The following is a 65,431-nucleotide window of genomic DNA, read 5'->3' as shown; positions in this document are numbered from 1 at the left end:
TTATTATTATTATTATTATTATTATTATTATTATTATTATAAAGCCTTTTAGAATGTATTTTCCCTTCAGGTTTCAACCAATCATTCACAAATTTCACATGAAGAAACCTCTGGGCTGAATTAAGCTGCCGTGACTTTTGGTGCTGATCTGGATCGCTGAACCAGAATGATCCATTCAGTCACTTATAACTCTGTAATTTTTCATGAATTTTACAGTCAGTTTTTTTTATTATTATTATTTTGTTCAGGGCACAACTTTTCCTCACTAAGCGTCATTCTCTATCTTTTACCGTTCCAGATCTATAGGGTACGGTGACCAGACATCCCGGTTTATAACAGCTCGTGCTTTGACTTTAGTCACAGTCTCTATCTAACTCAAACTTCCTGAAGATCATCCTGAAGAAAAGTCTTGTTTTGTTTTCCACTTTTATTTCGAGTCATATTGTAATATTGACTCACCAGATCACTGTGAAAACACAAACACTTTGGCACAAGTTATAGATTACATATAAATTATTAATTAAATCATTAGTTAATTGTTAGAGAGTGTTTAACTGTTAAACACTCTCTAACAATTAACTAATGATTTAATTAATAATTTATCAAAAAAACACGTTTAACTCCAGCATCCATGATAATGGTGTGATGATGATAAACTTTAACATCATCAGACCATTATCATGGATGATGGAGTTAAACGTGTTTTTTGGGGGGGTATTTTCTAATTCCGTGTTCAACTATGTTACTTTCAGTGTTAGTGAAAGTCAGTGAGTCAAGATTGTCAGCAAAGAAAACAACAACAACAACAACAACGAGATGTTAGACATTTCTCTAACAGCTCCCATATACTGCTTCAATTTTTTAGTCATGTGACCAGAAATGTCCTGGCTTTTGATGGTTAAAGTACAAGATGATGAAAGGATGCAACAGTAACAATGAAAACAAAACAAAACTGTAATCGTTTGAAATTGCTGCAGTAAATCAGAAATAAAACACTTCAGGAAATACAGTGGTGCTTGAAAGTTTGTGAAACCTTTAGAATGTTCTATATTTCTGCATAAATATGACCTAAAACATCATCAGATTTTCACACAAGTCCTAAAAGTAGATAAAGAGAACCCAGTTAAACAAATGAGACAAAAAATATTAGACTTGGTCATTTATTTATTGAGGAAAATGATACAATATTGCATATCTGTGAGTGGCAAAAGTATGTGAACCTCTAGGATTAGCAGTTAATTTGAAGGTGAAATTAGAGTCAGGTGTTTTCAATCAACGGGATGACAATCAGGTGTGAGTGGGCACCCTGTTTTATTTAAAGAACAGGGATCTATCAAAGTCTGATCTTCACAACACATGTTTGTGGAAGTGTATCATGGCACGAACAAAGGAGATTTCTGAGGACCTCAGAAAAAGCGTTGTTGATGCTCATCAGGCTGGAAAAGGTTACAAAACCATCTCTAAAGAGTTTGGACTCCACCAATCCACAGTCAGACCGATTGTGTACAAATGGAGGACATTCAAGACCATTGTTACCCTCCCCAGGAGTGGTCGACCAACAAAGATCACCCCAAGAGCAAGGCATAATAGTCGGCGATGTCACAAAGGACCCTAGGGTAACTTCTAAGCAACTGAAGGCCTCTCTCACATTGGCTAATGTTAATGTTCATGAGTCCACCATCAGGAGAACACTGAACAACAATGGTGTGCATGGCAGGGTTGCAAGGAGAAAGCCACTGCTCTCCAAAAAGAACATTGCTGCTCGTCTGCAGTTTGCTAAAGATCACATGGACAAGCCAGAAGGCTATTGGAAAAAATGTTTTGTGGACGGATGAGACCAAAATAGAACTTTTTGGTTCAAATGAGAAGCGTTATGTTTGGAGAAAGGAAAACACTGCATTCCAGCATAACAACCTTATCCCATCTGTGAAACATGGTGGTGGTAGTATCATGGTTTGGGCCTGTTTTGCTGCATCTGGGCCAGGACGGCTTGCCATCATTGATGGAACAATGAATTCTGAATTATACCAGTGAATTCTAAAGGAAAATGTCAGGACATCTGTCCATGAACTGAATCTCAAGAGAAGGTGGGTCATGCAGCAAGACAATGACCCTAAGCACACAAGTTGTTCTACCAAAGAATGGTTAAAGAAGAATAAAGTTAATGTTTTGGAATGGCCAAGCCAAAGTCCTGACCTTAATCCAATGGAAATGTTGTGGAAGGACCTGAAGCGAGCAGTTCATGTGAGGAAACCCACCAACATCCCAGAGTTGAAGCTGTTCTGTATGGAGGAATGGGCTAAAATTCCTCCAAGCTGGTGTGCAGGACTGATCAACAGTTACCGCAAATGTTTAGTTGCAGTTATTGCTGTACAAGGGGGTCACACCAGCTACTGAAAGCAAAGGTTCACATACTTTTGCCACTCACAGATATGTAATATTGTATCATTTTCCTCAATAAGTAAATGACCAAGTCTAATATTTTTGTCTCATTTGTTTAACTGGGTTCTCTTTATCTACTTTTAGGACTTGTGTGAAAATCTGATGATGTTTTAGGTCATATTTATGCAGAAATGTAGAAAATTCTAAAGGGTTCACAAACTTTCAAGCACCACTGTATAATCAGCTCCAGTGAGACACACTCAGGTTGTTTTATTCGTTCCATACTGTGGCTTTTCATCATTAAACTCTAAGTCTTAGAAGGACGTTGTACATCAGAATATATAATATCCTGAGGTTGTTGTTTCTTTACTCTTCCTCTTTTGGCTCTCCTCTCACTGAAATGTAAAGCAGTGTAATTCAGCTCCACAGTGTCACAGTCCTGGAGGAACAGATACGAAATTACAAAGAACAGAGATCTCAATTATTACACTTTTAGTACAAAAACTAATTGTTTGTCCTTTTATGAAGTAACGTACTCACACATGCTGAATATTTACCTGATTCGGGGTTTTGTCCGTCACAGAACTTTGTTTGAGTTTCACTGTTGAGAACAAAATGTGTTTTACGGACAGATCAGCGGACGTCTCTATAGTGAGACACACTTTTTATTTTTTATTTTATGGTCACACTTTTTGGTTCTTCATAAACAGATTTAAAAATGTGTGTGTAATTGTTGAGATGGTGAAATTGTACGTGAGGAGATGTTTCTAGAACATTTCTGGAAGGAGTCTCCAGTGTGAACACTTTGTCGCAGTCAGAGGTAAAGATAAGAGGTGAGTTGTGGTAAAAGGGGAATAAAACACTTCAGGAGATGATGAGGTGGGAACAGTAGCTCCGCTTCATACCACATCAGGATATCTAATGAACAGGAACTTTGGGTATTTTGTCAATTTGATGGAAGTCGTGATCTAATTACTCATAAACCGTCCATTCGGTGTACTGTATGTAATAGGAATTATATACACAATAAAGCCAAAAGTATGTGGACACCTGATCATGTGGTTCTTCCTCAAGCTGTTGAAACAATATCAGAAGCACACAATTGTACAGAATGTCTTTGTGTCCTGGAGCATTACAGTTTCCCTTCACTGGAACTAAGAGATCCAAAACTGCTCCAGCATGACAATGCTCCTGTGCACAAAGCACGCTCCATGAAGACATGGAGTGGAAGAACTCGAATGTTCTGCACAAAGCCCTGACTGAACTCAACCCCACTGAACTGGAACACTGACTGCACCCCAGACCTCCTCACTCACACTCTTGTACCTGAATGAACACAAATCCCCACAGACACACTCCAAAATCGAGTGGAAAGCCTTCCAGAAGATTAGAGGTTATTATAAGAGTAAAAAGAGGACCAACTCTGTGTTAAAGCCCAGGGTTTTTAAATGTTAAACGATGGGTGCTCTGATGGGTGTGATGGTTGGGTGTCCAGATACTTTTGGCTAGTTGGTGTAATGTTAAAATATTTATATTTATAAGAATATAATAACTTTAATAAAATCCATAATGCAGACTCACCTCTGTTTCTTCCTTTACAGGTTATGATAAAGATCAAAGCAAAGATCACAATCACACACACTCCCAAAGCTCCAGCGAGACAGATCACTACAGGATCCACGACAGATCTCTCTGCTACACAGGAAATATCACAGGATTAAATATTGGTACAACATGCATACATAAATAAACTGATACACTCTGAGCGATGATGTAAGCAGATAAAGAAGATTCCAGCATTTTATCCCACACTTGAATTCTCAGTGTTAACTTCTTAGAATGTGTTGATGAATTTTCTCGAACAGCAGAACTAAAGATAGATGCAAATGTGGTTAAATCACATCTACAGTGTAATACAGTATATTAAAGTGCTCATTCTAATCTGAGCAAACTCCAAATCACAATCTCCTGCCAATAGAGCGATCGCTTCAGTCATACGTACAAATAGAGAAAACCTCAAAATAAAATTCTTACCTTTCACTAATAAAAAGGTTCCTTTTCCAAAACTTGTTGAAAGTCCACAATAATACAAAAGTCCACAGTAATACAAGGCTTCATCTGATGGTTCCACATTAACAATTTTCAAATGGAAGCCCGTTTTTTCTTCTTTCTCGATGCTGAATTTTGGCGGCTTGAACTCATCTATATCTTTGGTTTCATGTTGAAATGTCAACAATACCTGAGGCACCTGTCTGACTTTTTGCTTGAACCAGATGATGGTTCCACGGTTATCCTCTTGCATTTTAAAGCAGTGCAGAGTCACGTTCTCACCAACACCAGCAGTGATCACTGGGTTCGGCTGATTGAGATCATTTATCAGTGCAGAATCTAATATAAATGGTTAAAGAATGAAACATGAGCAAATAAACCAAAACTATTGTTTTCATCCAGTAATTCACAGAGATTGGTGTAATATTGTGAGTAACATGGGATCACATGAGCATTAAATCTTACTGACATTATCAAGCTCAATGCAATGTGCTGAATAAACTGAATTTCCAGTGTAACCAGCGACTGGAGGTCAGAGAGGAGATGTGTAAAGTGTGTTTGTGTTTGTGTTGCACAGAAATGTATATTGCTTCTATGTTTTATCATCAAATTTCAAGGTGAAAAATCTTACACAGGAACAATTTAAGATAAAAAAATGAAATTGAGGTGCAGGTCAGAAAATTAGAGTATCATGAAAAAGTTCAATATTTTCCTTCAGTTATTTAAGAAAGTGAAAATGTAATATATTCTCGACTCAGTACATGTAAACTAAAATGTTTCAGACATTTTTTTCCTATTTTAATTTTGATAATTTTGTTCTACAATGCAAAAAAACCATTTTGAGTTTCAGTAGAAGAATATAAATACCGTGTATCTCTCGTTCTATTTCAGTACATGCAACCACAATCATGTTGAAGACTGCTGACTTTACAGTTGTTCAGAAGATGTTCATCAACCCACTCCAGACGGAGGGAAAGGCACAGAAGGTCATTGCTGAAAAGGCTGGCTGGAAAAGGTGCACAAGCAACAGGGATGATTGCAGCCTTGAGAGGAGTGTCAAGAAAAGTTGATTCAAGAATTGGGGAGAGGTTCACAAGGAGTGAACTGAGGCTGGTGTCAGTGCATCAAGATGCACCACGCACAAACGTCTTCAGGAAAGGAGTTACAGCTGTTGCATTCCTAATATCAAGCCATTCCTGAACCAGAGACAATGTCAGAAGCGTCTTACCTGGGCTCGGGAGAAAAAGAACTGGATTGTTGTTGCTCAATGTTCCAAAGTCCTCTTTTCAGATGAAAGTAAATCTTGAATTTAATTTGGATATCAAGATCTGAGAGTTTGGAGGAAGAGTGGAGAAGAACAGAATCCAAAGTGTTTGAAGTCCAGTGTGAAGTTTCCGCAGTCTGTGATGATTTGAGGTGCCATGTCATCTGCTGGTGTTGGTCCACTGTGTTTCATCAAATCCAACATCAACACAGCATCCATCAGGAGATTTTAGAGCACTTCATGCTTCTATCTGCTGACAAGCTTTATGGAGATATCGATTTCCTTTTCCAGCAGGACTCAGCACCTGCCCACAGTGCCAAAACTACTACCAAATGGTTTGCTCACCATGATATTACTTATGCCAGCCAACTTGCCTGACCTGAACTCCAGAGAGAATCTATGGAGTATTGTCAAGAGGAAGATGAGAACCACCTGACCCAAAAATACAGACGAGCTGAGGGCCACTATCGAAGCAACCTGGGCTTCCATAACACCTCAGCAGTGCTACAGGCTGATCGCCTCCATGCCATGCCGCATTGATGTGGTAATTCATGGTAAAGGGGTCCTAACCAAGTATTGAGAGTATAAATGAACATACAATACTTTTCAGAAGTTGGACATTTCTCAATTGTAAATTCTAGTTTGATTGATCTTTGGAAATATTCTACTGATTTGAGATACTGGATTTCTGATTTTCACAAGCTATAATAATCAAAATAATAAAAAAGGCTTGAAATATTTCACTTTACATATAATGAATAGAGAATATATGAAAGATCACCTTTTTGAATTAAACTACGACAAAATGAACTTTTTCCATGATATTCTAATTTTTTGAGATGCACCTGTATCTTTAAAAGCATTTGAGATCTGAGAGAAAATGTTCAGAGAAATTAAACTTTTTAACTCTTTTATCTGTTTGACCAGAGTTAAAAATCCTTAGTAACAGTCTCAGAATTTTCATAATGTAAATTTGAAATTATTTTGCAGTTTTGCGATTTTTTTCAGCTATAAATGAAGATTTTAGTTTTTGTCATAGGTTTCACTCACTAGAATCTCAAAAAAAAAAATCAGTTTTCCTTAAAGTGTCTCTTCATCCAGACACAACCCCCTAATATTAAGATCACAGACTGTTTTTGTGTCAGTAATCCTTATTACAGCGGCACACTGATGAGCAGAAACATAATGAACCATCCACACTTACCAGTTTGATTAAAAAGCATCACTGTGATCCACATCAGTGTGATCATCTTCAGTGTGAGCTCTGTGTACAGCATGTCTCCTCTCGCTGCACTGATCGACGGTCAAACTGAGCACTGCTCACTTTGGGCAAAGACTGATGGTGTGACATCACATCACATCTCTGACATCACAGATTTCCAGGGTATTTATTTATTTATTTATTTTTTTTTTGAGACACAAATCTAGACTAGAAAGCAAAGCAGTAGATAGTAGACTGTGGCCCCTCCTCAAGGTATTTGAACACACGCTTCACAACTCTTTCAACAGCTCATCTCATCTCATTATCTCTAGCCGCTTTATCCTGTTCTACAGGGTCGCAGGCAAGCTGGAGCCTATCCCAGCTGACTACAGGCGAAAGGCGGGGTACACCCTGGACAAGTCGCCAGGACTCTTTCAACATCCTCTTCAAAAATACAATACAAAAAATATATATATATCAATAAAAAGTTTCTAACTTTATCTTGCACTTTGTTTGCTGGCCGAAACTTTCTGTGATCTTTCCGTGTTCTCCTTTATTGGCTCTCTGCGTTCTGCCTCTCGTAAACCACTTTGTCTGGCTAAATTAAAAGTAAATTAAATATAGTGATTATAAAGGGAAGTTGTATCTTTACCTGTGTAAATAATTAACACATCCTGCACTGTGTACATTTCATCCTGTAGATTCAGCTGCAGGTAAAATTCACTCGACTTCCTGGGGAATTAAACCTCATGACCTTGAGGTCAACCTGAGGCCCATAAGCTTCTGCGCTTATTATTGAGATCCTCCTCCTGACATCCTTAAGCCATTCCACACAGTGTGTCCAAAAGTATTCGGACATCCGACCATCACACCCGTATGTGTTTCACATCCCATTCTGAACCCCTGGGCATTCAGCCACAGGAGAGTGAGTGAGGTCGGGCACTGATGTTCAGCAAAAAGACCTGGCGCTCATTCAGCATTAAATTCACTCCAGAGGTGTTCAGTGGGCTCTGTGCAGGACACTAGAGTTCTTCTACACCAACTTCAGCCTTTTTTCAGCCTTACTTTGTGCATGGGGGCATTGTCAGGCTGGAACAGGTTTGGGCCTCTTAGTTCCAGTGAAGGGAAATGTTAGTGCTCCAGCAGAGAAAGGCATCCTGGACAATTCTGTGCTTCTGCCTTCCAGCAGTTTGGGGAAGAACCACATATGAAATGTGTGTGATGGTCAGCTGTCCACATACACAATAGGAGCAAAAGTATGTGGACACCCAATCATCACATTCTAGATTTATTCCTTCTTTGCTATTATAATAACCTCCACTCTTCTGGAAGGCTTTCCACTAGATTTTAGGGTGTGGCTGTGGGGATTTGTGTTCATTCAGCCACAAGGGCATCACTGAGATCAGGCACTGATGTTGGTGAAGAGGCCTGAGGTTCAGTCAGTGTTCCAGTTCATCCCCAAGGTGTTCAGTGGGGTTGAGTTCAGTCAGGGCTCTGTACAGGACACTCGAGGTCTTTGGGCCTCTGAGTTCCAGTGAAGGGAAATTGTAAATCCTACAGCAGTGAACAAAGACATTCTGTACAATTGTGTGCTTCCAACTTTGTGGTAACAGTTTGGAGAAAACTACACATGGATGTGATAGGAGGGTGTCCACATACTTTTGGCCATATAGTGTATAGAGTGTAAAAGTCCAGCTGAGTATTTGTCTCTCAGTAAGGGTTCCTAGTAGCAGCACTTTTATGAAGATAAAAGCTCTTAATATTCTAAAGAACCCTTGAAAAACCCTTACAAACCTCTACAAGCTCCTTCTTCCTCGACTGATTCCTGACTTTGACCAACGACCAAAGATTTAGGAAAATCTCATCTCTCTTTTTCTGAATTATGATCATGAAGAGATGTGAGACTTTTGTGTTGATACGGCTGGAGTTTTATTCAGGCCTTAATGCGGCTCCTCCTTCACCACTCTGTGACTCGAGCCAATCAAATTCTCTCTCTCTCTCTCTCTCTCTCGCTCCACCCCACATCTCAGCCACACTTTGACACTGAAGAAGCAAAACTGAAATATTAAAATGAACTGTCAGGAGATAGACCATGTGGTGCAGGTTTTCTGTAAATGAGTTTTAATGAATCAAGATCAGAGAAGTGAAATAAAAAGAATTTGGTGCTCAGTGAATTTGATCGCATTTTATAGACAAATATATTATGATGTAATATTTGGATGGAGGTTAAATACATGCATGAATACAGGTTTTCTCACAAAGATGAACAAACAGGTCTTTATTTCTGTATGTAAAGTGTGTCTGTGGTTTTGTAGCTCTGTTTATCTCTTTGCTCTTTGACACACTGCAGCTCTGAGTGTTTCATCTCTGATGGTGTTTCTGAGAAAAGCGACTCAGGCGGTCAGAGCGGCCTGCAGGTTCTCACCTCTCAAACTTTCCACAGGATGTGTGGTTATTTTTTTCTCTCTCAGGCCACGCTGTTGTTTTTCAGATACAATCCAGAATTAGAATCATCTTCATAGCCTTTCTATAAATGTGTGAAATTGTAACTCCTCTCTTCTAAAGCACCAGATTTCACTTTAATCTGCTCTAAACACACAGCAGCATGGTCACGGAGTTTATAAGCCACACCACTCTCAGCTTTAACTTCCCACACCAGACCTGTGTGTGCATTCTGTGTGTGCTGAGGGACAGTGAAGGGGAACGAGCTTCTTATGAGACCCACAGCTGTGAAAGGTCACATGTCCGACTTGTTTATAGAGAAAAGTTCAAAAGTTTGCATCCCCCTAGGTTTTTGGATGTGAAATATAATAATCTGTTTTACCATTTCAGTGCAAAAATATATCTAAAGAGATAAAAAATAAATAAAGAATTGATAGGAAAGAGGTTATTAAAGCAATATATGATGAGTATATCAGTTATTAGAGAATATTTACATATATTGCATACTGAAAGGGAAAGTTTTTTTTCATTTATTGGTTTGTTTGTTTTAACCCTCAGTTTGGTCACCTCTCAGTCTCCACCCATCAGCCAGCAGCCGTAATCCATTATAATGCTGTTACTTTAAGGTGTTAATATTAAACACACTGCTGATGCCCAACATGTCTGTTCATGTGTGAGTGAAAAACAGACACTAAAAGTTCTCACCCCTTCATGTGTCAGGCCGAGATTCAGCAGCAGCTCAACACCCCGCCCTGAACTTCCTGATTCGAGGTTAGTGGGCGGAGCTTCTTATAATCCACCAGATCATAAACCTCAGGGCAGAAAGCTCCTTCTTCACTTGTCCTGATCTCATCAAACATCTGCAGGTGCCATTTCTCAGGAACACTCGTAGCTGTGACCTCCGTCTCTTCTTTATTCATGTTTTGTAAAGACTATAAATAGGAGAACTGGGCTGATGTTCTCACTGGAAATTTGCTGTGGTGTAAGAGGAATAAAACACTTTGGGCTGTGCTGTCATAGGAAAATAATCAACTTCAGGCTGGTAACAGTGAATCCTCTGCATGTCTGTGTACCGTATTGAGCTGGATTTCTTCTTGTCTTAAACCTGTCACTGTGTTTTCACAGTGTTATCGACACTGTATGGACAGAACATGTGGACTGTCTTGTGGTTGAGTCCTGAAAGCAGGACAAGTCCATCCATCCATCCATCCATCCATCCATTATCTGTAGCCGCTTATCCTGTCCTACAGGGTCACAGGCAAGCTGTCATCTTACTGAAAAAGTGAAAATAGTGAAAATACAGTTTCTTAAGGCAATAAAGATGAATTTTTCTTGACATCATAACTTTTTATTTACTGCAGTCCTGTGAGGAATGAGGGATCATTTTTGTTTAAGATTTTATAAGTGCATTCTTCTTCTTCTTCTTCTTCTTCTTCTTCTTCAGTCCTCTTCTGTGACTCTAACTCATCAGTTCTCACGCTCCTTAACCCTTTCCATGTCAGAGTTTTCCTCTATGAACCCTGTCAAACTGCACTGCCTCCATCTAGTGACACAATATTTATTTTATGTTCCTTCTTCATTGTTCCTTTTTGCAGCCAGGGACCACTTTCAGTTCAAAAATAAAACCATTCACCCCCCTCCCCCCCATATCACTATAAATCTTAATTTTACAATTTAAATCACTGTTATTGTCACACACCAAAGACAAAGATACAGAGCAGCAAGTAAATCTGGAACCCTGGAGTTTTGTGGAACTTATTTACCATCACTGAATAGAAATTGTTGAACAGTAGCGATCAGCTCTGAGTAAACTGGCACACTTGGGACTTAAACATCAACCAGTCTGTACTATAAGAACCATTTGATCTATTAAATGAAATGTGACACTTGTGTTCACTTTGATATCCAGTATATTATTGTGCCCTCGTCTTTGTGTCCTTTTGAGCCGCTCTGTCAGAGAAAGTCTGTTCCAGTATTGAAGAAATAATCTTGGGAAAACTCTTTTAACCCCCTGAGCAGGTGCAGTCAGACCCAGTCAAAACAACGCCATCAGGACAAACTGTACAGATGTTCAACAACACATGAGAGTGTTGACATTTTTTAAGCTTGTTCATGACCCCAAATGAGGCAAAGTTATGTGATTTTATTCATAAAAAGAGACTCGAAGCAGTATTCCAGACAAATCACAAACATAAATGAGTCAAAACAACCCCCAACATAAGAGGAGGATTAAACTGCTGATTTTGTGTTGCCAGGTGCCTTGTAATGTTCTAGAATCTCAGCAGTGACTGTATCTATAGGTGGACACTGTGACAGGTCTTCAAAAGTAAATCCGTGTCTCTAAGGCCCTCTAGTGGCTGGCTGCAGTACAGTTTAAACCCCACCCAACCCCATATTGTGTATTTGTAGCTGACTGAGGTTCCGTGCTTTATGTTGATCTGGCAACCAGTGCATTGTGTCAGAAGAGTTTCAACACCACGGACAGCGACACACTTTCACTCCTCACTGCTCTTCTCTCTGATCTCAAACTCACACATTTCTGCTCTCTCTCTCTCTCTCTCTCTCTCTCTCTCTCTCTCTCTCTCATACTGTCACCACACACTTTTTACACTTTTCCCTTCACTTCACTCTAAACACCAGCTACTGGTGAGTATCAGCGTGGAGCAAAACATTATAATATTTTAATATTTTAGGATCAAGAACTAATACACAAAACACAAAGGCTCAGATGTACGGGGTGGGGGTGGGGGGGGGGGGTCATCAGATCATTTTAAACAAAGGTCAAGAAATGAAGTGATTAAATTAACTGAAAAAACCTCCACTGACAACACAGTGTGTATGTTGGGTGGATATTTACGTTAATTATGTGAATGGCATTTAGCACAGGCTCTTATCCACAGTGACATACAACATACCCAGAGCAGCCTGGGGGGCAGTTGGGGGTTAGATGCCTTGCTCAAGGGCAATTCAACCGTTCCTGCTGGTCCAGGGAATCGAACCAGTGACCTTTTGGTCTCAAAGCTGCTTCACAGGGTGATGGAAATCTGAAGATGGTTATATCAAATGGTATCCTTCAGGAAAGCAAAGCTAAGGCAGGCTGTTATTTATTTATTTTCTATATTTGCAGCCTCCTTCCTCCTCATTTTGTTGATCTTTATTTTCATACAATCAAGAAAAAGTGCAGCATTCTAGTCTTCAATACACAAAATTACTCAGTTTCACACAAAGTTCTTTATTTACTAAGAAATATTTTTGAATGTACAACCATATCACTGATCATGATTTTCTGTTATACCCCCATAGCACACTGGCTAACATGCTAACTAACAGACATTAGTAGTTAGTCGCTAAAATTCAGTGATGAAGGTTTAATGCTTTGTCCTGATCCTCTGTACTGTAACTGCAACAGACACATAAAGTGTATAACAGTCTTTTCTTCTCTTCACACTTCTGTAGCCCTGCAGAGACCTCGACCTCAATTACATTTAGTTTTTAATCATCACCTTGTAATGTTCCATCATGTTAATATCGATTTCCAATCAGGCTAAAGATTAAAAGTATGAGAGGAATGAACATTAGACATGGTCCGATATTTATGACCTAAGAAAGAGGAGAGTAAATCACGTCAGTGTACACATTATCATGAGCTCGTTCTCTCTTCCCTCATGTTTTACTGAAGTGTGAGGCAGCAAAGTTCAGCTCTACAGCATCACGATTCTGTGGGAATGAAATATGAAATGATTACTTGATGGAAATATGAGCACATTGTAACAGTTAGCCTGTTTGAGCGGGATTAGATTTCCAAAAAATGTAATGTGGACGAGATGAAGTCAAGACACAGCTTTCATCTGAATCTGTTACAAGGTTTAGGTAAGTTCATAATAATAATAATAATAATAATAATAATAATAATAAGTATAAACTCAGCATTAGTGACCTGATTTGGTGTTTTCTTGACCACAGAGTCTTGAGATCTCCCTATAAAAAAAATATGTATATATATGTTTATGTTGAGATCCAGATTTAATATACAGTATATTGCTGTTTAATGAGGACTCACAATACTACTATTACTACTACTACTACTACTACTACTACTACGAATAATAATAATAATAATAATAATAATAATAATAATAATAATAATAATAATATAGTTCAACTTATATCATGCCTTTCTCACAGCCAAGGTTGCTTTACAGTTACAAAAAAAAAAAAAAAACTGTCCACCAAAGAGGCTCAGGATGTAATTCCAGTGGTGTAGCTACCCACAGTCCCACCAAAAGGTGTATGAGGGTATGTCCCACACCGCCTGCACGGCCGCCACGACACCGCCGGGCAACATCACTCTGAACACCACGCCATGGATCTACAAAGTGATCACAAAAGCACTGCCACACAGAGCGCTGGTGTGTCCCAAACAACCTGCACAGCCACTGCGATGCCACTGAACAACATCACTCAGGACACCGTGCCAAAGACAGAAGCACCGCCACACAGAGCGCTGGATAACCCTGATGTAAAAAGAGCAACGAGCTCACTGCAGTCCATAGTGAGCAGCACAGGCATCACCCACAGTGCACCAAGGCCTGAAGGAAACCGACACCCAAAACTGGGTCTGGAGCTACACCACAACCGGCGGGCAAAACATTCAAACAAAGAACAAACATCAAACTGTAGAAACACAAATAGAGAAACAAAGGGGGGAAAAATAAAAAGCTCCGGTGAGAAGCGGCAGCCAAAATGCGCACAGCGTCGTCTCAACTGGAAACAGAAATGGAGTAAATGTGCAGCAGTTTGGGGAAAAAAAACAAACCACTGGATGTGACTGAGGCTGAATTCTGGAGAAAAAATGATGTAAAATCAGGTTTTGAGAATTGGGTTGGGGGTTGTTTTTTCTCCCTGTACATACGTTAACACCTCATTTTACCTAAAATTATGTAGAAATGTTTAAAAAATTAACTTTCTGTCTTTGTGCAAAGATCATGTTGGACAGAACAGGATCCATTTTAATAAACACGATGAATAAAGATACATCGTTCTCATGTTCATGCTTATTACTTTGATATTTTATTTGTAAAATTAAATGGAAATTAAATCAATATATCCAGAAGCTGTGGCTTTTAGACAATGTTTGTGTGTTTCAGTGGAACTGGACTGAAATTGTAAAATGTAAATTCTTCTTTTTTTGGCTTTTTTTTTGGCAGAAAACAGATTTTTAGCAATTTATTGTTGCAAAGCAAATAAATAGCAATAACAATTGTTTATATTGCAGAATATTTCAATCCACAACCTTACTGAAGACTCACCACAGCAATATTCACAGTTTCTCCCTTTACAGCTGAAAACAAGAACAAAGATCAGAGACACACACACTCCCAAAGCTACAGCGAGAAAGATCACTGCAGCAGGATCCCAGGATTTTTCTGTAAACAAACAAACAAACAAACAAACAAACAAACATAATAATAAAACACTATTTGACATTTTATGTCGATATAAAATAGAGATTTTGTCCTGTGGTTATAACGATCGTCATTGTACTGATTGATGGTAATCAAAATATCGACATTAAACACAAATTAAAGAAAACGTTACGATGGAAATATTATTATATGCATTCTCTGAGAAAGTAAATGTGATCTTACACTTCTTACCCAACTGTACTTGAGTCCCGTTCCCAAAAATGATCTTCCCACACACGGCCACAGCGCAGTAGTAAGTTCCAGTATCATTGATGCTGAGGATGTTCTTGGAGAAGTCGTACACACAGGTGTGTGTAGAAGAGCCGCTCTCACACTGACGGCTGCTGCTGTGATGAGTGTAAATGATTTGAGGATGGGATTGTGGTGAAGCAGCTCTGAACCAGAGCACTTGGTGTTCTGCTGCTCTGCTCTCAGAGAGAACCGAGCACTGCAGAGTCACTGACGCTCCTGCAGGAACCGAGTCCAACACGCCGCTCTGGTTCACTGACACTTTTACATCTCCATCACCTGTTCAGAGTGATAGAGATGGGGTGAGATCTCAGGTGTTTTTATCTACATTTACCTGTAAACTGCTTTTCAAACATGTTCTTAAACTGATATTTCAAAAAGAGAAGAAGAATCATGACACCAGAATCGCTCGACTAACAAACAGTGTAGATGTGATAAAGTAAGTGAGTCAGGAAGGAAAGTTTGCTTGTATTGCGCTTTTCACAGAGAAATGTCACAAAGTGCTTAACAAGAGCCATTTCACAGCATAAAAATGGAAAAAGAGAAACAGAGATGATGAAGTTACCACCAGAGCCATGTATTTAAAAGACTTACAAAACTAAAAATACACAATTAATCCATAAAACACATCAGAATCAGAACCAGAAGCACTTTATTGCCAGGTATGTTACACACACGAGGAATCTGACTCCGGTTCGACTTAGTTTTCATAGTACAGACAGAAAAAGTATAGAAAGAAAAACACACACACACACACACACAGAGTCTCACTGCAGTGAACTCCATGGAGAGAATTGCGTTTCTACAGCGATGGCCTTGAGGCAGTGCTGGCTAGGGAGCCAAGATAAGATTGGAATTTGTTTAGACTTAAGATGGGTAGACGTGTCCTTTTTCGCCTAACCCGCTTGTCCATTCTGGCCACCAAAACGATCCATTTCTCTTTGCAAAGCCATCAACTTCTCCATGATGTTATCCATGTTGCGATTCAAGTTCTGAATAGCTACAGTCTGAGTGCTAACGGCTTTGCCCACCGCTTCGATCATATCGGGCAGCTTTGTGGGGCTTTGAACAGGGCTTTTTTTCAGCTGGACAGATAATTGATCTGCTGACTGATGAACGGATTTCTCGAAGCAAAATGACTGTATTTGGTGAAAGTACAAAAAGAAAAGAAAAAAACAAAAAAGCTGATAATATTTTTATATTTGTTCACAATACATACATAATAATACATATTAAATACATTTGCCCGTAATCATGATATTTTTATTCACTGTCGCTAAACGTTCTTTATCCCCTTCAGACCTGATTTTTTTCTACTGAGCAAGAAAATGTTTCCACAGCTGATTTTTACTTTTCTTCAATGTGGAAATGAAGTCAGAATATTTATTTTTTGCCAACTCATATTTTTATTCGGCGGCACGGTGGTGTAGTGGATAGCGCTGTCGCCTCACAGCAAGAAGGTCCTGGGTTCGAGCCCCGTGGCCGGCGAGGGGCTTTCTGTGCGGAGTTTGCATGTTCTCCCCGTGTCCGGGTGCTCCGGTTTCCCCCACAGTCCAAAGACATGCAGGTTAGGTTAACTGGTGACTCTAAATTGACCGTGAGTGTGAATGGTTGTCTATGTCTATGTGTCAGCCCTGTGATGACCTGGCGACTTGTCCAGGGTGTACCCCGCCTTTCGCCCGTAGTCAGCTGGGATAGGCTCCAGCTTGCCTGCGACCCTGTACAAGGATAAAGCGGCTAGAGATAATGAGATGAGATTATATTATATTATATTATATTATATTATATTATATTATATTATATTATATTATATTATATTATTGAAACAATATCGGTTTTGTACAAAGCACAGCTGAATGTTGCATTCATCACCAAAGACTTATTTTTTGCTTATATATATATATATATATATATATATATATATATATATATATATATATATATATATATATATATACTGTAGAGCCTCTTGCATCTGGTAGCTTCTTTCTTGTCATCATAATTTGGCATGTGGTCCACCATGTTGAACTGTACTTCAGGTCGGAGCCTTATATCCTGATCGTGTTTGGGTTGATGGATGTGAACTGGCTCAGGAGACGTGCTGGACCTTCCACGTTTCACCCCCACTGGTTTTTCCACTCTCACAAGACATTCATTTAGAAATGAAGGAGATCCAGGATGGTAGTGAAAGGCCTACAATGCTATTTAATCTCTCTCTTCCTGGTAACTGTTAGATCCTCATGGTCCTCTGTCCCTCCACTGTCTTCTACCTCAACTGCAGCTGCTAGCTCAAATTCTTCTGGCATTCAATGACAGTGAAACCTCTCCATTGTCATTGTCCCTCTCTGAAACCACACTGAAAAAAGTGAAACAAAGCTGTTCATTTAATGTATTTGTTTTCATTCCAGTGAATAAAAAAAATAGTTTGCTCCCATATTCAAAAGTTGTTTAAATGAATTTAAAATATTCAGGTTTAACAAAGATTATTTATAAATTTGATTTGTTAAGACCCTGAGTTCATTTATAATCTGCGAGTGTCTGGTCTGTCACAGCTGCGTTACACCCGGGCACTGTAGCATTGCTGCCCACTGCACTGGGTGTGTGTGTGTGCTCACTGCTCACTTGTGTGTGCATGTTTGTGTGTTCACTGCTTCAGATGGGTTAAATGCAGAGGAGGAATTTCACTGTGCTTAAGTCTGTACTTGAGTGGACGTGTAATAAATCAAGGCTTCTACTTGTCTTCTAATAATAATAAAATTTTACCCAACTCACAAACTGAAATGATGGATAAATGTGAGATTGATAGAATGATATTTTTTGATATGAGTTTATATTTTTACACTGAATGTCCAAAGAGTTTGTTACCTCGTCCATGACGAGTAGGCGGGGCGAAGTATTGTAATCAGTGTGGTTTGTTTGTTAACAATCTAGCGTTGAGACTGTTGCACCGATTGACTTCAAATTTTCAGGGTAGGTGGGCAATGGGGCGTAGATTACCTCATTAAATTTTGGGGTAATCGAGTCAAAGTCACGGGAAAGGTCAACCTTTTGGTCAAAATAACATTTTCCATTATAACTCAAAAATGGTTGCTGATTGACAGATGTTTACTATTATGAGCAGAGAGGAACTCCCATATGGCCTTTCATTTGGCACCATGATCATTGACCTTGAGTGACCCTGAAAAGTCAAACTAAAGGTCATGGTTTTTCAAAGGGCGATAACTTGAAAATGGTTCATGATAGCGAGATGTTTACCATTATCAACATATAAGAAGTTCCATATGGGCTTCCAGTTGCCATCATGATCTTTGACCTTGAGTGACCTTGAAAGTTCAAACTCAAGGTTTACAAAGGGCTATAACTTTAACCTGGTTCATGATAGCCAGATGTGTACTGAAAAGCGCCCTCCTGCCACTGCCTTACTGGTGATGGACCCAGAGCTGGAACCCAGGCAGGTGCTACCACTCCTCTGGATCAGAGCCGGCCTGGGAGCAATGGTGATTCATGAATAACTCCATTTTCCCCAATAGTCAAGTCCTCCTGGACCTGAGACTCACCACTGGTTGCAGTTTAAAGTCATACCCAGGACTATTAGGAACAGTTACACTGACAGTGACCCCTGTGCCCTTTTGGAGGACAGAGAACATAAATTATGAGGGGGAAAGTTGGGTTCTGTATTCATATTTTCATCTAAGCCATTGTTAAAGAATAACTGTCTAATCAATCAAAAACACATTACCAGTGTTCAAGACCCATCCCTCTAACATGAGCTTTTATTGTTTTTTAAATTTGTTGTGTCTCTTATTTATGAAATCGACTATTTTACAATAATAAATGCCCCCCGGAAATGCTGAAATTCAAATGCCAGACACCCTTCTTTGGCCCAGATAACCGTTACTATTGAGGGAAGCTTTTATTCAGATTAAAATAGCAGTTATAGTGAGATGTGAGTGTAGGCTCACGTGAGAATTCATGTGAACCACATTTTCCATTCTATTCTTTTTGATATCTCTGCTGACCACCAAAACACCAAGAGAGAAAAATGTGGGGGGGAAGTAGGTAGACAAGAATATCATATGCTTGCTTAATATCTCACTTTTTTTCTTTCTAGGGCCAATGTCGTCACATTCTGGGATGTGCTCAGTACGGCCCGCCTATAGTATAAATATAAATTCAAACTGCGCTTGAAGCACATTCACACTCTGTCCTTAAACGAGATACAAACTCCGTGTAATTTTTAAGAACTGAAAAATGACTAGTTTCTGGATTTTAGTTTTGATCTCCGGCATCATGTGTAAGTAATACGAACAATTTTCATCATGTAAACATATTCATATACTGTACTGTAGTTATTCATCTGTTTGACTGCGAACTTGGATCAACCAAAACTCACTAAAGTAAAAACAAATTGGTCGATAATAATAAAAATAATAATAATAATAATAATAATAATAATAATAATAATAATAATAATAATAATTTGGACCCAGTGTTTTGAGGAATATTTAAAGGAATTATTCTAAGAAGTTAAATTACGAGCCTTATGTTAAATTGTTGGATTTGGTTTTGAAAAATAAATCTCTTTGGGGTCTGTGTAATTTATTATAAAGTTAAACAGATCCCTGTTTGAAAAAAAAAAAAAAAAAAAAACTTTGAGAAGCTCAGCATTAAGGCAATTTTTAATGTATTATAAAATCTGAATTACATTCTTTACCAAATTAATTTTTGTTTTTGTAGATCCAGTCCAGTCTGGTAGATGCTGGGTTACTGCACAATCCTCAGTGCCACCAGTTTATCAGTCTGATAAAGAGCTCAGTGTGGATATCGGAGCCTCGGCGAGTCTGCAGTGTTGTATTTTTGGAATAAAAGATGGAGAAATGATCTTTTTTAAGCAACAAAACAGAAAACAGACTCGGATAGTCGTCAGATTCTTTAAAGCTTCTGGAGAAAAGTTTTACAATGAATTCCAAAATCCTCGTTTCCAGATTAAACAACGTGGAAACTGCTTCAATCTGACCATTTTAAACACCACGCTGTCTGATGAAGCCGTGTACTACTGTGCACTGACGAGACCCGACCCTGTGTTTGGAAAAGGAACTTCTTTAAAATTTAAAGGTAGGATTTCTACTGAAATGAATAATTTGCTGGTTAAATGTAGAAACGTTTCATTCTTCATTACTGTTAGTGTGTGAAGGAGTGAAATGATCACTGTGTTTGGTAACTTTAACAACACGGCATTCAGGGTTTATTTTTAGTCCGTGATTCATGATAAATGTTTACAGGTCAGAGTTTTACCACTGAATCAGAAACATCGAAACCAGCTCTGTGTGATCACAACACGAACATGAACACACAAGAGAAAACAGGTCAGATGTTGTATAATTATGTTTTAATGCATTAATCTGAAAATCATAATGAATGATTTGTCTAAATTATGATTTTTTAGATGGTATTTTTTGGACTAATGTAATTTTCATTGTGTTTGATGCCCATTCAGAAGTGACCAGATCTCTCCACTCCTCAGTGCTCGGTTTGGGAATGGCTTTGGGTTTGTGTGCACTTCTGATTTTCTGTCTCATTTATTTCATACTGAGGAGAAGAAAATGGGATAAAAGTAAGTGATTCTGTGATCAGATAATGATGACTTCAGTTCACTTCTGTCACTAATCGGCTTTTGTTCCATATTAATAGTGAAGGCTTCAACAGAAGGTTCAGCAGGAACGAGGGAGGTGAGTCTGTAGATTACAGGTGATATAGTATTTATATACTCTTTTGTAATTCTGGTAAAATGTCGATGTGTCCTTTAGTTCTGGAGAAATTTCACCTCCAATCACATTTCCTGACTCATTCATCCTCTTTATATGCTGCTACATTCATTCAGTGCTAATTATAATGGTTTAGATTTAAGATTCACTCACATTATACAAACCACTGACACGCTGTATCCCATCTGTAACTCTGAACTATTTATTTATTTATTTATTTATCTTTCCCAGGACTCTCATGTCGACTCCTGGACTTACGCAGCTTTACAGTTTCCCAAGAAGGGAAGTGGAGTTTGTTTCTCAGACAAGTTGGTGTACTCTGAAGTGATGTATATGAAACTGTAATATATTATACAACTGCCTCTTCCTCTTCTTCTTCTTCTTCCCTCAAAGTGATTATTAACAATCAGTTACATAAAAACCACAAATCTGTACATGACTTTAATCACTTCACACATGTAATAAATGTGATACACTCATGTTGTGTTTTGTACAGATTTTTTTGTTGCCTGGTTTTTACTTCTGTATTTTGCAGAAGGCACACAAGTCTGGAAATAAATAAATAAGTAAATAAATGCACGGTGGTGTAGTGTTTAGCACTGTCACCTCACAGTAAGAAGGTTCTGGGTTCGAGCCCAGTGGCCGATGGGGTCCATTCTGTGTGGAGTTTGCATGTTCTCCCCGTGTCTGTGTGGGTTTCCTCCGAGTGCTCCGGTTTCTCCCACAGTCCAAAGACATGTGGTGAGGTTAACATGGGGCAGCCAGGGCCTGAGGTTGGGCTGAAGTGCCCTTGAGCAAAGCACCGAACCCCCAACTGTTCCCCGGGCGCTGTAGCATCGCTGCTCACTGCTCTGAGTGTGTGTGTGTGCTCACTGCTCACTTGTGTGTGTGTGTGTGTGTGTGTTCACTGCTTCAGATGGGTTAAATGTAGAGGAGGAATTTCACTGTGCTTAAGTCTGTGCTTGAGTGTACGTGCGATAAATAAAGGCTTCTTCTTGTCTTCTAATAATAATAAAATTTCACACAACTCACAAACTGAAATGATGGATAAATATGAGACAGATAGAAGTATATTTTTTGATATAGGTTCATATCTTTTACAGTGAATATCCAAAGAGTTTTTTTTTGTTTGTTTGTTTGTTGTGTCGAGTACTTTTGCCCTCTCTTGTTGAAGTTCAGTGACATTATTACGGCCATAGAACACCTTTTACAGTCAACTGAAAATTGCATGCATTACACATTTATTACTGACCGAAGTCTTTACCTCAGAAGGGAATAAAATTATCTCCATCCATCCATTATCTGTAGCCGCTTATCCTATACAGGACTGTGGGCGAGCTGGAGCCTATCCCAGCTGACTACGGGCGAAAGGCGGGGTACATACTCGACAAGTCGCCAGATCATCACAGGGCTGACACATAGACACAGACAACCATTCACGCTCACATTCACACCTACGCTCAATTTAGAGTCACCAGTTAACCTAACCTGCATGTCTTTGGACTGTGGGGGAAACCGGAGCACCCGGAGGAAACCCATGCGGACACGGGGAGAACATGCAAACTCCACACAGAAAGGCCTCCGTTGGCAAATGGGCTCGAGCCCAGAAACTTCTTGCTGTGAGGCGACAGTGCTAACCACTACACCACCGTGCCGCCCCCAACACAACACAATACAATGTCAGTATTTTGTGCACCTGAACAGATTGAATAAATAAATAAATAAATAAATAAATAAATAAGCAGGTGGTCAGTGTTGTTGATCAGACCTTGAGGTTACATTTGTGCTTCATATCTCAGTAGAACACACCACTGACACGCCCATGTTCCAGGATGGTCACTATAGTGTGTATCGGGTCAAATCTGTCACGAGTTCATTCACTTCTACAGCATTTACATTTACTGATTTGGAATTTTGTTCATACAAGTTAAATTAAGAAGGCGACTAAAATAAACAATAAGGCATTAGTGTAGGTGCACGAGAGTGTACGAGTAAACCACATTTTCCATTCAGTCAGAACATCTTTATCAAGACCTCACTGTGTAACACCAAAACACAAATATGGAACAATGTGGGGTCGATGTAGGCAGATCAGAATATCATGTGCTCTCTGATCATGTCTTTTTTTTTACAACACCCAATCACGTCATATTCTGGGGCGTGTTCAGTACAGAGCGCCTGGAGTATAAATATAAATCCAAACCCTGCTTCAAGTGCATTCATATTCTGTTCATAAATGAGATATAAACACTGTAGAAGTACGAAGAAATGAAAAATGACTTGTTTGTGGATTTTAATTTTGATCTTCAGCACCATGTGTAAGTAATATGAGTCAATTATTCACATCTAGTTTCATAGATTTAAAAAAAATAAAGTCGATTGAGCTGATTACTCTCAAACACTTTGTGAAGCTGTTTATGTTGAAAGATCTCCTGATGTGATTTTTAATAACAGTTTATATAGATTGGTTTAAGAAATGTATTCATTACTTAATTAATGTGTTTTTTTTTCTAGATCCAGTCCAACCTGGTAGACACTGGGTTGCTGCACAATCCCTCACAGAGTCAGGAGTTTATCAGCCTGATAAAGAGCTCAGTGTGGATATCGGAGACTCGGCAACTCTGCAGTGTTGCATTTCTGGAAATGTATATGGGATAATCGCCTGGTTTAAGCAACTGAACAGACAAAAACCTCAGATTATATTCACGGTGTATAAAAGTGCTGGAGAAACATTTTACAATGAATCCCAAAAGTCACGTTTCCAAATAGAAAGATCTTCAAACTGCTTAAATATGAAAATTTTAAACACCTTTCAGTCTGATGAAGCCATGTACTACTGTGCAATGACGAGACCCAACCTTGTGTTTGCAGATGGAACTTATTTAAAAATTAAAGGTAGGATTTCCACTAAACTTTCTTAAACTCCTGGTTTAATGTTGTGATATTTTTCCTTATTATCATTAACATGTTCAACCTGGAAGACAAATAATCCTGAAGTAGTGAAATGTTCACTGTGTTTTCTTCTTCAACTACACTGAGTTACAGACTTTTAGTCAGTGAATGATGATAAATGTTTCCATGTGAACATGTTACTATTGAATCAGAAACATCTAAACCAGCTCTGGGTGATAATTCAGTGGGCTGTGAACCAACACTGCATGGAAACAGCACTAACATGAACACACAAGAGAAAACAGGTCAGATGCCTGATAATTCACTATTAATTAATCATCCTTATTTCATAATATAGTGAAATAACATTCTCAGAAGTGACCAGATCTCTCCACTCCTCAGTGCTCGGTTTGGGAACGGCTTTGGGTTTGTGTGCACTTCTGATTTTCTGTCTCATTTATTTCATACTGAGGAGAAGAAAATGGGATAAAAGTAAGTGATTCTGTGATCAGATAAAAATTCCAGTGACTTTTATTCTATCAAAGACACTAATGTGTGTTTCTGTATTAATAGTAAACGCTTCTGTAGAAAATTCTCCAGGAATGAATCAGGTACGTGTGCAATAAAAATAGCACTGGTTTGTATTCTATTATATACTCTACATTTTAATCATGTTGTTTTTTAATGTAGATATCACTATGTCTCCTTTATTTACTCATTAGTCTACATGTGAAATGTTGCTCCATTCAGATATTTTTCCTGATAATGTTCTCGATCTCATTTATACAGTCAGTTTGATCAGATTTCACAACAATCCCCAGCTTTTATGTTTAATGTTGATGAACATTAACTGTGTAGTGAGTGTGTATCGTGCAGTTCCACAGATTGTCTGGTTTTTACTGTGAGCTGAAATTCTTATTTTGTTTTTGCTTTATTCTTAATATTTTTAAAGGAATCTGAAGCTGAAACACTGAATTATGCAGCTGTGCATTTCTCTAAGAGGAAACCCAAAGCTGAAACAAAGAAATCTGGTTCATCAGATGAGTGTGTGTACGCTGATGTGAAGAAAACTGCACGCTGTAACATAAATGATTCATAATAAACGGAGAAACACACGGCAGAAGCAGTGAAAATGTTTTAGCAGGTTAAATATCTCGACTGTGTGTAAATTTATTCCATATTTTTCATTACAAGCTTTTAATCACTCAAAGATTATTAAACTATTGTTAAATATTTTTGCTCGTTTCAGCTGGACAGATAATTGATCTGCAGAATGATGAATGGATTTCTAGAAGCAAAATGACTGTATTTGGTGAAAGTACAAAAAGAAAAGAAAAAACAACATCAGCAACAACAAAAGCTGATAATATTTAAATTTGTTCACAATAATTGCATAATAATACATATTAAATAAATTTGCCCGTAATCATGATATTTTTATTTACTGTTGCTAAACGTTCTTTTATCCCCTTCAGACTTTATTTTTTTCTACTGAGCAAGAAAATGTTTCCACAGCTGATTTTACTTTTCTTCAATGTAGAAATGAAGTCCGAATATTTATTTTTTGCCAACTCATATTTTTATTCTTTTTTTTTCTTGTCCATTACAATGGACACCAGGACTAAATGAACATAAAATATCAAGAAACCTTCAGAACAAATTGGCGTATTATTTAAGGAACATTTAATATTATTTTCATTTATAATTATTAATAATTATTCAAATAATATTTTACATTATTATATTATATTATATTATATTATATTATATTATATTATATTATATTATATTATATTATATAATATTATATTATATTATATTATATTATATTATATTATATTATATTATATTATATTATATTATATTATATTATATTATATTATTTATGCATTGAAACAATTTCGGTTTTGTACAAAGCACAGCTGAATGTTGCATTCGTCACCAATCTCTTCCTTCCTGGTAACTGTTAGATCCTCATGCTCCTCTGTCCCTACACTGTCTTCTACCTCAACCTCAGCTGCTTCCTCAAATTCTTCTGGCATTCAATGACAGTGAAACCTCTCCATTGTCATTGTCCCTCTCTGAAACCAATAAAACATCATCTTTTACTCACTTTACTCCCTTACTCCTGGCCTCATCTGCCTCATTTCCTGAATCCAAGCAGTCAAGATCGGACAGTTCTCCATTTATCAGAAGTTCAAGAAAGTCTGTGATTTTATACTCTAAAAGTGCATCATTAAAAAAAAATACTTTGATGATGATTAATATATTGTCAAACTACATTTTAGCTCTGAAATGCTTCCAGAAATTCACAGCCTGGTATACGAACACTAAATCATCAAGCTCCTGCTGTTGTCTTTCAGCACCTGAAGTCCATTGTGATGGACATTAAACTTAAATCCTGTGCTTTAGAGCTTTGAAATATATTCAAGTTAACTTTAAATACAATCACTTGATAAGATTCAGATTATATTTAGGGCAAATATATTACACTACCATAGACATAAATTAATATTGAAAGGTGAGAAAGGTGCTTGGCTCCTCCTCCTGTCCACATGGTGAGCCATGCTTGTCTTGTGTGATGGCTGAAACTTTCTGAGAGCAAGTTACAGGTCATAACTTCATTGTGATTGGATAATCAGGAACCAATGAGTGGCCAAGCATTGTTACTCCGCCCACGACGGAGTAGGCGGAGTGAGGTATTGTAATCAGTGCGGTTTGTTTGTGTGTTTGTCTGTTAGCTATCTAGTGTTCAGACGGTTGCATTGACTGACTTCAAATTTTCAGAGTAGGTGGGCTATGATCCGTAGATTACCTGATTAAATTTTGGGGTTCATCAGGTCAAGGTGAAGGTCAAGGTCACTGGAAAGGTCAACCTTTTGTTCAAAATAACATTTTCCATTATAACTCCAAGACAGTTGCCGTTAGACAGATGTTTACTATTATGAGCATATAGGAACTCCCATATGGCTTTTCATTTGGCACCATGATCTTTGACCTTGAGTGACCCTGAAAGGTCAAACTCAAGCTCATGGATTTTCAGAGGGCTCCTACTGCTCCTTCTTATTTTTATTCTTGTTTTTATTCCTTCAAAATGTTTATTCACAAATCACTTAGATAAAAAATGCAAATCTGTCTATGACTTTCATCACTTCCCACATTTATTAAATGTGATACACTCCTGTTGTGATGTGTACAGAAGTTTTTGTTGTCTGTTTTCTTTTTTAATTCTGTATTTTGCAGAAGGCACACAAGTCTGGAAATAAATAAATAAATAAATGCACGATGGTGTAGTGATTGGCACTGTCACGTCACAGCAAGAATGTTCTTGGTTCGATCCCAGTGGCCGGCAGTGTATATTTTATGGTGTTATCTGTCTGACTCTGAGTTTTGCTCAAGACAAAATAAATGTATTCACAATTTAATTGAAAATGTAACACAAATCTTCAACATTATTGGAAAATTTCTGAGTTTAAACAAAAGTTATGTTCCATTACTGGCGCGTTTATAAAAATGATGTGTGTTTGCCTTAAATCGAAGTCAAGGACTGTGACTGAGTCCATTCCCTGGGGGCGGGGCTTGTTTATTCATGCACCTCTGTGCTGCTTATGTTTCCGGGTTCGAGTGAAATTACACTGAAAATCAGGTGCTGTGAATGTGGTGCCCAGAAATACCAACGTAGTTTTTCTTTATCACTGAGTGTTGAGTAAAACCTCTTCAAACACATTTTACATGAAGAAAAGTGAAGTGAAGCATCAAACAAGCAAGATGGATCCTTCCTGAAAATGATTCATAATCATTTGTTGTAGAATCCATCCATCCTTCCATCCATCCATCTTCTGCAGCTTATCCGGGTCCAGGTCGCAGGGGTAGCAGCCTAAGCAGAGCAATCCAGACTTCCCTCTCCCCAGCCACCTCCACCAGCTCTTCCGGGGGGAATACCGAGGCATTCCCAGGCCAGCTGAGAAATGTAATCTCTCCAGCATGTCCTGGGTCTGCCCTGAGGTCTCCTCCTGATGGAGCATGCCCAGAAAATCTCCCTTGGGAGATGTCCAGGGGGCATCCTAACAAGGTGCCCGAACACCTCAACTGACTCCTTTTGATGTGGAGCAGCGATTCTACTCTGAGTCTCTCCTGAATGACCAAGCTTCTCACCCTGTCTCTAAGGGACAGCCCAGCCACCCTGTGGAGAAAACTCATTTCAACCGCTTGTATCCGCAATTTCATTCTTTTGGTCACTACCCATAGCTTGTGACCATAGGTGAGAGTGGGAACATAGATGGACCAGTAAATTGAGAGCTTTGCCTTTTGGCTCAGCTCTCTCTTTACTACCACAGACTGGTTTAGTGTCTGCATCACTGCTGACGCTGCCCTGATCCATCTGTCCAACTCCCGCTCCCCCTTACCCTCACTCGTGAACAAAACCCCGAGATACTTAAACTCCTCCACCTTAGGTAGCAACTCCCCCCTTATTGTAGAGTCCAGGATATTAATTTGTTGTGTCCTTGTTGATTTCTTACAAAATGTCTAAAGGTATAAAATGAGCATTTTCAATGGTGCTGGTTTTCCAACACCTCTTGTAAAGAAGCCGAGTGGTGAATCTGCTTGTGGCAGCTGGGGCATGGCCAAGCAGCAGTCTGTGAATGGAGGGCGGGGTCAGGGAAGGTAAGTGGCTAGGTCATTACACTTGATGTCAATTTGTGTGTGTGTGTGTGTGTGTGTGTGTGTGTGTGTGTGTGTGTTTGTTGCAGGGATGGAGTATAAAGGGAGGGGAGAGGAGAGAAGAGGAATTCACTCCCCAACCACAACACATGTGTGCATGAGTGAGTGAAAGAAAGAAAGAAAGCTGAAAAGCTCAATAAAGTGCGTGTATGTGAACACGAACTCTCGCCTGCCGTGCTTCTGTGCTCCACCCACATCGGGGATTACTACAGTGGTGCCGGAACCCGGGATGCACAGAAGGGAACCACCTCATGGAGTCCTCCCCATTCAAAGAGCTCATCCTTGCCCTCGCTACCACCCAGCAGAACCAGCATCAAGAGCTGATCACCCTCCGGAAGGAGCAGCAGCAGTGCTTTGAAGCCTTGATGCTGGCCCAGCAGGAAGATCGCCAGGCGTTCCGGCACTGGCTCACGTCAGCAGGGCTGCTGGTCACCGCTGCCGCCACCCTCACGAAGATGGGACCGCAGGATGATCCGGAAGCGTTCCTCGCTCTCTTTAAGCAAGCAGCCGAGGCGTGGGGGTGGCCGCTGGAGCAGCACGTGGCGCGCCTCCTCCTGCTCCTGACTGGTGAGGCACAGCTCGCAGCACAGCAGCTCCCTGCTGACAGCTGGCTGGTCTATGTGGACCTGAGGAAAGCCATCCTGCAGTGGCTCGGCCGCTCCCCGGAGCAACAACGTCAGCGCTTCCGGACACTGACACTGGAGGAGGTCAGCTGGCCATTTGCATTTGGCCAGCAACTCCGGGACGCCTGCCGGTGGTGGCTGAGGGCGGAAGACCACGACCCCGAGGAGATCATCGATCTGGTGGCACTGGAGCAGTTCATCTCTCAACTTCTGGAAGGAACGGTGGAATGGGTCCAGTGTCACCGCCCGGCATTGCTGGAATGAGCCATCGAGCTGGCAGAGGACCATTTGGAGGCGGCTCTGATGGCAGGTAGACGAGGCGTCTCCCCTCGATTCTCTTCTCTCTCTTCCCCCCCTGTCTCTTGTCCCCCTCCCCACCCTGTTCCCCTGCCATGGAGGTGGTGGCTGGCTCTTCCCCAGCTGGCCCATCGCACCCTTGGTGTCCTCCCATCTCCCTCTTCTGTCTGTGTTGTCTCCCCCTCAGGTGAGTGACACCCATAACACCAGTGCAGAGGGAAAGCCTGGGCCGGTGTGCTGGCACGGCAGGGAATCGGAGCATCTCCAGAGTCAGAGCCCCGCAAGGGAGGTGGGGGTTGTCATCCAGATCCCCGACATCCCAGAAACCGCCCCCGATCAGGCCTGAATGCATCGCGTACAGGTGAGTATTCAAGGGGATACATATCACGCTTTGGTGGATTCCGGTTGCAATCCGACCTCAATTCACCAATGCCTGGTGCAAGGTGAGGCATTGGGGGGAGCACAAGCAGTGAAGGTGTTGTGTGTGCACGGGGATGTTCACAATTACCCTCTAGTGTTGATCCAGATTCTATTCCGGGGCCAAACGCATAAAATGAAGGCGGCGGTTAATCCTCGCCTTATCCACTCGTTGATCTTGGGTACTGATTGGCTGGGATTTAAAGAATTAATGGAGTATTTAACATGTAGTGGGTCCTGCCCTAGTAGGTCACGGGAAGATCCTGGTGTGGCATTGGCTGGAGAAGCTGTCACAGAGCCGTCTGCGTCAACACCGCGTCAGAGTGAGGAGCACCCCACTCCTCCTCCCTCTCTCGGGGAGTCCCTTGGGGATTTCCCGTTAGAGCTGTCACGAGACGAGACTCTGCGGCATGCATTTGACCAAGTGAGAGTAATCGATGGTCAAACTCTTCAGCCAAGCGCGGCATCAACCTTCCCCTATTTTGCCATTATTAAAGATAGATTGTACTGAGTGATGCAGGACACTCAAACTAAGGAACGAGTAACCCAGTTGTTAATACCAAAGAGCTGTAGGGAACTCGTATTCCATGCGGCTCACTTTAATACCATGGCCGGACACTTGGGGCAAGACAAAACACTAGCCCGAATAATGGCCCAGTTCTATTGGCCAGGAATTCACGGGGATGTCCCTCGGTGGTGCACAGCGTGCCATGAATGCCAATTAGTAAATCCCGTGGCCACTCCAAAAGTGCCGTTGCACCCTCTTCCTCTAATCGAGACCCTGTTTGAGCGAATTGGGATGGCTCTCATCGGGCCATTAGATCAGTCAGCATGGGGATATCGCTTTATTTTAGTTCTAGTGGACTATGCAACGCGATATCCAGAGGCATTGCCTCTCCGCAATATCTCAGCACGCAGTATTGCGGAAGCGCTCTTCCGCATTATCTCCCGGGTCGGGATTCCGAAAGAAATCCTGACAGACCAAGGCACCTCGTTTATGTCATGAACACTGCGCGAGCTGTATGGGTTACTGGGGATTAAGTCCATCCGCACCAGTGTATATCACCCACAAACGGATGGATTAGTAGAGCGATTCAACCAGACACTCAAAAACATAATCCGGAAATTCGTTAGTGAAGATGCGCATAATTGGGATAAGTGGCTCGAACCCCTGTTGTTCGCAGTACGAGAGGTCCTGCAATCCTCCACAGGGATTTCTCCCTTTGAATTATTATATGGGCATAAGCCGTGTGGCATTCTGGATGTGCTGCAGGAAAATTGGGAGGAGGGACCTTCACAGAGTAAAAATAAAATCCAGTATGTTCTTGACCTGCGCGTAAAACTCCACACCCTCACGCAATTAACCCAGGAGAATTTACGGCAGGCACGAGAACATCAAAGCCGGCTGTATGACAGGGGCACGCGCCTTAGAGAATTCATGCCGGGAGAAAAAGTACTCATATTATTGCCCATGTTGAGTTCTAAATTAGTCGCCAAGTGGCAAGGGCCCTTCGAGGTCACACGGCGAGTTGGGGACGTCGACTATGAGGTAAAGCGAATGGATAGGGGCGGGGCACTGCAAGTCTACCACCTCAACCTTTTAAAACACTGGAATGAGGGGGTCCCCATGGCATTGGCATCGGTAGTCCCAGAGAAGGTGGAGCTGGGGCCGGAGGTAAAAAAGATAACATCTCAGGCCACTCCGGTCCCTTGTGGAGACCACCTCTCGCTGACCCAACTCATGGAGGTAGCCAAGTTGCAGAAGGAATTTTCTAACGTGTTCTCGCCCCTTCCGGGTTGTACCCACCTCATAGAACACCACATCAAAATGCCCCCAGGGGTGGTAGTGTGTAGCCGCCCTTACTGCTTGCCCGAACACAAGAAAAAGGTGGTTCGGGATGAACTCAAGGCCATGCTCGAAATGGGCATAATCGAGGAGTCCCACAGTGACTGGAGTAGCCCAGTGGTCCTGGTTCCCAAGACTGATGGGTCGGTCTGGTTCTGTGTGGACTATAGAAAGGTAAACGCGGTGTCTAAATTTGACGTGTACCCAATGCCTCGCATTGATGAGTTGCTTGATTGGTTAGGCGCTGCTCACTTTTATACAACACTGGATCTAACCAAGGGATATTGGCAGATCCCCTTGACTCCTCTATCCCGAGAGAAAATGGCCTTTTCCACACCGTTTGGTTTACACCAATTTGTCACGCTCCCCTTTGGGTTATTTGGGCCCCCGCTACATTCCAGTGGCTTATGGACAGGGTCCTCCACCCTCATGCTGCCTACGCGGCTGCCTATCTAGATGACATAATAATCTACAGTCATGATTGGCCGCGGCACTTGGAACACCTGAGGGCTGTTCTAAAGTCGCTGAGGCGAGCGGGCCTCACAGCTAACCCGAAAAAGTGTGCAATTGGGCGGGTGGAAGTATGGTATCTGGGGTTCTACTTGGGTCATGGGCAGGTGCGTCCCCAAATTAACAAGACTGCAGCGATTGTGGCCTGCCCGAGGCCCAAGACCAAAAAGGAGGTGAGGCGGTTCTTGGGGCTGGCTGGCTATTATTGTAGGTTTATACCTAACTATTTGGACGTCACCAGCCTGCTAACCGACCTCACTAAAAAGGGAGCTCCAGATCCAGTCCAGTGGATGGAGCAATGCCAACAGGCCTTCTCTGAGGTAAAAGCTGCACTGTGTGGGGGGCCACTTTTACACTCCCCTGACTTCTCTCTCCCCTTTATTTTGCAGACTGATGCATCGGACAGGGGGCTGGGGGCCGTTTTGTCCCAGGCGGTGGAGGGTGAGGAGCGCCCGGTGCTGTACATCAGCCGAAAGCTGTTGGTGCGTGAAAGCAAATATTGCACAATTGAAAAGGAGTGTCTCGCCATCAAGTGGGCGATCCTTGCCCTCCGATACTACCTGCTGGGATGCCCTTTCACTCTCTGTTCGGACCACGCGCCCCTCCAGTGGCTCCACCGAATGAAGGATGCCAATGCGCAGATCACCCATTGGTATCTCACTCTCCAGCCATTTAAGTTCAAGGTGATCCACAGGCCAGGGGCACAGATGGTGGTGGCAGACTTCCTGTCCCATCGAGGGGGGGAGTCAGCTTCAGGCCGGATGGCTCCCCAGCCTGAGTCAGGCGGTGGGGGTATGTGGCAGCGGGGGCATGGCCAAGCAGCAGTCTGTGAATGGAGGGCGGGGTCAGGGAAGGTAAGTGGCTAGGTCATTACACCTGATGTCAATTTGTGTGTGTGTGTGTGTGTGTGTGTGTGTGTGTGTGTGTGTGTGTGTTGCAGTGATGGAGTATAAAGGGAGGGGGAGAGGAGAGAAGAGGAATTCGCTCCCCGACCACAACATATGTGTGCGTGAGTGAGTGAGTGAGTGAGTGAGTGAGTGAGTGAGTGAGTGAGTGAGTGAGTGAAAGAAAGAAAGAAAGAAAGAAAGAAAGAAAGAAAGAAAGAAAGAAAGAAAGAAAGAAAGGTGAAAAGCTCAATAAAGTGCGTGTGTGTGAACACGAACTCTTGCCTGCCGTGCTTCTGTGCTCCAACCACATCGGGGATTACTACACTGCTTTTGAGTCCTGAGAGCTAAACATTTATGATGTTTCCATCCCGAGGAAAGAAGCTGTTCGAGAGTCTGTTGTTGTGGCTCAAATGCTGCAGTATCTCTTACCACAAGCTCGTAGGCAGAAGAGTCTGTGGTTGGGATGGGTAGAAACTCTGACTATTCTCCATCTTCTTGTTTTCCAATACTGGAGAATATTACAATTCCTGATAAAGGGGTAAACACTGATTACAGCTCTGACTTTTTCAGCTTTCTGAGACAGTACAGGTGGAGCTGGGCTTTCTTGTGTGTGTTGTGTTGGTGGATCGTTTGAGATCAGATGCATGAGCATCTCCAAATGGTTTGTTCAGAGTGTTCTGTTTCCTGTCACCTGAACTCAAGAATAAGACTAATTTCCTTGTTTTGTAAACATTTACAGTTTTTATAAGCACCAGGACTGGGTGGCACGGTGGTGTAGTGGTTAGCGCTGTCGCCTCACAGCAAGAAGGTCCGGGTTCGAGCCCCGTGGCCGGCGAGGGCCTTTCTGTGCGGAGTTTGCATGTTGTCCGCGTGGGTTTCCTCTGGGTGCTCCGGTTTCCCCCACAGTCCAAAGACATGCAGGTTAGGTTAACTGGTGACTCTAAATTGACCGTAGGTGTGAATGTGAGTGTGAATGGTTGTCTGTGTCTATGTGTCAGCCCTGTGATGACCTGGCAACTTGTCCAGGGTGTACCCCGCCTGTCGCCCGTAGTCAGCTGGGATAGGCTCCAGCTTGCCTGCGACCCTGTAGAACAGGATAAAGCGGCTACAGATGATGAGATGAGATAAGCACCAGGATGCAGGAGGGAACACCTCTTTCTACCTTCTCAGGTGTTTCATCTCGATATAAGATTTATAACTGTCATGTCAAACTGAGCAAATGTAAAATGGGGTTGGTGTTGTGTTTGACAGTGCAGTCCTGGATGTACTTTGAGTACAAGAGAGATTAAATTGCAGTGTTGTGATAATGGTGGTCTAAGTTGGTGTCCACGTTTCAAATGTTGGTGAAATTGGGTCGGACAGATTTCAGACTGGTACGAGTAGAAAGTGTTGTATGGTGAAGATGAGCACTTTCAGTACACAGTTTGTAGTTCAGTGACCTAATATTGCACAATCCCTCACCAAGTCAGGAGTTTATCAGCCTGAAAAAGAGCTCAGTGTGCGACTCTGCGACTCTGCAGCGTTGTGTTTCTGAAAACATCGCCATCAGTCACTTGAAAATAAAAAGTCACAGCTGTTCACTCAGACCTGTTATTACCTTGACGTTCGAATTCAAGAAATTCATTTCTGGAAGTTTAACAAAAAAAGAGTTAATATAGTTTGCTCAAAATCCTTTAACCTTCAGTATGTTATATATAATGTTTAGAATATAAAACCTGACAAACTATATGTACATGAAGATAGTGTTGAGTTTTATTTTAGACACCATCAGCCAGAGCAGTTAACCACAAGAGCAGGAAATGAAATTTGTCACCAACTTGTGTTCACTTGTGATTGAAAAAAGCACTTGGATTTAATTTTATAATGATGTGCTTAATTCTTTTTAAAATGTCCCATTGTAGATATAAAGTACACGTCAAGTACAAGTGTGTCGATTTTTTTTGCCACAAAACATCATTATACACAAAGTTAACTCCAAGAAGAAATTGTTTGGTGGGTCGCTGTGAAGAACTTCACACATGGTGGTGTAGTGGTTAGCACTGTTGCCTCACAGCAAGAAGGTTCTGGGTTTGAGCCTCAGAGCTGATGAAGACTTTTCTGCGTGGAGTTTGCATGTTCTCCCCGTGTCTGTGTGGGTTTCTTCTGAGTGCTCTGGTTTCCCCAACAGTTCAAAGACATCCAGATTAAGTTAAATACCCAGACACTGGGGTCACACAAGCCAGGGAATACTTAGTGCCAGCCCCAAGCCCGCAGGGTTGTGTTAGGAAGTAGAGCCCTGCACTCACGCGGGAGTCCCGCGGCACCCGCCGCAAAGCAGTGTGGCGCGGGACAAATTTTGAAAGCTCATTGCGGGCGCGGGCAGGACCGGAAGTGCACATATGCGGCGCGGGTGGGAGCGGTGATAAGCTGCAGTCCCGCTAACTAAAAACGTGCTTGAAATAAAATTTATAAATTATTAATTTATGTCTATCATATATAATTTTTGCTGGATATTTTATTTGGCATAAATAAAAACATTTTAAGATGCCTAAATTTGCAGAGAAAGTCAGATTGCCAGATTGAGTGAGAAATGGCATCTTAAACTTGCCATTGATCACCCTAAGGAGAAATTCTTTGATCACTCTAATGCCTCGCAGTTCACACCCAGCTAGCAAGAGAACCATGAGTGAATTGATTTACTTGTTACGTTAGTCTACAACTTTAATCAGAGAGACAGGTTACACAGTGACGGTAGGCTTGACTCAATGCTATCCCAGAAATCCTTCCTGTAATATGCAAATTTGGCTGTCCAATCAGAGGCAAATCAAATTTGCATATTACAGGAAGGATTTCTGGGATAGGATTGAGTCAAGCCTACCGTCACTGTGTAACATGTCTCTCTGATTAAATTTGTAGACTAACTCAAGCAGTAAATTAATTCACTTCTTTTACTAGCTCTGCTTTGCAATAAAAAAAATGGTACAAAGCAAGTCTATTCACTTTTTTATGCTGATCAGAGAATTACAATGGTTTCTCATGTGATAAAAATGTGCGATTTGCGATTAAATATTTTAACTGTTAGACAGTGCTAATTATTATTATTAGAGATACTACATGCTGAATTCAGAAACAAGGTAAACAATAACAAACGTGAGCTGTACGGTAGATATTTATGCTCAAATCCACTCAAAGTAGCGGGCGGGGCACCATCATGCTGTGTCAAGACAAGAACTTTCCTGAGAAATAACGCGAACGTCTGCATCATGCGGGATTTGCGGGCGGGAGCGGGACAAAATATGGCAGGCGCGGGCGGGAGCAGGACTGAAAATCATAATTTTTTTGTGGGCGCGGGCGGGAGCGGGACTGAAAATCATAATTCTTTGCTGGCGCGGGCGGGAGTGGGACTACACAATGCGGGCGCGGGCGGGAGCGGGACTGAAAAATCCGACCCGCACAGACCTCTATTAGGAAGGGCATCCGGTGTAAAACTGACACCAAATCAAACATGCAGATAAAAAAAAAATGTATGGCAACCCCTAACAGGCTCAGACAAATACATTAGGTTTTAGTCCTCAGATCGAATCTCACAATCCGAATCAGTGCACAAGAGAAAATTCACCACACATGGAATAAATTTCACTTCTGAAAAGTAAATCTTAAAACAGAACTCTTTCATACATTAAATGAAATAAATTAGAAATATAATCTAGGTACCAGAAGCCACATCAGAATAAATACAATCAGGTTTTTCTCTCTTTCTTGTCACCCTTTTCGTTTTGTTCTTTTTGAAATGTAAAGCCGCGTAATTCAGCTCCACTGCATCACGACCCTGTGAGAACGAACAGACAAACAGAGATCTCAGTCATCACAGTGACACCGAGAAATCGAGGAGTTTGTTCCTGAGAGAATGGAGATATTATTTAAGATTATTTACCTGATTGGGTGTTTCCTCGGCCACACAATCTTGTTGAGATCTCACTGTCAAAAGAAATAAATATATACAGTACCATGCAAAAGTCTGAGGCATCCAATTGTTTTTTTTTCATGCAAACTCTGTTATAGATTTCTATTTTATAATTTCTACACTCATTATCTAGTCAAAACATTACAAAAACATTTTAGACTTCCAAACATTCATTTTTTTCCAGCACAAAATTAAATATTACAGAAAAAAATGTTTGTATTTGAGCAGCATATTCCATAAGAGTGCACTTTCTTTTCAGATTAAAAAAAAAAAGAGAACATAATGAAGGCAACTGGGTTTTGGTGCAAAACTAAGAAGCGAGTGTGACAGTCAAAGTGTCCAGAAGAACTGTGGCTGGTTCTGTAAGAAGCTCAGTAAAACCTACAGCTCATTTCCCCATAAAACTGCACTCACTGGACCTGAGACGACGATTTTTTTTTTAAAGCAAAGGAAATTTCAGATCACACAAAATATTGACTTTGTTTCATTTATTATGGCTTACTGATTACTGTTTATAGTAATTTTTTTAATGCTGAAACATTTCATTTCATTATTTTGAAGCCATTTTTGCTCTACAGCATTTCTTTACATCGTGTGCTAAGACTTTTGCCCAGTACTGTGCAAAAAAGGCCACTTCCCTTTTTTTGTGTTTGGTCAAATTTTAGTTACTATTTTACCAGTATCGTAATAAGATAGTCACAAAGTCTTAAATGTTTATGTGGACCTTTATACAGTTAGGTCCATATATATTTGGACACTGCCACAAATTTTGTTTTTTTTACCTGCTTACTGAAACATATTCAAGTTATAGTTATATAATGGACATGGATATAAAGTCCAGACTTTCAGCTTTCATTTGAGGGAATCCACATTAAAATTGGATGAAGGGTTTAGGAGTTTCAGCTCCTTAACATGTGCCACCCTGTTTTTAAAGGGACCAAAAGTAATTGGACAATTGACTCAAAGGCTATTTCATGGGCAGGTGTGGGCAATTCCTTCATTATGTCATTCTCAATTAAGCAGATAAAAGGCCTGGAGTTGATTTGAGGTGTGGTGCTTGCATTTGGAAGAGTTTGCTGTGAAGAAAACATGCGGTCAAAGGAGCTCTCCATGCAGGTGAAACAAGCCATCCTTAAGCTGCGAAAACAGAAAAAACCCATCCGAGAAATTGCTACAATATTAGGAGTGGCAAACTCTACAGTTTGGTACATCCTGAGAAAGAAAGAAAGCACTGGTGAACTCATCAATGCAAAAAGACCTGGATGCCCACAGAAGACAACAGTGGTGGATGATCACAGAATAATTTCCATGGTGAAGAGAAACCCCTTCACAACAGCCAACCAAGTGAACAACACTCTCCAGGAGGTAGGCGTATCAATATCCAAATCTACCATATAGAGAAGACTGCATGAAAGTAAATACAGAGGGTTCACTGCACAGTGCAAGCCACTCATAAGCCTCAAGAATAAAAAGACTAGATTGGACTTTGCTAATAAAGCATCTAAAAAAGCCAGTACAGTTCTGGAAGAACATTCTTTGGACAGATGAAACCAAGATCAACCTCTACCAGAATGATGGCAAGAAAAAAGTATGGTGAAGGCATGGTACAGCTCATGATCCAATGCATACCACATCATCTGTAAAACATGGCGGAGGCAATGTGATGGCTTGGGCATGCATGGCTGCCAGTGGCACTGGGTCACTAGTGTTTATTGATGATGTGACACAGGACAGAAGCAGCCGGATGAATTCTGAGGTATTCAGAGACATACAGTACTGTGTGCTCAAATCCAGCCAAACTGATTGGTCGGCGTTTCATAATACAGATGGACAATGACCCAAAACATAAAGCCAAAGCAACCCAGGAGTTTATAAAAGCAAAGAAGTGGAATATTATTGAATGGCCAAGTCAGTCACCTGATCGCAACCCAATTGAGCATGCATTTCACTTGTTAAAGACTAAACTTTAGACAGAAAGGCCCACAAACAAACAGCAACTGAAAACCGCTGCAGTAAAGGCCTGGCAGAGCATTAAAAAGGAGGAAACACAGCGTCTGGTGATGTCCATGAGTTCAAGACTTCAGACAGTCATTACCAACAAAGGGTTTTCAACCAAGTATTAGAAATGAACATTTTATTTACAATTATTTAATTTGTCCAATTACTTTTGAGCCCCTGAAATGAAGGGATTGTGTTTAAAAAATGCTTTAGTTCCTCACATTTTTATGCAATCATTTTGTTCAACCCACTGAATTAAAGCTGAAAGTCTGAACTTCAACTGCATCTGAATTGTTTTGTTCAAAATTCATTGTGGTAATGTACAGAACCAAAATTAGAAAAATATTGTCTCTGTCCAAATATTTATGGACCTAACTGTATAATAATAATAATAATAATAATAATAAGTTACATTGATATAGTGCCTTTCTTAAACTCAGGAATGCTTTACATAGGTCAAAGAAAACAACACACACACAAAGTTGCTAAAGAGTGGTGTGTTTATGCAGTGATGGATGAGAAGTGTTCATGAAACTGAAAGGTTTTGGGATGAGATTTGAAGAAAGGAAGATAAGAGCAGTCATGATGGGGTTGTGGGAGGGTCTTCCAAAGCTTGGGGGCCATGGCGCTGAAGGACCTGCCATGCAGGGAAGAGAGTCTAGCATGAGAGTCTCTAGGAAGAGAGTCTAACCAGCAAGGAGGTTATAGCTAGAGGATCTGAGAGAGTGTGATGGAGTGTAAGGGGTCAGAAGATCACAGATGTAAGAAGGAGAAAGGTTATAGAGGGCTTTGAAGATGAGTAGTCAGATTTTATACTTAATTCGGGACAGAACAGGTAGCTGGAGAAGGTGAGAAAGAATCAGGGTGATACAGTATGAGCAGATGGTTTAGTATGGGTGATGAGCCTCGCTGCAGAGTTCTGAATGTATTGTAGTCTCTGAAAGGATTTAGTAGGGAGGCTAATGAGAAGGGAGTTGCAATCATCTAAGCGGGACATAATGAAGGAGTGGACCAAAGTTTGAACATCGCTAGAAGAAAGGAAGGGGTGAAAGCGGGCAATGTTCTGGAGGTGGAAAAAAAGCAGTCTTGGTGAGGGATTTAATATGGGGATCAAAGTTGAGTGAGGGGTCAAGCAGTATATAATATATAATACAAGCCCGATTCCCAAAAAGTTGGGACAAATTACAAATCGTACATAAAAACGGAATGCAATAATTTACAAATCTCAAAAACTGATATTGTATTCACAATAGAACATAGACAACATATCAAATGTTGAAAGTGAGACATTTTGAAATTTCCTGCCAAATATTGGCTCATTTGAAATTTCATGACAGCAACACATCTCAAAAAAGTTGGGACAGGGGCAATAAGAGGCTGGAAAAGTTAAAGGTACAAAAAAGGAACAGCTGGAGGACCAAACTGCAACTCATTAGGTCAATTGGCAATAGGTCATTAACATGACTGGGTATAAAAAGAGCATCTTGGAGTGGCAGCGGCTCTCAGAAGTAAAGATGGGAAGAGGATCACCAATCCCCCTAATTCTGTGCCGACAAATAGTGGAGCAATATCTGAAAGGAGTTCGTAAAATTGCAAAGAGTTTGAACATATCATCATCTACAGTGCATAATATCATCAAAAGATTCAGAGAATCTGGAAGAATCTCTGTGCGTAAGGGTCAAGGCCGGAAAACCATACTGGGTGCCCGTGATCTTCGGGCCCTTAGACGGCACTGCATCACATACAGGCATGCTTCTGTATTGGAAATCACAAAATGGGCTCAGGAATATTTCCAGAGAACATTATCTGTGAACACAATTCATCGTGCCATCCGCCGTTGCCAGCTAAAACTCTATAGTTCAAAGAAGAAGCCGTATCTAAACATGATCCAGAAGTGCAGACATCTTCTCTGGGCCAAGGCTCATTTAAAATGGACTGTGGCAAAGTGGAAAACTGTTCTGTGGTCGGACGAATCAAAATTTGAAGTTCTTTATGGAAATCAGGGACGCCGTGTCATTCGGACTAAAGAGGAGAAGGACGACCCAAGTTGTTATCGGCGCTCAGTTCAGAAGCCTGCATCTCTGATGGTATGGGGTTTCATTAGTGCGTGTGGCATGGGCAGCTTACACATCTGGAAAGACACCATCAATGCTGAAAGGTATATCCAGGTTCTAGAGCAACATAAGCTCCCATCCAGACGACGGTTCTTTCAGGGAAGACCTTGCATTTTCCAACATGACAATGCCAAACCACATACTGCATCAATTACAGCATCATGGCTGCGTAGAAGAAGGGTCCGGGTACTGAACTGGCCAACCTGCAGTCCAGATCTTTCACCCACAGAAAACATTTGGCGCATCATAAAACGGAAGATACGACAAAAAAGACCTAAGACAGTTGAGCAACTAGAATCCTACATTAGACAAGAATGGGTTAACATTCCTATCCCTAAACTTGAGCAACTTGTCTCCTCAGTCCCCAGATGTTTACAGACTGTTGTAAAGAGAAAAGGGGATCAGGCCCGCCGACAGGGGGGGGCAAACGAGTATGTTGTCCCGGGCCCAGGAATGGGGAGGGCCTAGAACTGGGCTCTCATGAAGTTGCGATTATTTTATTTCATTTCAAAATGTGTTGATTTGCGGGAGAAATGTGCTATATTTGCATTCAATAAATGATTTCTAGATCTTTTGCCTTTATTGTCTTTGAAAAAGGCGTCAAGAACCCCCTACCACCCCTAATGCAAAAATGGTTTGGTCTGACTCTTTGATTAAGGGGAAAAAAACAACATCGTTCGATCATAGCGCTTCAACAATCAGCGTGCGTGCCATTTGCCAACATGCACAAGTCAGGATAGGGTGACCATTCGTCCGGATTTCATCCGGACAGTCCGGTTTTAGAGCCGTCTGTCCGGACGTCTGTCACGCGTCCTCACTTTTTACATTTTGTCCTCATTTCGGACCCTCAGCCGCCACCGTTGCATCAATCGTCACAAATCCCCGCCCATTATTTACACTTGCTATTCTGCGATGACATACAGGCAAAGATAGCCTACAGGGATTTCTCGTATACAAACATTCGCGCTGCGCGCGCAGCTGATGGAGCCTCTGCAGCCTCTGATTGTCTGGAAGCTGCTGTCACTCAAAAGCTGCGCTCACGCGATTGGCTGATTTTTGCTCCTCCGAGCTGCGCGCGCAGTGCGAATGTTTGTACGGAAAAACCTATGAATGTTGGCACGCATGCTGTTGAACAATACTCATGCCGAAACAAAAGACATCCTTTAAAAATGCTTGGTGCTTAGAGCATCGTTTTGTCGGCAAGAGCCAAAAAGGAGAACACTTCGCCTTCTGCAAGCTCTGTCGCATTGACATTGATGTGGGGAGCAGAGGTAAAGGTGCGATAGACAGACACGCAGACACAGACCGCCACAGAGAGAATGCCAGCAGTGCTGGACAGTCATCTTTAGCATCATTTTTTGCCCCAGCTCTACCAACCCCAATCGATGACAAAACCACTGCTGCTGAGCTGACTAAATTGTTCCACACCATTAAACACCATCACTCGTACAGGAGTTTAGACTGCTATGCAAAAGTTGACAGGTAAGGTTATAGGCCAAATGTAAATGACATGGTTGACTGTCATTTTTCATGTTTTTCTTTTTGATATTTTTTTGGATGAGCATAAATGAACACAACAATGTTTTGTTTTTAGTTTAGTTCCTGTGGATAAGCCAAGGCCAGTATAGTAGGCTAAATGACAGTAGGCCTACATGTTTCTTGACTCATTTATCGATTTTTCTTTTTTTTTTTTTCTTTTTGATGGTCATTTTCAAGTGAATAAATATGTTGGCCTATGGCATGGCAAAGACTGTTTTTTCATTGTCTATAGATGGACACAACTCTTTACAGTGACTTTACAGTGATGTTTTGTTTCTTGTTGACATGGTCTTGACCATCATTTTCCACATTTCTCATTTTGATAGGTGTTCCAAGTTAATAAATATATATTGACTTCATACGTTTTTTTTAATAAGTTTTTCTTACCCCCCCCCCCCCCCCCCCCCGGTAACGCGACGGTGTCCTAACTTTAGGGCCTTTGTCCTCACTTTCAGAGCATTTTGTCCCGGGCCCAGCCAAAGCTGTCAGCGGCCCTGAAGGGGATGTCTCACAGTGGTAAACGTGGCCTTGTCCCAACTTTTTTGAGATGTGTTGTCATGAAATTTAAAATCACCTAATTTTTCTCTTTAAATTATACATTTTCTCAGTTTAAACATTTGATATGTCATCTATATTCTATTCTGAATAAAATATGGAATTTTGAAACTTCCACATCATTGCATTCCGTTTTTATTTACAATTTGTACTTTGTCCCAACTTTTTTGGAATCGGGGTTGTATAAAACAGAAAATTTCCAATGAAAATGTTTAAGGTAATTCATAAATTCCAACAGTTTTTATCCAAATCACTTTGACTTAGACTCTTCTATTGTTTCTTATGGCAGACTACATTATATTATAATACACTTATGTGCTCACCTCTGATTTGTTTGCAGCTCCTCATTTTACAGATTATAAAAGCTTGAGCAAAGATCACAACCACACACACTGCCACCACCACTGCGAAGTAGATCACTTCAGGACCAAAAGAACCACCGATCATATTAACAATTTCATAAATGGCTTAAATAAATAGAAAAATTACAGAATTTTTCACACATTTTCTACCAACCAAATTTTGGAGAGTTCTCCAACTGTACTCGTGTCCCATTCCCAAAAATGATCTTCCCACACGCGGCCACAGCACAGTAGTAAGTTCCAGTATCATTGATGCTGAGGATGTTCTTGGAGAAGTCGTACACACAGGTGTGTGTAGAAGAGCGGGTCTCACACTGACGGCTGCTGTTGTGATGAGTGTAAATGATTTGAGGATGGGATTGTGGTGAAGCAGCTCTGAACCAGAGCACTTGGTGTTCTGCTGCTCTGCTCTCAGAGAGAACCGAGCACTGCAGAGTCACTGACGCTCCTGCAGGAACCGAGTCCAACACGCCGCTCTGGATCACTGACACTTTTACATCTCCATCACCTGTTCAGAGTGATAGAGACAGAGTGAGATCTGAGTTTGGTTCGTTTTGGACTTATATGAGATGCAACATGCAGTCCAGAAGTGTTGATTAGTTTCCTAAAACAGCAGCACTAAAGATATTTCCATAGTGAAATCACATATAGAGTATAATATATAAATGTGCTCATTTTAATCTGAGCAAACTCCAAATCACAATCTCCTGCCAATAGAGCGATCGCTTCAGTCATACAAATAGAGAAAACCTCAACACATACAGGTACATTCTCACCTCGTACAAAATAAAATTCTTACCTTTCACTGATAAAAAGGTTCCTTTTTCAAAACTTGTTGAATGTCCACAGAAATACAAAAGTCCACAGTAATGCAAGGCTTCATCTGATGGTTCCACGTTAACAATTTTCAAATGGAAGCCCGCTTTTTCTTTCTCGATGCTGAATTTTGGTGGCTTGAACTCATCTATATATTTGGGTTCATGTTGAACAGCCACCATTACCTGAGGCTCCTGTCCGACTTTTTGCTTGAACCAGATGATAGTTCCACTGTTTTCCTTCAGCAGTTTTAAGCAGTGCAGAGTCACGTTCTCACCAACACCAGCAGTGATCACTGGGTTCGGCTGACTGAGATCATTAATCTGTGCAGAATCTAATATAAATGGTTAAAGAATGAAAAATGAACAAAAAAGTAATAAAACAAATGTATTTTCTTCCAGTAATTCACAGAGATTGGTGTAATATTGTGAGTAACATGAGATAACATGAGCATTAAATCTTACTGACATTATCAAGCTCAATGCAATGTGCTGAATAAACTGGATTTCCAGTGTAACCAGCGACTGGAGGTCAGAGAGGAGATGTGTAAAGTGTGTTTGTGTTTGTTTTGCACAGAAATGTGTATTGTTTCTGTTTTATCATCAATTTTCAAGGTGAAAAATCTTTCATTTAAGATTAAATAAAATTCTGATTTCCCTCAAAACAGCTCTTCATCCAGACACAACCCCGTAATATTAAGATCACAAACTGTTTTTGTGTCAGTAATCCTTATTACAGCGGCACACTGATGAGCAGAAACATAATGAACCATCCACACTTACCAGTTTGATTAAAAAGCATCACTGTGATCCACATCAGTGTGATCATCTTCAGTGTGAGCTCTGTGTACAGCATGTCTCCTCTCGCTGCACTGATCGACGGTCAAACTGAGCACTGCTCACTTTGGGCAAAGACTGATGGTGTGACATCACATCACATCTCTGACATCACAGACTTCCAGGGTATTTTTTTTTTTTTGAGACACAATCTAGACTAGAAAGCAGAGCAGTAGATAGTAGACTGTGGCCCCTCCTCAAGGTATTTGAACACACGCTTCACAACTCTTTCAACATCCTCTTCAAGGATGAGGAAATGAGACCTACAATCCTCTTTTTATTTCTATGTTTTCACGTCAGGATATTGAGCAAATCAATTCCTGTTTGATTGAACTTTTCTCTCTCTTTTGCAACCGTGACCAATATTCAAGCTATTTTTTTCTGGGGTTTTTTTCTGTGGGTGTTATTGTTTATTTATTTTTTAGTTTCCTGCACCATAATGCAGTGACTAATACTCTCATATTTAACTGAACTTTATAAAGGCAAGTTTAATAATTTAAATAATAATGATTGTCATGAATGAGTCTCGTGATTAAATTGAGATCACATTTCTATCATTTTTAAAGACTTCAGTAAAAGTATTTCCGTTCCATCCGTTATTTACAGCGTTTATTCCTCAGGGTCGGGAGGGAAGCTGGAGCTGATCCCAGCTGACTCTGGGTGAGAGATGGGCTTCACCTTGGACAGGTCACTAATCTACTGTATCTCAGGGTTCACACAGAAAGACAGACGCCCAATCACACTCACATTCACACCTGGGGATCATTTAGAGAAGCCAGCTGACCACAACACATGTCTTTGGACTGTGGGAGGAAACCAGAGCACCCAGAGGGAACCTTCTCAGGTACGAGGAGAACGTACAAACTCCACACAGGAAGGCCGTGAGGTTCAAACCCAGAACCTTCTCGATGTGAGGAGACAATGATAACCACTGCAGCCCTGTGACACCGAGTCCTGATATTCAATAAGAAGAGTGAAGGAGATAAAAATAAGACAGAGAATATGAGACAAGTGAAAAAAAAGGTGTTCTCCTTTAATGTCTCTCTGCATTCTCCCTCTCGTAAACCACTTTGTCTGGCTAAATTAAAAGTAAACTAAATATAGTGATGATAAAGGGAAGTTGTATCTTTACCTGTGTAAATAATTAACACATCCTGCACTGTGTACATTTCATCCTGTAGATTCAGCTGCAGGTAAAATTCACTCGACTTCCTGGGGAATTAAACCTCATGACCTTGAGGTCAACCTGAGGCCCATAAGCTTCTGCACTTATTATTGAGATCCTCCTCCTGACATCCTTAAGGTATTCCACACAGTGTGTCCAAAAGTATTCAGACATCCGACCATCACACCAGTATGTGTTTCACATCCCATTCCGAACCCCGGGGCATTCAGCCACAGGAGAGTGAGTGAGGTCGGGCACTGATGTTCAGCAAAAAGACCTGGTGCTCATTCAGCATTAAATTCACTCCAGAGGTGTTCAATGGGCTCTGTGCAGGACACTAGAGTTCTTCTACGCCAACTTCAGCCTTTTTTCGGCCTTACTTTGTGCACGTGGGCATTGTCAGGCTGGAACAGGTTTGGGCCTCTTAGTTCCAGTGAAGGGAAATTGTAAATCTTACAGCAGCGTACAAAGACATTCTGTACAATTGTGTGCTTCCAGCTTTGTGGTAACAGTTTAGAGAAAACTACACATGGATGTGAGGGGAGGGTGTCCACATACTTTTGGCCAAAAAGTGTATAGAGTGTAAAAGTCCAGCTGAGTATTTGTCATCCTAGTAGCAGCACTTTTATGAAGATAAAAGCTCTAAATATTCTAAAGAACCCTTGAAAAACCCATACAAACCTCTACAAGCTCCTTCTTCCTCTACTGATTCCTGACTTTGACCAACGACCAAAGATTTAGGAAAATCTCATCTCTCTTTTTCTGAATTATGATCATGAAGAGATGTGATTCTTTTGTGTTGATACGGCTGGAGTTTTATTCAGGCCTTAATGCGGCTCCTCCTTCACCACTCTGTGACTCGAACCAATCAAATTCTCTCTCTCTCTCTCTCTCTCTCTCTCTCTCTCTCGCTCCACCCCGGATCTCACCCACTCTTTCATACTGAAGACTCAAAACTGAAATATTAAAATGAACTGTCAGGAGATAGACCATGTGGTGCAGGTTTTCTGTAAATGAGTTTTAATGAATCAGGATCAGAGAAGCGAAATAAAAAGAATTCGGTGCTCAGTGAATTTGATCGCGTTTTATAGACAAATATATTATGATGTAATATTTGGATGGAGGTTAAATACATGCATGAATACAGGTTTTCTCACAAAGATGAACAAACTGGTCTTTATTTCTGTGTGTAAAGTGTGTCTGTGGTTTTGTAGCTCTGTTTATCTCTTTGCTCTTTGACACACTGCAGCTCTGAGTGTTTCATCTCTGATGGTGTTTCTGAGAAAAGCGACTCAGGCGGTCAGAGCGGCCTGCAGGTTCTCACCTCTCAAACTTTCCACAGGATGTGCGGTTATTTTTTTCTCTCTCAGGCCACGCTGTTGTTTTTCAGACATGATACAGAATTAGAATCATCTTCATAGCCTTTCTATAAATGTGTGAAATTGTAACTCCTCTCTTCTAAAGCACCAGATTTCACTTTAATCTGCTCTAAACACACAGCAGCATGGTCACAGAGTTTATAAGCCACACCACTCTCAGCTTTAACTTTCCACACCAGACCTGTGTGTGCATTCTGTGTGTGCTGAGGGACAGTGAAGGGGAACGAGCTTCTTATGAGGCCCAGAGCTGTGAAAGGTCACATGTCCGACTTGTTTATAGAGCCAAGTTCAAAAGTTTGCATCCCCCTAGGTTTTTGGATGTGAAATATAATAATCTGTTTTACCATTTCAATGCAAAAATATATCTAAAGAGTTAAAAAATAAATAAATAAATAAAAGATAAGAAAGAGGTTATTAAGGCAAAATATGATGGGTATATCAGTTATTAGAGAATATTTACAGATATTACATACTGAAAAGGAAAGGGTTTTTGTCATTTATTGGTTTGTTTGTTTGTTTGTTTGTTTGTTTATTTGTTTTAACCCTCAGTTTGGTCACCTCTCAGTCTCCACCCACCAGCCAGCAGCCGTAATCCATTATAATGCTGTTACTTTAAGGTGTTAATATTAAACACACTGCTGATGCCCAACATGTCTGTTCATGTGTGAGTGAAAAACAGACACTAAAAGTTCTCACCCCTTCATGTGTCAGGCCGAGATTCAGCAGCAGCTCAACACCCCGCCCTGAACTTCCTGATTCGAGGTTAGTGGGCGGAGCTTCTTATAATCCACCAGATCATAAACCTCAGGCCAGAAAGCTCCTTCTTCACTTGTCCTGATCTCATCAAACATCTGCAGGTGCCATTTCTCAGGAACACTCGTAGCTGTGACCTCCGTCTCTTCTTTATTCATGTTTTGTAAAGACTATAAATAGGAGAACTGGGCTGATGTTCTCACTGGAAATTTGCTGTGGTGTAAGAGGAATAAAACACTTTGGGCTGTGCTGTCATAGGAAAATAATCAACTTCAGGCTGGTAACAGTGAATCCTCTGCATGTCTGTGTACCGTATTGAGCTGGATTTCTTCTTGTCTTAAACCTGTCACTGTGTTTTCACAGTGTTATCGACACTGTATGGACAGAACACGTGGACTGTCTTGTGGTTGAGTCCTGAAAGCAGGACAAGTCCATCCATCCATCCATCCATTATCTGTAGCCGCTTATCCTGTCCTACAGGGTCACAGGCAAGCTGTCATCTTACTGAAAAAGTGAAAATAGTGAAAATACAGTTTCTTAAGGCAATAAAGATGAATTTTTCTTGACATCATAACTTTTTATTTACTGCAGTCCTGTGAGGAATGAGGGATCATTTTTGTTTAAGATTTTATAAGTGCATTCTTCTTCTTCTCTTCTTCTTCTTCTTCTTCTTCTTCTTCTTCTTCTTCTTCTTCTTCCTCTTCTTCTTCTTCTTCTTCAATCCTCTTCTGTGACTCTAACTCATCAGTTCTCACGCTCCTTAACCCTTTCCATGTCAGAGTTTTCCTCTATGAACCCTGTCACACTGCACTGCCTCCATCGAGTGACACAGTATTTATTTTATGTTCCTTCTTCATTGTTACTTTTTGCAGCCAGGGACCACTTTCAGTTCAAAAATAAAACCATTCACCCCCCCTCCCCCCATACCACTATAAATCTTAATTTTACAATTTAAATCACTGTTATTGTCACACACCAAAGACAAAGATACAGAACAGCAAGTAAATCTGGAACCCTGGAGTTTTGTGGAACTTATTTACCATCACTGAATAGAAATTGTTGAACAGTAGCGATCAGCTCTGAGTAAACTGGCACACTTGGGACTTAAACATCAACCAGTCTGTACTATAAGAACCATTTGATCTATTAAATGAAACATGACACTTGGGTTCACTTTGATATCCAGTATATTATTGCGTCCTGGTCTTTGTGTCCTTTTGAGCCGCTCTGTCAGAGAAAGTCTGTTCCAGTATTGAAGAAAGAATCTTGGGAAAACTCTTTTAACCCCCTGAGCAGGTGCAGTCAGACTCAGTCAAAACAACGCCATCAGGACAAACTGTACAGATGTTCAACAACACATGAGAGTGTTGACATTTTTTAAGCTTGTTCATGACCCCAAATGAGGCAAAGTTATGTGATTTTATTCATAAAAAGAGACTCGAAGCATTATTTCAGACAAATCAAAAACATAAATGAGTCAAAACAACCCCCAACATAAGAGGAGGATTAAACTGCTGATTTTGTGTTGTCAGGTGCCTTGTAATGTTCTAGAATCTCAGCAGTGACTGTATCTATAGGTGGACACTGTGACAGGTCTTCAAAAGTAAATCCGTGTATCTAAGGCCCTCTAGTGGCTGGCTGCAGTACAGTTTAAACCCCACCCAACCCCATGTTGTGTATTTGTAGCTGACTGAGGTTCTGTGATTTATGATGATCTGGCAACCAGTGCATTGTGTCACAAGAGTTTCAACACCACGGACAGCGACACACTTTCACTCCTCACTGCTCTTCTCTCTGATCTCAAACTCACACATTTCTGCTCTCTCTCTCTCTCTCTCTCTCATACTGTCACCACACACTTTTTACACTTTTCCCTTCACTTCACTCTAAACACCAGCTACTGGTGAGTATCAGCGTGGAGCAAAACATTATAATATTTTAATATTTTAGGATCAAGAACTAATACACAAAACACAAAGGCTCAGATGTACGGTGGGTGGGGGAGGGGGTCATCGGATCATTTTAAACAAAGGTCAAGAAATGAAGTGATTAAATTAACTGAAAAAACCTCCACTGACAACACAGTGTGTACGTTGGGTGGATATTTCCGTTAATTATGTGAATGGCATTGAGCACAGGCTCTTATCCACAGTGACATACAACATACCCAGAGCAGCCTGGGGGGCAGTTGGGGGTTAGATGCCTTGCTCAAGGGCAATTCAACCGTTCCTGCTGGTCCAGGGAATCGAACCAGTGACCTTTTGGTCTCAAAGCTGCTTCACAGGGTGATGGAAATCTGAAGATGGTTATATCAAATGGTATCCTTCAGCAAAGCAAAGCTAAGGCAGGCTGTTATTTATTTATTTATTTTCTATATTTGCAGCCTCCTTCATCCTCATTTTGTTGATCTTTATTTTCATACAATCAAGAAAAAGTGCATCATTCTAGTCTTTAATACACAAAATGACTCAGTTTCACACAAAGTTCTTTATTTACTAAGAAATATTTTTTTAATGTACAACCATATCACTGATCATGATTTTCTGTTATACCCCCATAGCACACTGGCTAACATGCTAACTAACAGACATTAGTTGTTCGTCGCTAAAATTCAGTGATGAAGGTTTTATGCTTTGTCCTGATCCTCTGTACTGTAACTGCAACAGACACATAAAGTGTCTAACAGTCTTTTCTTCTCTTCACACTTCTGTAGCCCTGCAGAGACCTCGACCTCAATTACATTTAGTTTTTAATCATCACCTTGTAATGATCCATCATGTTAATATCGATTTCCAATCAGGCTAAAGATTAAAAGTATGAGAGGAATGAACATTAGACACAGTCCGATATTTATGACCTAAGAAAGAGGAGAGTAAATCACGTCAGTGTACACATTATCATGAGCTCGTTCTCTCTTCCCTCGTGTTTTACTGAAGTGTGAGGCAGCAAAGTTCAGCTCTACAGCATCACGACTCTGTGGGAATGAAATATGAAATGATTAATTGATGGAAATATGAGCACATTGTAACATTTAGCCTGTTTGAGTGGGATTAGATTTCCAAAAAATGTATTGTGGACAAGATAAAGTCAAGACACAGCTTTCATCTGAATCTGTTACAAGGCTTAGGTAAGTTTATAATAATAATAATAATAATAATAATAATAATGCCTGGGGTTGGGGCTCGTATGCAAGCGCTTGGTGGCCGGGCCTTTGCCCATGGGGCCCGGCCGGGCTCAGCCTGAAGAGGTGACGTGGGCCTGACCTCCTGTGGGTTCACTACCCACAGAGGTAGCAGTAGGGGACTGGTGCAGTGTGGATTGGGTGGCAGTCGAAGGCAGGTGCCTCGACCACCTGATCCCCGGACACAGCGGCTAGCTGTTGGGACATGGAATGTCACTTCACTGGGGGGGAAAGAGCCTGAGCTTGTGCGGGAGGTTGAGAGGTACCAGCTAGAGATAGTTGGGCTCACCTCCATGCACAGCGTGGGCTCTGGAACCCAGCTCCTCGAGAGGGGTTGGACTCTCCACTTCTCTGGAGTCGCCCATGGTGAGCGGCGGTGGGCTGGTGTGGGCTTGCTTATAGCTCCCCAGTTCAGCCGCCATGTGTTGGAGTTTACCCCAGTGAACGAGAGGGTCGCCTCTCTGCGCCTTCGGATTGGGGAGAGGGCTCTTGCTGTTGTTTGTGCCTACGGGCCAAATAGCAGTATAGAGTATCCGGCCTTCTTGGAGTCCCTGGGAGAGGTACTGAAGGGTGCTCAGACTGGGGACTCCATTGTGTTACTGGGGGACTTCAATGCTCATGTGGGCGACAACAGTGACACTTGGAGGGGCGTGGTTGGGAGGAACGGCCTCCCCGATCTGAACCCAAGTGGTGTTTTGTTATTGGACTTCTGTGCTAGTCACGGTTTGTCCATAACGAACACCATGTTCGAGCATAGGGGTGTCCATAAGTGCACATGGCACCAGGACACCTTAGGTCAGAGGTCGATGATAGACTTTGTTGTGGTTTCATCTGATCTCCGGCCCTATGTCTTGGACACTCGGGTGAAGAGAGGGGCTGAGCTGTCAACTGATCACCACCTGGTGGTGAGTTGGATCCGCTGGCGGAGGAGGAAGCTGGACAGACCTGGCAGGCCCAAACGTATGGTGAGGGTCTGTTGGGAATGTCTGGCCGAGCACTCTGTTGGGGAGGTCTTTAACTCCCACCTCCGGGAGAGCTTTTCCCAGCTTCCAAGGGAGGCGGGGGACATTGAGTCTGAGTGGACCATGTTCTCTACCTCCATTGTGGACACAGCTGTTCGGAGCTGTGGCCGCAAGGTCTCTGGTGCCTGTCGTGGCGGCAATCCCCGAACCCGGTGGTGGACACTGGAAGTAAGGGATGCTGTCAAGCTGAAGAAGGAGTCCTATCTGGCCATGTTGACCTCTGGGACCCCTGAGGCAGCTGACGGGTATCGGCAGGCCAGGCGTGCTGCAGCTCGGGCAGTTGCGGAGGCAAAAACTCGGAACTGGGAGGAGTTCGGGGAGGCCATGGAGAAGGACTATCGGTCAGCCTCGAAGAAATTCTGGCAAACCATCTGGCGCCTCAGGAGGGGGAAGCAGTACTCTGCCAACACTGTTTACAGTGCGGGTGGGGAGCTGTTGACCTCGACTGGGGACATTGTCGGGTGGTGGAAGGAATACTTTGAGGATCTCCTCAATCCCACTGTCATGTCTTCCATTGAGGAGACTGAGGCTGATGACTCAGAGGTGGACTCGTCCATTACCCAAGCCGAAGCCACTGAGGTGGTTTGCAAGCTCCTCGGTGGCAAGGCACCAGGGGTGGATGAGATCCGCCCTGAGTATCTCAAGTCTCTGGATGTTGTGGGGCTGTCTTGGTTGACACGCCTCTGCAACATCGCGTGGCGGTCGGGGACAGTGCCTCTGGAGTGGCAGACTGGGGTGGTGGTCCCTCTTTTTAAGAAAGGGGACCGGAGAGTGTGCTCCAATTATAGGGGAATCACACTTCTCAGCCTCCCGGGGAAAGTTTACTCTAGGGTACTGGAGAGGAGAATTCGACCGATAGTCGAACCTCGGATCCAGGAGGAACAATGCGGTTTTCGTCCTGGTCGCGGAACACTGGACCAGCTCTATACCCTTCATAGGGTGCTCGAGGGTTCATGGGAGTTTGCCCAACCAGTCCACATGTGCTTTGTGGATCTGGAGAAGGCATTCGACCGTGTCCCCCATGGTATTCTGTGGGGGGTGCTTCGGGAGTATGGGGTTCAGGGCTCTTTGCTAAGGGCTGTCCGGTCCCTGTACGAACGGAGCAGGAGTCTGGTTCGCATTGCCGGCAGTAAGTCAGACCTGTTCCCAGTGCATGTTGGACTCCGGCAGGGCTGCCCTTTGTCACCGGTTCTGTTCATAATTTTTATGGACAGAATTTCTAGGCGCAGCCATGGGCCGGAAGGAATCCTGTTTGGGAACCACAGGATTTCATCTCTGCTTTTTGCAGATGATGTTGTCCTGTTGGATTCTTCAAGCCAGGACCTCCAGCATGCACTTGGGCAGTTTGCAGTCAAGTGTGAAGTGGCTGGGATGAGAATCAGCACCTTCAAGTCCGAGGCCATGGTTCTCAACCGGAAAAGGGTGGCTTGCCCTCTCCAGGTTGGTGGAGAAGTCCTGCCTCAAGTGGAAGAGTTTAAGTATCTTGTTCACAAGTGAGGGAAGACTGGAGCGTGAGATCGACAGGCGGATCCGTGCAGCCTCCGCAGTGATGCGGTCGCTTTACCTGTCCGTCGTGGTGAAGAAGGAGCTGAGCCAAAAGGCAAAGCTCTCAATTTACTGGTCTATCTATGTTCCGACTCTCACCTACGGTCATGAGCTTTGGGTAATGACCGAAAGAACAAGATCGCGGATAAAAGCGGCCGAAATGAGTTTCCTTCGCAGGGTGGCTGGGCGCTCCCTTAGAGATAGGGTGAGAAGCACAGTCACTCGGGAGGAGCTCGGAGTAGAGCCGCTGCTCCTCCACATTGAGAGGAACCAGCTGAGGTGGCTCAGGCATCTTTTTCGGATGCCTCCTGGACGCCTCCCTGGGGAGGTGCTCCAGGCATGTCCCCCCGGGAGGAGGCCCTGGGGAAGACCCAGGACACGCTGGAGGGACTATGTCTCTCGGCTGGCCTGGGAACGCCTCGGTGTTCTTCCCGAGGAGCTGACCGAGGTGTCTGGGGAGAGGGAAGTTTGGGCTTCCATGCTTAGACTGCTGCCTCCGCGACCCGGTCCCGGATCAAGCAGAAGAAGACGAGATGAAACGAGAGATAATAATAATAATAATAATAATAATAATAATAACAATAAGTATAAACTCAGCATTAGTGACCTGATTTGGTGTTTTCTTGACCACAGAGTCTTGAGATCTCCCTATAAAAAGAAAAAATATGTTTATGTTGAGATCCAGATTTAATATACAGTATATTGCTGTTTAATCAGGACTCACTGTAATAATAATAATAATAATAATAATATAGTTCAACTTATATCATGCCTTTCTCACAGCCAAGGTTGCTTTACAGTTACAAAAAAACAAAAAAGAAAACTGTCCAGGGCGGCACGGTGGTGTAGTGGTTAGCGCTGTCGCCTCACAGTAAGAAGGTCCTGGGTTCGAGCCCCGGGGCCGGCGAGGGCCTTTCTGTGTGGAGTTTGCATGTTCTCCCCGTGTCCGCGTGGGTTTCCTCCGGGTGCTCCGGTTTCCCCCACAGTCCAAAGACGTGCAGGTTAGGTTAACTGGTGACTCTAAATTGAGCGTAGGTGTGAATGTGAGTGTGAATGGTTGTCTGTGTCTATGTGTCAGCCCTGTGATGACCTGGCGACTTGTCCAGGGTGTACCCTGCCTTTCGCCCGTAGTCAGCTGGGATAGGCTCCAGCTCGCCTGTGACCCTGTAGAACAGGATAAAGCGGCTAGAGATAATGAGATGAGAGATGAGAAAACTGTCCACCAAAGAGTGTCAGGATGTAATTCCAGTGGCGTAGCTACCCACAGTCCCGCCAAAAGGTGTATGAGGGTATGTCCCACACCGTCTGCCCGGCCGCCATGACACCGCTGGGCAACATCAACATTGCTCTGAACACCGTGCCATGGATCTACAAACTGATCACAAAAGCACTGCCACACAGAGTGCTGGTGTGTCCCAAACCACCTGCACAGCCACCGCAACGCCACTGAACAACATCACTCAGAACACCGTGCCAAACACAGAAGCACCGCCACACAGAGCGCTGGATAACCCTGATGTTAAAAAGAGCAACGAGCTCACTGCAGTCCATAGAGAGCAGCACAGGCATCACCCACAGTGCACCAAGGCCTGAAGGAAACCGACATCCAAAACTGGGTCTGGAGCTACACCACAACCGGCGGGCAAAACATTCAAACAATGAACAAACATCAAACTGTAGAAACACAAAAAGAGAAACAAAGGGGGGAAAAATAAAAATAAAAAGCTCCGGTGAGAAGCGGCAGCCAAAATGCGCACAGCGTCGTCTCAACTGGAAACAGAAACGGAGTAAATGTGCAGCAGTTTGGGGAAAAAACAAACCACTGGATGTGACTGAGGCTGAATTCTGGAGAAAAAATAATGTAAAATCAGGTTTTGAGAATTGGGTTGGTGGTTGTTTTTTCTCCCTGTACATACTTTAACACCTCATTTTACCTAAAATTATGTAGAAATGTTTAAAAAATTAACTTTCTGTCTTTGTGCGAAGATCATGTTGGATAGAACAAGATCCATTTTAATAAACACGATGAATAAAGATACATCATTCTCATGTTCATGCTTATTACTTTGATATTTTATTTGTTAAATTAAATGGAAATTAAATCAATATATCCAGAAGCTGTGGCTTTTAGACAATGTTTTTGTGTTTCAGTGGAACTGGACTGAAATTGTAAAATGTAAATTCTTCCTTTTTTGATTTTTTTTTGGCAGAAAACAGATTTTTAGCAATTAATTGTTGCAAAGCAAATAAATAGCAATAAAATTGTTTATATTGCAGAATATTTCAATCCACAACCTTACTGGAGACTCACCACAGCAATATTCACAGTTTCTCCCTTTACAGCTGAAAACAAGAACAAAGATCAGAGACACACACACTCCCAAAGCTACAGCGAGAAAGATCACTGCAGGATCCCAGGATTTTTCTATAAACAAACAAACAAACAAACAAACAAACAAACACATAATAAAACACTACATCACATTTCATGTCAATATAAAATAATGATTTTGTCCTGTAATTATAACGATCATCATTCTACTGATTGATGGCAGTAAAAATATCGACATTAAACACAAATTAAAGAAAACGTTACGATGGAAATATTATTATTTGCATTCTCTGAGAAAGTAAATGTGATCTTACACTTCTTACCCAACTGTACTCGAGTCCCGTTCCCAAAAATGATCTTCCCACACACGGCCACAGCGCAGTAGTAAGTTCCAGTATCATTGATGCTGAGGATGTTCTTGGAGAAGTCGTACACACAGGTGTGTGTAGAAGAGCCGTTCTCACACTGACGGCTGCTGTTGTGATGAGTGTAAATGATTTGAGGATGGGATTGTGGTGAAGCAGCTCTGAACCAGAGCACTTGGTGTTCTGCTGCTCTGCTCTCAGAGAGAACCGAGCACTGCAGAGTCACTGACGCTCCTGCAGGAACCGAGTCCAACACGCCGCTCTGGGTCACTGACACTTTTACATCTCCATCACCTGATCAGTGTGATAGAGATGGAGTGAGATCTGAGTTTGTTTTGTTTTGGACTGAAAAAATTGCAGCATTTTATCCCACACAAATTCTCAGTGTTAACTTATTAAAATGTGTTGATTAATTTACTACAACAGGAGCACTAAAGATAGTTTAAAATGTGGTTAAATCACATCTGCAGCATAATATATTAATGCGCTCATTCTAATCCGAGCAAACTGCAAATCACAATCTCCTGCCAATAGAGCGATCGCTTCAGTCATACAAATACAGAAAACCTCAACACACATTCTCACCTTGTACAAAATAAAATTCTTACCTTTCACTGATAAAAAGGTTCCTTTTCCAAAACTTGTTGAAAGTCCACAATAATACAAAAGTCCACAGTAATACAAGGCTTCATCTGATGGTTCCACATTAACAATTTTCAAATGGAAGCCCGTTTTTTCTTCTTTCTCGATGCTGAATTTTGGCGGCTTGAACTCATCTTTATATTTGGGTTCATGTTGAACTGTGACCATTAGAGAAGGCTCCTGTCCAATTTTTTGCTTGAACCAAATGATGGTTTCAGGGTTATCCTCTCGCTTTTTAAAGCAGTGCAGAGTCACGTTCTCACCAACACCAGCAGCGATCACTGGGTTCGGCTGATTGAGATCATTTATCAGTGCAGAATCTAATATAAATGATTAAAGAATGAAACATGAACAAAAATAAAAATATATATTTTTTCTTCCAGTAATTCACAGAGATTGGTGTAATATTGTGAGGAACGTGAGATCACATGAGCATTAAATCTTACTGACATTATCAAGCTCAATGCAATGTGCTTAATAAACTGAATTTCCAGTGTAACCAGTGACTGAAGGTCAGAGAGGAGATGTGTAAAGTGTGTTTGTGTTGCACAGAAATGTGTATTGTTTCTGTTTTATCATCAATTTTCAAGGTGAAAAATCTTTCATTTAAGATTAAATAAAATTCTGATTTCCCTTAAAACAGCTCTTCATCCAGACACAACCCCGTAATATGAAGATCACAAACTGTTTTTGTGTCAGTGTGGCAGCGGGGGCGTGGTCAAGCGCCGGTCGGTGACAGGAGGGCGGAGTCAGGGAAGGTAAGTGGCAGAATCACGACACCTGAGAACAATTAACCTGTGTTTGTGTGTGTCTTCCCAGTGACCGCGCCCTATTTAAGGAGGGAGAGTGAGAGCAGAGGGGATCTCCGGACTAGACGCTGGCTGTGTGTGTGTGTCTGTCTAGTCACCGTAACGATTGTTCACTGAAAAGTGTGGCAATAAAGCCTTTTCCCAAACCTGATCTCTGTCCTGCCGTCCTCAGTGCTCCACCCACACGTAGGGAGTGTTACAGTGGTGCCGAAACCCGGGACGTGGAGCACCAAACCAGCAGCCCCATGGAATCCTCCCCGTTCACCGATCTGGTCCACGCCCTCGCCACGGCTCAGCAAAGCCAGCACCAGGCACTCGTCACTCTCCGAAAGGAGCAGGAGCAGCGCTTCGAAGCCCTGGTGCTGGCCCAGCAGGAAGATCGCGAGGCGTTCCGGCATCTTCTCGCGTCGGCGGGGTCCACCAGCGCTCCGGCCGCGGGCCCGTCTCCCCTCATTGTCACCAAGATGGGCCCGCAGGACGACCCCGAGGCGTTCATCACGTTGTTCGAACAGGTCGCCGAAGCCTCGGGGTGGCCGATCGAGCAGCGCGCGGCGCGCCTCCTCCCCCTGCTCACGGGAGAGGCGCAGCTGGCCGCGCTACAGCTCCCCGCCGACCGCCGGCTGGCCTACGCGGACCTCCGCCGGGCCGTCCTCCAGCGCGTGGGGCGCACACCGGAGCAACAGCGCCAGCGCTTCCGCGCGCTGCGACTGGAGGAAGTCGGCCGGCCGTTCGCGTTCGGCCAGCAGCTCCGGGACGCCTGCTGGCGGTGGCTGAGGGCCAACAATCGCGACGCCGAGGGAATCGTCGACCAGGTGGTACTGGAACAGTTCGTCGCCCGCTTACCAGCCGGAACCGCGGAGTGGGTCCAGTGCCACCGCCCGGCGTCGCTGGATCAGGCAGTCGAGCTGGCGGAGGATCATCTGGCGGCTGTCCCGGCGGCAGGACAGCAGATGGCATCGTCTCTTCTCTCCTCTTCTCTCTCTCTCTCTCTCCCTCTCCTCCTGTGTCCCGTCCCTGCCCCATTCCCCCACCGCGGAGGCGGGGGCCGGCTCCACCCCAGCCGGCCCGCCGCACCCGCGGTGCCCTCCCGTGTCTCCCTTCTGTGTCTGTCTCTCCCCCATCTCAGGTGAGTGAGCCCCAGATCACCGGTGCAGAGGGAAAGCCCGGGCCGGTTTGCTGGCGCTGCGGGGAGCCGGGCCACCTTCATGAGCAGTGCACAGCAATGGAAGTGGGCGCGGTGGTTCGGATCCCCGACGCGCCAGAGGCCGCCCTCGATCGGGCCGGAGCGTATCGCATACCGGTGAGTATCCAAGGGGCTACATATCAGGCGTTGGTGGATTCTGGTTGTAATCAGACCTCAATTCGCCAAAGCCTGGTTCAAAACGAGGCATTGGGGGGAGCACAGGGGGTGAAGGTGTTGTGTGTGCACGGGGATGTTCACAGCTACCCTTTGGTGTCGGTTCACATTATTTTCAGAGGGGAAAAATTTATAGTGAAGGCGGCGGTTAATCCTCGCCTTACCCACTCGTTAATTTTGGGGACGGATTGGCCGGGATTTCGGGGTTTAATGACACGCCTAGTCGAGAGTGGGTCCTGCCATTTGACAGGGGGAGGTCCCAGTGTCGCTTTGGCGGGAGCAGCTGTCACAGAGCCGTCTACGTCATCTCCGCGTCAGAGTGAGGAGCCGCCGGCCCCTCCTCTCTCTATTGGGGATTCCCTCACGGATTTCCCATTAGAGCAGTCGCGAGACGAGACTCTGCGGCATGCGTTTGACCAAGTGAGAGTAATCGATGGTCAAACGCTCCAGCCGAACGCCACCCCGTCCTTCCCCTACTTCGCGATTATGAAGGATAGATTATACCGAGTGACGCAGGACACTCAAACTAAAGAGCGAGTCACGCAGCTTTTGATTCCAAAAAGCCGCCGGGAATTGGTATTCCAGGCGGCTCACTTTAATCCCATGGCTGGACACTTAGGGCAGGATAAAACACTAGCCCGAATAATGGCCCGTTTCTATTGGCCGGGGATTCGCGGCGATGTCCGTAGGTGGTGTACGGCATGCCGCGAATGCCAGTTAGTAAACCCAGCAGCCATTCCAAAAGCGCCATTGCGCCCTCTACCGTTAATCGAGACCCCGTTTGAAAGAATTGGGATGGATCTCGTCGGGCCATTAGATCGGTCAGCACGAGGGTACCGCTTTATATTAGTTCTAGTGGACTATGCAACGCGATACCCGGAAGCAGTGCCTCTGCGCAATATCTCAGCACGCAGTATTGCAGAGGCACTCTTCCGCGTCATCTCCCGAGTTGGAATCCCGAAAGAGATTCTGACTGATCAAGGCACTACGTTTATGTCACGAACACTGCGCGAACTGTATGGGTTATTGGGGATTAAGCCGATCCGCACCAGTGTATATCACCCACAAACGGACGGTTTAGTAGAACGGTTCAACCGCACCCTCAAAAATATCATTAAGAAATTCGTAAGTGAGGACGCACGTAATTGGGATAAGTGGCTCGAACCCTTGCTGTTCTCAGTGCGAGAGGTCCCTCAAGCCTCCACGGGGTTCTCCCCGTTCGAATTATTATATGGGCGTAAGCCGCGCGGCATCCTGGACGTGCTGCGGGAAAATTGGGAGGAGGGACCTTCACAAAGTAAGAATGAAATTCAGTACGTTATGGACCTGCGCGCAAAACTCCACACGCTCACCCACCTAACTCAGGAGAACTTGCGGCAGGCCCAGGAACGGCAAGCCCGCCTGTACAACAAGGGTACGCGCCTTAGAGAGTTCACACCGGGAGATAAAGTACTCGTACTCTTGCCCACGTCGAGCTCCAAATTAATCGCCAAGTGGCAAGGACCCTTTGAGGTCACACGGCGAGTCGGGGACGTCGACTATGAGGTGAGGCGAACAGACAGGGGTGGGGCGCCACAGATTTACCACCTCAATCTGCTCAAACTCTGGAACGAGGAGGTCCCCGTGGCGTTGGTGTCGGTAGTTCCGGAGAAGGCGGAGCTGGGGCCGGAGGTTCAAAAAGAGAGTTTGGCATCACGTACCTCTCCGGTCCCCTGTGGAGACCACCTCTCCCCGACCCAGCTCACGGAGGTCGCCCAGTTGCAGGCCGAGTTTTCGGATGTGTTCTCGCCCCTGCCCGGTCGCACTAACCTCATAGAACACCACATAGAGACACCCCCGGGGGTGGTAGTGCGTAGCCGCCCTTATAGACTACCCGAACACAAAAAAAAGGTGGTTCGGGAAGAACTTCAGGCCATGCTCGAAATGGGCATCGTCGAGGAGTCCCACAGCGACTGGAGCAGCCCGGTGGTCTTGGTTCCCAAGGCCGACGGCTCGGTCCGGTTCTGTGTGGACTATAGAAAAGTCAACGCGGTGTCTAAATTTGACGCATACCCAATGCCTCGTGTTGATGAGCTGCTCGATCGACTAGGCACGGCTCGCTTCTACTCGACACTGGATTTAACGAAGGGATATTGGCAGATCCCCTTGACTCCATTATCCCGGGAGAAAACGGCCTTTTCCACACCGTTTGGCTTACACCAGTTCGTCACACTTCCGTTTGGGCTGTTTGGGGCGCCCGCTACGTTTCAGCGGCTGATGGACCGGGTCCTCCGGCCCCACGCCACCTATGCGGCCGCCTACCTGGACGACATTATCGTTTATAGTAACGACTGGCAGCGGCACCTGCAACACCTGAGGGCCGTCCTTAGGTCGCTGAGACGGGCGGGGCTCACTGCCAACCCAAAGAAGTGTGCGATTGGGCGGGTGGAAGTACGGTATCTGGGCTTCCACTTGGGCAACGGGCAGGTGCGTCCCCAAATTAATAAGACAGCAGCGATTGCGGCCTGCCCGAGGCCCAAGACCAAAAAGGGGGTGAGACAGTTCCTGGGGCTGGCTGGCTACTATCGTAGGTTTATACCTAATTATTCGGACGTCACCAGCCCGCTGACTGACCTCACTAAAAAGGGGGCGCCAGATCCGGTCCAGTGGACGGAGCAGTGCCAGCGGGCTTTCTCGGAGGTAAAGGCTGCACTGTGTGGGGGGCCACTTTTACACTCCCCTGACTTCTCTCTCCCTTTTATGTTACAGACGGATGCGTCGGACAGAGGGCTGGGGGCCGTTTTGTCCCAGCAGGTGGAGGGGGAGGATCGCCCGGTCTTATACATCAGCCGGAAGCTGTCAGTGCGTGAGGGGCGCTACAGCACGATTGAAAAGGAGTGCCTGGCGATCAAATGGGCGGTCCTCGCCCTCCGGTACTACCTGCTGGGGCGCTCTTTCACCCTCTGTTCGGACCACGCGCCCCTCCAGTGGCTCCACCGCATGAAAGATGCCAACGCGCGGATCACCCGTTGGTATCTGGCGCTCCAACCCTTTAATTTCAAGGTGGTCCACAGGCCGGGGGCGCAGATGGTCGTGGCGGACTTCCTCTCCCGTCAAGGGGGGGGGGAGTCGGCTGCAGGCCGGACGGGCGCCCGGCCTGAGTCGGGCGGTGGGGGTATGTGGCAGCGGGGGCGTGGTCAAGCGCCGGTCGGTGACAGGAGGGCGGAGTCAGGGAAGGTAAGTGGCAGAATCACGACACCTGAGAACAATTAACCTGTGTTTGTGTGTGTCTTCCCAGTGACCGCGCCCTATTTAAGGAGGGAGAGTGAGAGCAGAGGGGATCTCCGGACTAGACGCTGGCTGTGTGTGTGTGTCTGTCTAGTCACCGTAACGATTGTTCACTGAAAAGTGTGGCAATAAAGCCTTTTCCCAAACCTGATCTCTGTCCTGCCGTCCTCAGTGCTCCACCCACACGTAGGGAGTGTTACAGTCAGTAATCCTTATTACAGCGGCACACTGATGAGCAGAAACATAATGAACCATCCACACTTACCAGTTTGATTAAAAAGCATCACTGTGATCCACATCAGTGTGATCATCTTCAGTGAGAGCTCTGTGTACAGCATGTCTCCTCTCGCTGCACTGATCGACGGTCAAACTGAGCACTGCTCACTTTGGGCAAAGACTGATGGTGTGACATCACATCACATCTCTGACATCACAGACTTCCAGGGTATTTTTTTTTTTTGAGACACAATCTAGACTAGAAAGCAGAGCAGTAGATAGTAGACTGTGGCCCCTCCTCAAGGTATTTGAACACACGCTTCACAACTCTTTCAACATCCTCTTCAAGGATGAGGAAATGAGGCCTACAATCCTCTTTTTATTTCTGTTTTCATGTCAGGATATTGAGCAAATCAATTCCTGTTTGATTGAACTTTTCTCTCTCTTTTGCAACCGTGACCAATATTCAAGCTATTTTTTCCGGGGGTTTTTTCTGTGGGTGTTATTGTTTATTTATTTTTTAGTTTCCTGCACCATAATGCAGTGACTAATACTGTCATATTTAACTGAACTTTATAAAGGCAAGTTTAATAATTTAAAAAATAATGATTGTCATGAATGAGTCTCGTGATTAAATTTAGATGACATTTCTATCATTTTTAAAGACTTCAGTAAAAGTATTTCCGTTCAATCCGTTATTTACAGAGTTTATCCCTCAGGGTCGGGAGGGAAGCTGGAGCTGATCCCAGCTGACTCTGGGTGAGAGATGGGCTTCACCTTGGACAGGTCACTAATCTACTGTATCTCAGGGTTCACACAGAGAGACAGACGCCCAATCACACTCACATTCACACCTGGGGATCATTTAGAGAAGCCAGCTGACCACAACACATGTCTTTGGACTGTGGGAGGAAACCAGAGCACCCAGAGGGAACCTTCTCAGGTACGAGGAGAACGTACAAACTCCACACAGGAAGGCCGTGAGGTTCAAACCCAGAACCTTCTCGCTGTGAGGAGACAATGATAACCACTGCAGCCCTGTGACACCGAGTCCTGATATTCAATAAGAAGAGTGAAGGAGATAAAAATAAGACAGAGAATATGAGACAAGTGAAAAAAAAGGTGTTCTCCTTTAATGTCTCTCTGCATTTTCCCCCTCGTAAACCACTTTGTCTGGCTAAATTAAAAGTAAACTAAATATAGTGATTATAAAGGGAAGTTGTATCTTTACCTGTGTAAATAATTAACACATCCTGCACTGTGTACATTTCATCCTGTAGATTCAGCTGCAGGTAAAATTCACTCGACTTCCTGGGGAATTAAACCTCATGACCTTGAGGTCAACCTGAGGCCCATAAGCTTCTGCACTTATTATTGAGATCCTCCTCCTGACATCCTTAAGGTATTCCACACAGTGTGTCCAGAAGTATTCAGACATCCGACCATCACACCAGTATGTGTTTCACATCCCATTCCGAACCCCGGGGCATTCAGCCACAGGAGAGTGAGTGAGGTCGGGCACTGATGTTCAGCAAAAAGACATGGTGCTCATTCAGCATTAAATTCACTCCAGAGGTGTTCAATGGGCTCTGTGCAGGACACTAGAGTTCTTCTACGCCAACTTCAGCCTTTTTTCGGCCTTACTTTGTGCACGCGGGCATTGTCAGGCTGGAACAGGTTTGGGCCTCTGAGTTCCAGTGAAGGGAAATTGTAAATCTTACAGCAGCGTACAAAGACATTCTGTTCAATTGTGTGCTTCCAGCTTTGTGGTAACAGTTTGGAGAAAACTACACATGGATGTGAGGGGAGGGTGTCCACATACTTTTGGCCAAAAAGTGTATAGAGTGTAAAAGTCCAGCTGAGTATTTGTCATCCTAGTAGCAGCACTTTTATGAAGATAAAAGCTCTAAATATTCTAAAGAACCCTTGAAAAACCCTTACAAACCTCTACAAGCTCCTTCTTCCTCGACTGATTCCTGACTTTGACCAACGACCAAAGATTTAGGAAAATCTCATCCCACTTTTTCTGAATTATGATCATGAAGAGATGTGATACTTTTGTGTTGATACGGCTGGAGTTTTATTCAGGCCTTAATGCGGCTCCTCCTTCACCACTCTGTGACTCGAACCAATCAAATTCTCTCTCTCTCTCTTTCTCTCGCTCTCTCGCTCCACCCCGGATCTCACCCACTCTTTCATACTGAAGACTCAAAACTGAAATATT

General features: G+C 43.0%; 3 protein-coding genes across 4 annotated transcripts; 1 reads left to right on the top strand and 2 right to left on the bottom strand.

Moving 5' to 3' along the window:
* The first annotated feature begins 23,092 nt into the window (after positions 1-23,092).
* On the top strand, positions 23,093-24,973 carry LOC132890021 (uncharacterized). 2 transcript variants are annotated; one of them, XM_060926822.1, is made up of 6 exons: positions 23,093-23,135; positions 23,332-23,712; positions 23,898-24,014; positions 24,112-24,201; positions 24,283-24,326; positions 24,662-24,973. In XM_060926822.1, exons 1-6 carry the CDS (start codon positions 23,093-23,095, stop codon positions 24,806-24,808), a joined length of 822 nt encoding a protein of 273 aa, XP_060782805.1. In that variant the 3' UTR covers positions 24,809-24,973. The 2 variants fall into 2 exon arrangements, 1 of the variants encoding a protein (XP_060782805.1); XR_009655131.1 differs by lacking the exons at positions 23,093-23,135; positions 23,332-23,712; positions 23,898-24,014; positions 24,112-24,201 and having other exon boundaries at positions 24,283-24,320; positions 24,662-24,750.
* An 11,640-nt stretch (positions 24,974-36,613) lies between these two features.
* On the bottom strand, positions 36,614-45,227 carry LOC132890020 (uncharacterized). The gene is made up of 6 exons (XM_060926821.1): positions 45,121-45,227; positions 44,322-44,672; positions 43,677-44,030; positions 43,484-43,579; positions 36,925-36,968; positions 36,614-36,819 (listed from the first exon to the last, which is right to left on the bottom strand). The coding sequence occupies exons 1-6, from the start codon at positions 45,191-45,193 to the stop codon at positions 36,697-36,699; spliced, it is 1,041 nt and encodes a 346-aa protein (XP_060782804.1). The 5' UTR covers positions 45,194-45,227; the 3' UTR covers positions 36,614-36,696.
* A 10,661-nt stretch (positions 45,228-55,888) lies between these two features.
* Positions 55,889-63,329, bottom strand: LOC132890358 (uncharacterized). Its single transcript, XM_060927169.1, has 5 exons — positions 63,257-63,329; positions 57,525-57,878; positions 56,875-57,210; positions 56,531-56,644; positions 55,889-55,893 (listed from the first exon to the last, which is right to left on the bottom strand). The coding sequence occupies exons 1-5, from the start codon at positions 63,327-63,329 to the stop codon at positions 55,889-55,891; spliced, it is 882 nt and encodes a 293-aa protein (XP_060783152.1).
* Between the last annotated feature and the right edge of the window lie 2,102 nt (positions 63,330-65,431).

The sequence above is a fragment of the Neoarius graeffei genome, chromosome 8 (assembly GCF_027579695.1).
Source record: "Neoarius graeffei isolate fNeoGra1 chromosome 8, fNeoGra1.pri, whole genome shotgun sequence".
Classification (NCBI taxonomy): domain Eukaryota; kingdom Metazoa; phylum Chordata; class Actinopteri; order Siluriformes; family Ariidae; genus Neoarius; species Neoarius graeffei.
This window is presented reverse-complemented; position numbering and strand designations above follow the sequence as displayed.

Excerpts from the sequence above, each read along its gene's own strand:
- LOC132890021 (XM_060926822.1), top strand. The coding sequence starts at position 23,093 with ATGACTTGTTTGTGGATTTTAATTTTGATCTTCAGCACCATGT. Across the intron at positions 23,136-23,331 it reads TTTGATCTTCAGCACCATGT|ATCCAGTCCAACCTGGTAGA; the intron begins GTAAGTAATATG and ends TTTTTTTTCTAG. Across the intron at positions 24,015-24,111 it reads GAACACACAAGAGAAAACAG|TGCTCGGTTTGGGAACGGCT; the intron begins GTCAGATGCCTG and ends TCCACTCCTCAG.
- LOC132890020 (XM_060926821.1), bottom strand. The coding sequence starts at position 45,193 with ATGCTGTACACAGAGCTCACACTGAAGATGATCACACTGATGTGGATC. Across the intron at positions 44,673-45,120 it reads GATGCTTTTTAATCAAACTG|ATTCTGCACAGATTAATGAT; the intron begins GTAAGTGTGGAT and ends CATTTATATTAG. Across the intron at positions 43,580-43,676 it reads GGAGAACTCTCCAAAATTTG|TGATCTACTTCGCAGTGGTG; the intron begins GTTGGTAGAAAA and ends TTGGTCCTGAAG.
- LOC132890358 (XM_060927169.1), bottom strand. The coding sequence starts at position 63,329 with ATGCTGTACACAGAGCTCTCACTGAAGATGATCACACTGATGTGGATC. Across the intron at positions 57,211-57,524 it reads AACCTTTTTATCAGTGAAAG|GTGATGGAGATGTAAAAGTG; the intron begins GTAAGAATTTTA and ends CACACTGATCAG. Across the intron at positions 56,645-56,874 it reads CGGGACTCGAGTACAGTTGG|AAAAATCCTGGGATCCTGCA; the intron begins GTAAGAAGTGTA and ends GTTTGTTTATAG.